This window comes from Saccopteryx bilineata, chromosome 4 (assembly GCF_036850765.1).
Source record: "Saccopteryx bilineata isolate mSacBil1 chromosome 4, mSacBil1_pri_phased_curated, whole genome shotgun sequence".
NCBI classification, from domain to species: Eukaryota; Metazoa; Chordata; class Mammalia; order Chiroptera; family Emballonuridae; genus Saccopteryx; species Saccopteryx bilineata.
The window spans coordinates 227,004,163-227,076,251 of NC_089493.1; the positions used below are offsets into that span (position 1 = coordinate 227,004,163).

The window sequence follows — 72,089 nt, forward strand, 5'->3', positions numbered from 1 at the left end:
CTGCTTACCAGGAGGTCTGGGGGTTGTGCACCTCCATCTCCCTCAGGGGGCCCCCCACAGGGGACAAGGGAAAAGGAAGCTTCATCTATTTCACATAGAGCCCTGCACCAGTCATGCATTCCTCACATTCTTTGTTGATGGACAGTCCCAGCTGGGACAGCTGAAGAGCACATTAACATCTCCACAGCAAGAGCCTAGCCTCTGAGAATCCTCTTTTAATATACTATGTTACTCTTCTTCTGAAAAAAGCCCCACTCTTAAATTCAGCCACATTTGTTTCATTCAAACTTCTGATGAACATGAACTGTTTTCATCTCTGGGTTCATCCTCAGGCTGGAATTTAAACTTGCTTCTGGCATAAACACTCCCTGGGCCTCTGTATGTGGCTTGGGCAATTCGAAATGATAGGATGAGAAAACACGAAAAGAAAAATAAAATACTTTTTATTTTTGTAACTGTGCTTATTTGAACGCTGCTTTCTTTAATCTCATTATTTCACTTTATTAAAATGAGTTAAAGTATATCTCCTTGGAATTTTCTCTAATATTGCTAAGATATAAACATATCATTTATATATTAGAATTCACCTAATTTTTTTACTATTTAAATTTTTAATTGGTAGTATTTGCTATTAAAATTGAGGGTATCCAATTTCCCAAATAGCTTAGATTTTGTGGAATTTTAGAGATTGTAGTGTATTCCATTCTGTCATGTTTTAATAATGTTCTTGCCTCTGTGTATACAAATGAGTATGGGGATAGAGTTTTTGCCTCCAAGAGAAACTATAAATTACTATGGTAGGTGTAAATTGTTTCACAGAAGAGTAACTTCATGGTTATTTATCTCTCTAAAAAGGTTCTTTTTCAGTTTCTTAAGTTTATTTTTATAGAGCAAATGCAATGTAAAAAAGTGACTATTTTAGGGATATATTTTGCCTCTTAAAACTTCTATAACAAGATCTAAAAAAGATAGTGTGTGTCTGTGTGCGTGTGTGTGTGTCTACAATGACTGCAACTGAAATAGCAAATACAATAGGGAAAAAGGCATGTTCTACTATTTTATACTGTCCTAAATGGCTAAAAGATTCATGACAATAGCTTTTCTAATAGCAAGCAGACAAAATAATAGCTTTTCCTCTGGCACATCAAGGAGATTATTATCTCTTTTCCTTTTTATCACATATTTTTTCATATTGGCTTTATTAATGTAATATGTATTTATTTACCTATTTTATTGTGTACATACATAGGAATATTTTAGAATTGCAGGATTTCTCTATAACATCAGGCTTTCATTGCTGATAAAATATAATAGTTTTCATTTTCTAAAAAATATTCTTTTTTAAAATTGTCCTTGTTATTAGCTATGTGTCCAGAAGTATCATTTTTAAAATGCACATTTTACCAGAATTCTTTACCTTTATCACCATATGAACTAATGGTTCAAGACAGCTATTTTACTTATTTTATAAAGATTTCATTCCTTAATAACCTTATAATCAGTACTACTAATAGTTAAAATAGTGTATTTTGTTAGCAATAATAATTTGCAGACATTATGAATACATAAAGGAATTATTAAATCGGGTATCAATCTGAAACTAGAGAAGAATTTTAACAAAACATGCAAAAAAATCAAAATAAAAAATACTAGAAAATGAATCCATATGCTGCTTAATAATTTAGTTGACACCCCCAATTTACAAAAGGAGAAACTTAGAAACATCAAAAGTAGGCAAACAGCCCTGGTAGGTGGTTTAGTGGATAAAGCATCTTCCTGGTACACAGAGGTCACAGGTTTCATACCTGGTCAGGGCACGTATGAGAAGCAATCAGTGAGTACACAACTAAAAAAAATGGTACAACTAAATAGAGCAACGAGTTGGTGCTTCTTTCTCTCTCTCAATCAATCAGCGAGGAGGGAAAAAAAGCAATGCAAAGAAAAGTAGCAAACTGCCATGGCCCAGTGCTCAGTTGCTTAAAGTGTTCTCCTGACATGCCAAGGTTGCAGTCCCATCAGGGCACATACAGGAAGCAACCAATAAATGTACAACTAAGAGCAACAAATTGATGTTTCTCTCTCTCTTTCTTCCTCTCTCTCTCTCTTCAAATCAATAAATAATTTATAAAATACTTTTTTAAGTAGCAAACTATGACCTTGACAACTGGAGAGTTGGATGTATACGTTAGCTAAACATTTTAAAAGCTCAAGTTCTTTCACCTTTGAGTGGAAAATCAGAAGATGGTGTGAAGACACATTGTATAATCAGAAGGTTTCTTTGCAGTCAACAGAGAAATGTGAAGTCAGTTATACTGAAAAGTGATTTCTTGTTCCTTTTCTATCCCCATCTTCGGTTTATTTTGGTTGGTGTGGAAAAAAAAAGAAAGATTAAAATGAGATAAGAGAAGAAGTTATGAAGCATTGAGCAAGACAAAGAATTTTGGGAGGAAAATATTAGCCACACATTTTTACAAATGGAACATCTAGGGCCTAATATAAACATTTTTAGCATATATCAATGGCGGAGTGTGTGTGGTGGGGGAGGGTGGGGGATTACAGATTGATACAAATGAAAACAACATAATTAGACTAGCTCAAAATATGTATTTCTCCCTACTATGGTTTGAAGAAACATTTTTTCCCCAACAAAAGTATACTTAAGAATTCCCTGTAAAGGGCAATTTTTTAAAGGGTGCATTGCTATAAAAACTAAACATTTCTAAAATTCTTTTCTTGAAATTGAAGAACCAAGAGATTTGTAGTTTAAAAATTCATACTTCATTATGAAATGTCAACCTTTTTTGTCTTGGTTGCAGAAAAGATGCCACAAAAAACAGTGAATGTTATCTATAGGAAGAAATAAAGCTCAAGCTTCTAAAGTAAATAGTTACTTAAATCCTGGAAAGTATCATAATGCTAAGAAAATATTAAAAATATTGAATTAATTCATTTACATGATGACTGATAAGATATCATCCAGGTTCCACTGCCCATTTTTCTGGGAAGGGGTGGGGACATGGGAGAGTGTGGTATCTTTTGCCTGCTAGTTCTGTTCTGTCCAAAGCCAGCTTAGCCCTGGAGTGGTGAAGGAACCAGGCTGCATCAGAAACATCCTCTAGGCTGGCTCTCTAGGCTTGCTTTGAACTCTTGCTCATCATTATTTTATGTGGCAGCTTGGCTTTATGTTGGTGAAAGGGAAAAGAAAAACAAGAGATTGCCTTTAGGTTCTAAATCAAAGTGCTGCTCTGTAGATTGATGGGGTGGCTTTTCAAAGGCAAAGCAAGTGGGGACATTACAGTCCCTTGTTCCTGTGGACCAGGAGCTGAGGGGTTTTATTTTTTTAATTCTCAGTAGCGAAAAGCATTTTTCAACATATCTAACATTAGTCCCAAAACATCCCCAGTATTTTTTTTTTTTCAATTTGATTGGCACTTGGAGAAGATAAAGCAAATGGGAAAACAGTTTAAAAGGAAATTTCCAAAGGGTGCGAGGAGGCGTCCCTTGTCATAGAATTTCAGAACCGAGAGGAACCTCACCATTGCCCCTAACACACTTGTTTTTGTTAGTGACTTCAAGGTCCAACTACATTAAATCAGTTGTCTAAGACCTCCTCGCTGGAGTCCCACTATCCTCTTTACACTGCCCTATGCTGCCTCTAGCGTTGGGCCAAGCAACTATAAGGAAGAGCGAGAGGGACGGAAAGCAAAGAAAAAAGCTGGAGAGGGTCAGGAGATACTCCAAAGAAGGCAAAAAGTGAAATACCTACATCAAAGTGCTTGAACATTGGCCTGGATAAAGAGAAGCAGCCTGCTGGTCCCTGGCAGTGTACACAAGGAACAATAGCTACCGCTGAGTGCCTAGGATGTGTATTTTCAACTTTGGAAGATCAGCCTAGGAAAGAAAACTGATCGTTTTTCCTTTCGTCCTCCACGCCTTCTACTTTTATCCAGGTGATTATCGTTCCTCGAATATTTTATGGACTTGTTCTTTATAACACACTTCCTCACCTGTGTCTTAGGTGTCTTTCAATCCTCTCTAGACCCCTCATAATTCCCAAATCATTGTCCTGGGATTTGTAAAAGTGTAAAAACTCAAACCACATTGGCACCTTAGGTGGACAGGAAAGATCGCTAGATTCCTTATATTTCAGTGGAAGTCCAGAAGACCATTCCTGCCACCCACCCACCCCCATGTAAACACACTTGGAAGAACCCTCAAAGATAATTTATGGAGAAGGAGTGCACGTGTAGCTGCTGCTGGATGGCTAGAGAAAGTGATGGAAAGGGGGCAGGGAATCGTACTGTGCCTGTACTGACGCGCGGAGTGAGTATAATCTGCGTGCGTCCGCTGCCTTCCTGCCCCGGCGACAGCGACAGCGACGGCTGGCACGATCGCCAACCGAGAATTCGTGGTGCCGCGGGTGGGCAAAGGCAACGGGGCAGCCTGAAGGGCGGCGCGGAGGGTGGCGCTGGTAATGTGAAAAGTGTCTTTGTGTAGGACTTGGTGGGGTGAAGGGGTGGTGAGAGAATCCTGAGCCGGTACTTGGAGGCTGGGGTTCTGGAACGCCGTTACTCGCCACTCTCTAGCCGCGCTGGAAAGATCCGGGTAGTGCCGGCAGGTGGCGGTATGGTGCTGGAGGGATGGGGTGGAGTCTCCTAGATTTGGTCTTTGCCACTGGAAGGGAGAGAAAGCAGGATGGAATTGAAGGGTTTGCCTCCCCGCCCCCTCCCCTAGGTGGCAGAGGGTTCGCGCTCGCTGGAAGGATACAGCCCCTCGCCTCCCGTCGTGTTGCGGAGTGGGGAGAGCGGCCTCCAAGGCGGCGACTCCCTCCAGCCCCGGAGTACCGCTGCCCCCACCTGGAGCGGAGAGGCGGGCGCCGGGCTGCCCTCCCTCTGCGCCCCAGCCGCGTGGCTTGCGGCTTATTTTCCCAGCTGGCAAGCGTCGCGCTGCAGACAAGGGAATGCCTGTGGTGAGTTGTTTATTTTGTTGAAGTTTGCGGTGGGCCAGGGGGACATGGGGGGCAAGCGGCAGGCAACGGCAGGGACTGTTTTGTTTAGGTCTCAGTCCACCTGTGTGGTATAAATCTGCCAGCCTCTGGACGGCAGGGGGCCAGGGTGAGAAAACCCCAGCTGCTCCAAAAGGCCCCCTCTTTGCCACTTGCAGATCTAGAACCACGTCTAATTCTCCACCAGTAAAGTCTGCTAGATACTAGCTTACACTACCCCCAATGCCCTGAATCAGTGGGGACAGGGCTGGCGCTCCTAAGAGCAGTCAGCAACCACGACCTGGGGACAACTGGCCATGGAATTTCCTCCCCTTGAGGACAGGGGAGCTGGGGTTTCATATGAGGAGCAGGAACTTGTTTTGGCTGCATGTGGCATGAAGTCCGTTCAGGGTCTGCCCAGTACTACAAACAGGGATCCGAGTTGGCCAGAGTTTCCTAGACTTGAGGCTGCAGGGAGGTCGGCGGTTGCATTTGCCTGAAGAAAAGCCTAAATACATTAGCGAGCTGGTAAAGCTTTTAAGGCCTTTTCGGGAATGAGTGGCTGGCTAATGAGAGGTTAATTTTGTTTCGAAGGGAAGGCTGCGCTTGTTTCCTGAGATAAATGGACAGGAAGCGCATTACCTCCGCGCGCTGGCAAGGGGCTCCCAAATGCTTTTTGCACCTGCCGCTTTGAGCAGTACGAGCCGCAGCGGAACCCGCAGGGATCGCCGGGGCCTGCTGTGTATGCTCGGGTGATGATCCTCCCGCACGCCCGGGGCCCTCTCATTCCGGGGGCGCAGCGCTCACGCTGGGCTCTGGGGCTCTTCTCTCACACCCAGGTCCTGCGTGTTCCGGAGCTCGGCGGCCCCCTGATCCCGCCAAGCCCCCTCCAGGAGCGGAAAGGTTAAGAATGATGTAAGTACAATCCAGGAGCTGCTTGCATCTAGGCTGTCCGACTCCCGGACTATTTCAGCCCGTTTTTCGTACACTGTGCACTGGAGAGCGACGGGGGAGCTCTTACTTAGAATGGGTTGCACAAATCGCAACCCCAGCACAGATTTCTGGGTCCTCTGTCCTAGTTGATCTGTTAAACAGATAGAGACCCTCGTATTATAATTCTGGAAATGAAAATGTATTGAGGGGACAGGAAAAGAAACCGCATCTTGTTTAGAATCCATAAATGTTGGCATGTGTTTATTCTATCCATTGCACATTCATACCATTGCTTTGCTGAGTCCTCTAATTGTACTGTTCTGGCCTCATCTTTCTTCTTGAAAACAAAGATGAAAGGAGAAAGAGTACAAGTAGCAAGAAACAGCGTGTATGTAGGTTGTACAAGCTGTCACTTCACGATATTTTTTTCTTATTAAAATGCAATAACTTTTATAAGTCATCGATTTTATGTTTGTGTCCCAGCTCCTCCTCAGCTTTCTTTGTGGAGTCTTAAAATCCTGCTTAACTTGCAGCATAGGAGCTGGAGGAGTGGATGATCTATAAACGACCATTCACCACACTCTTGCTTCCAAGCAGATTCAGGATCTTGCTAGCAGTCCGAATTTACCTAGCAAGTGTGTCAACTGACCTAAAATCTTGAAAATAGGAACCAACTTGTGCTTTAATTGTGAAAATTAACATTTTCCTTTAGCCAACTGAACACTTATGCAGCAATAAAAAGTGAATTGTTAGGCTTATAAATCTTGAGCTTGTCAAATTTTACAACAGAGGAGCAATAAAGCTCCTTTGAAGAAATGAAGTTTTTCCTCTAGAGCAGTTCCATTTCACACCAGGATTCGCAGTGACTGGAGGGCGCCCTCTATTGATAAGAAAATAGAGAGCACCCGTGTACCTAACAGGATGGGGGAGGGGTGTGGGGAGAAGACGAGGAAGGAAAAAAATCAAAGAAAGTCACGGAAAACACAAACTAAACTGAATGCTATCCTTATACCTTGCTTGTGTGTTTTTAAGTATGTTCAATTAAATGGGACGGTTCTTTCATAGCGGTGGAATTAAATCGGGTTAAAGAAAAAGAAGCATTTTACTTTTGGTCTTTGTTAGCAGAATACTTTGAAAAAGTTCACATTTGATTACTTTTAAAAGACGTTTACCAATAGTTCATTAACTTTATTTCATTGATAATATGTCGTAATTGCAAGAGAGTAAATTTTTGGTCCACAGTATTATCCAAAAATCTATCTGATAACCCCCTCAAAAAAGTCATTTCTCCAGGCAACGCTGTAGCTATTATTAAGCATATTATGGATGTATGCAAGGCTTGGAACATATGGGCAGTGGAAGGTGTGTTTACCAAATCATAGTATGTGATAAGTAATGAAAAGTTACAGTAAAAATATAGGCATCCTTCATTAGGGATCTAGTGGTTTGTAAAATCTATAGTGTTTCTATTAAGTAAAATGGAGTGATAGAAGATTTGCCCTCAATTATCCTGGTCCATTGATTAGCACATTGTAACATGTGGAATATTTACGTGCCGTGGTTGATAACGAAATTCCTAATTAGAGATTCTGAGTAATGTAGCGAGTAGAGTTGCCTATTGCGATTTGGATATACTATAAGTGAATTTAAAATGGTAACGTTGAGCTATTTGAGGAGCGGCAAAGGCGAGGGCAGTCTGAAGTGGCTCCCAGCCTTTGAGGCCATTTTAGAGATTAGATACCGCTTCACACCTACTGATAACAAATTAGAACCTATTATCAACCTTTTTTCTGACAATTAGTTTTTCCCCTTGTTTTTTGGATCCATCCAATCACAAAAGTAGAAACTGACCAGTCATTGAAAAGCCTCTGAGCAACAACAAATCATGGCATAATTACTCTACACTGCGTTAAAAGCTGACTATCCTCATTAATCTAATTACACTGTAACCGAACACGCTGAAGTTCTCCCACTCTCAGACCCCTCCTGGCTGCTTTCAGGAAGGGAAATGTCAAAGAACAAGAACGCCAGAGCCTCGCACAGTTGCCTTTGAATTCCGCCGGGAGCTGGCAAGTTCCTTCCCAGCCCATCTGATCTGCTCCGGACCACATTCTGAATCCCAGTCTGATTCCCAAAGTGGCTGGACACTAGCTTTACCAAACGTCCGCGATAAATTCTGCAGATGTGATGGGACTTGCCGCAGGGTAAAAGCCCGGCTTCCTCCAAAGAGCCGGAGACCAAGCTGGAGGTGGAAGGACAGAGTGGGGTGATAACAAAAAGTAAACAAAAAAGACTTGGATGAAAAGTTGAACCCATAAACATTAATTCAAGGGAAGGCCAACGGCCAGTTCCTTTCTAACGCCGGCCAGAGACCGTGGCCATCGCCTGTTTCTGTTTGGCTCAAGGAAACAGTAAATCGCGGGTGGATGGGAGAAAAGAGAGCAAGAGAGAGGCTGGGCTCCGGCGCTGCAGACAGGACCTGCAGCAGGCAGACACGGAACTCGAATTACACTGAACACGCAGAGGGGGCAGGAGGCAGAAGAAGGCGCGGGGGGGGGGGGGGGGGGGGCGCGGGCATTTTGGGCCCTGCGAGTGACGGGTTGAGCCCAGCGGACTCACGCTCACAGCCAATGGAGCGGGAGGGCGGGGGGTGGGGACAACGCGGATTGGCGGGCGAAGGGCGGGCGGGGCGGCAGTGCGGAGCTGAGATTGACTGACCCGGAGGCCGCTGTGCAAATATCCGGGCGGCGGGCCGCTGCTCGGTACAGCTGGGTCCACGCCCGCAGAACCCACGCTGGCCGGGGCCAGGGCGCCCGCGCGCTTGGGGCAGGAGTCGGCACTCGCTCACAGTCTTTGTGTCTTCTCTCCCTCCCTCTCTCTTCCGCTCGCCGCCTCCGGCCACTGCGATGCCGCCTCACCCCGTTGCCGTCGCTGCCGGCTCGCTCCGCCCGCGGCACGCTGCTCGCTGCGGCGGTGGCGGCGGCCCATCTCCGATGCGGGCCTGAAGGAGGAAGAAGAGGAAGCGAGGCGCGTCCCCCGGCCCATGCCGCAGCCACGGCCCCGGACCCGCCACGGCGCCCGCGCCGCCGCCCTCGCCGGAGCCCACGAGACCTGCATGGACGGGCATGGGCTTGAGAGCAGCACTTTCCTGCGCCGACGCCTCCGCCACCGTCTCCGGGGCTGAGCAGCGCCGCCGCCCCCGGCTCTGCCCGCCTCCCCTGGCACTGCTGTTGCTGCTGCTGCTCAGCCTCGGGCTGCTCCACGCAGGTACGAGGCGCGTGCGCGAAGGGGCCAGCCCAAGGGCCGAGTGCTTTGTTCCCTGACACCCCGGTTCCCAAGGCTCTAACCGGACGGAAGGGCGGTGTGGCTCGACGGGAAAGGTCCCTGGAGCCCTTGACTTGCACCTTAGCCGGGCTCGCGGCGCAGCAGCGGGAACACACCCGCCGACAGTGGGGCGCGCCCAGGACGCGGAAAGGCCTCTTCCCCTCCCTCCCTCTGGCCTTCCCCGCCTTCTGCTCAGACCGTTGATCAATCCTCCTCCCCAACAGCCGCTTATCAAAGATTTAGGGGGGCGGAGATGCAGGGGGCTGCGCGCCCGAGACAAACGTTCCCGGCGCGGTACTGCTCCCCGCATTGGTGTTTACTGAAAGTCAGGCTGAGATCAGGTTTCCGCCGCCGCCGCCGCCTCGGAAGAGAGACAAGGAGCCTTGTGCTGCTGCTCTGGAGTTGGGGGTGGCGGCGAGGCGTAGAAATCGCACCAGATGGAAAGATTTTCACCAGAGTTTGTAAACTAGAAGGTTAATTACGAAGTAACTTAACCTTCCTTTAATTAACCTTCCTTATCCTTAAACAGGAATTTCTTTCGTATTTGCGAAAGCTGTTTTCTAGCTTTCGATCTCTTTGGGAAAACTCGTGCTTTGTGGCTAGCCGCGTGTTCCAGGAGGGGTTGACAGATACTCAACTTTCTGGGTGTCGGTGCTTCCCCTATGGAAGTAGCAAACTGTTCTTAGCGAAGTAAGCCTGAAAATGAACCTTCTAGCCTGTGACACTATTTTGTTGTTTAAAATACTTTCATTAACAGTGTTAAAAGGCAAGTTTACTATCTCAGTAAAGCTGGGAGAGGGTGATCTAGGATGCTTTTTACAAACAAGACCACTTCTAGGAGTTTGTCTAGACAAAGGTGTTTTTTTTTAATCCCAACTTGAAAGATAAATTATCTTTTAGTTTGAGAACTACAGAGTTAGATAAATTTCCTCCCAGATCATTTTGTCCTGTATGTGTATGACAGCAGTCACAATGCTTTGCCTTGGAGAATCCTAAACTTGAATGCCTCCAGATGTGAGGAGTAATTTTCATTTGTCATTCATACCAGTCCGTGCTAAAAATCTGGGAGGTCTTTAATTAATGGGGGGAAAACGTGGCATTTGAGGAGAAGGCTTCATTTACTTTGTGTAACAGCATTGTGATGTGACAGCTGCATTTTAACACTGTCACTTGGGAAAATGTAAACTGGGGTCTTAATAAAGAGCGTACTGGCTAGTTTTAGAATGATTCAGGCTTTCAGTTAGTGACTTAAAGCCTTAGAAAGTTAGTCTGCTTTCGGTTACATGGAGAATTTTTTATGACTTGTGAAAAGATATATTTGGGATTGTTTCGTGTGAATAATGTGTCCATAATGTCCAAGGGTAAATTTCTTGAAATGGAAATTGAACTGCTAGGCAGGAACTGTGTTCCTCTAGACGCCTTGGGTATTGTTTCCCTTAGTTGCCGTGGGGTCCTTGAAGATTTCTTTGCTGGCCCTTGAAAGACCTAAGAAATTGTTTTAAAGGTTTAGAAAATTAAGGTGCCTTAGTTCAAGAACTTGGAATATGAAACTCTTCTCAGTGTCTTAGCGTCCCCTCACTAAAGTCACCAGATTCTTCGCAGAGTTGCTGTGGTGAGGGATTTCTGCAGACTTGTTGGAATGGAGCAGTTAATCTGGTTATAGAGAAGAGGGCTCTTTTTGAGAGATTTCTTTGAAGAGCAATGCTATTGAAATGCAGAAGTTGTTTCCCAGAGTGGGGAGCCTAACAGAGTGCTCTTTGCAGATGGGCTACCATATGTTTTATGCCTGGATCCATATAATTTTCCTTAGAACGCCATATGGCTCCACATTTCACATAATTCAGCCTTAGCATATCTTGCTTCCTTCATTGTAAACTGGTGATTGTGCTGCAAATTCACACGTGTGGTCCTGGCATTGAAAAAACTGTCTTAAATGGTGAAATCTTTAGGTCTGAATCTTTAACAAAAGCTCTAGACCCGAAAATCCTTTAGCACTTTCATCAAGTGGAATGAGAATACTATCACATTGATCATAGATGACCTGACTCAGAAAGATAGAGATCTGTAACTGCAGATTTTGAATTCTGCTTTTGAGAAATAAAGAGTACTTTTATTTGCTTTTTTTTCTCCTAAACAAACCTCTGCACTTCCTGACTGTAGGTCCAATATGGGAGTTACTTGCTTACTCATACACTTCATGGTCTTTCTTCTTGGCTACATCCTTGAGATTGTTTCTGCTCCGCATTGTCTTGGCATTTTGACAGGAGGTTTATTTTACTGCCTGTAACAGGCAAAGTGTGCATTGTCTTTATAAATTCGTGAAACCAGGATATTTCTGGGTGTATAAAGCAAATTAGTCATTCTACAGGAGCCTGCAGTAGGGCTGAAACTGGACTTTTTCTCTCGTTAGCTTTCCTCCCTCCCATCATCTCTACTCCAAAAGGCTGTTAGAAACTTGATCCAAAACGAACCCAGGGAGTTCTGTTTTATGTGATATTTCTCAGAGGGATCAGCACCTATTTGCTACAAATAAAGGAAGGGGGTGAGAGGATAAGGAAGGAACAGAAAAGGAGCTGGAATCTAAATTCTGCTTCTCTTCCCTTCTGAACAATTGCATCTGCATTTCCATACTGTTCTTACTTTTGATATTTTATGACTATTTGAAATAATTATAAGTAAATGTATGTTCAGATAGATTTTATAGACCATAAAAAGAACAAATAGGCACTGCAATTTTAGCGGAAAGTTCTTGTGCTGCCATCTAATTGTAGTCTGAGGGCTGTTTGTTACTAAGTGATTTTGACCCAGTTTTTATTTCCTTGCTTTCTGCTTGCTGTGAATCTGATCTAGAAGGGAAGGAAAATTGAAACAGGAGTTACTTAAGTCCTTTTTTAAGCTATCAAGTACCATTTTGAGAGGAATTTAGATGTCATGTGTGTGAGGGGAAGGAAAATGGATTGGAGGAAAGGCACGATTTCCTGGGCTTTATACCAACTGTGTATGATCAGCCAGGACAAGGCCTTACAATCCCTTTGCCTGACTTTTCCTATCTGTTAAATGGGTTTAATGACTTTGGCAGCTGGGGTGGGGGGTGTTGATTGATTTTATTTTTTTATTCCTACATTTATTATTCTTTTGCTTTTGCTTTTTTGAGTAAAAATAATTGAAAATGACTTGATCTACTTCGTAGAGAGAAATTCTATAAATTTCAGAGCTGCTTTTGTTAACTTTGCAATGAGAAAACATAAAATAGGCCAAACACATGAAGATGTTTTCATGATTAATGTTTTAATTTTCTCTTTTATTCAAGTTCAAGTGAATATCTAATCAAGACTACACACAACATTGTTCCCTTTTTGTAGCTCAAAAGGTGGTCATCTACCCTTTTCTCTCCAGCTAAAGCCAGCTATTTAATTTAGATTTTTTAAAAAGCAGTTTACTACTGAAAAGATTAAAATATCTTCTAAAATTATCTTTATTTAAAAATCATTCTTAATAAGTCTTTATTGGATGAAGTTCTAAATCTTGATATTGTCCTGAAGTTTATTATGCCCATATCTTTAAATAATTACATATTTAATAGTACTCCACTGACTTGACTTTTCTCTCACCTAGAATAGGAATTGTAAGATTTTATGCCTGAAAAAGTTTACAAAGTTCAATTTAGAACAACCTCCTTATATCTCAGATGAAGAACCTTAGACTTGAAGAGATGGTTTAGAGACATATAAAGAATGTGTAACACAAATACATGTTACCTAGATCATGTCTATAAAATTTGATGATAAAGGTTTTTTTCCCTCCAGTAATTCTGGTGTTCCCACTTTATGGAACAGAATAAAAAATGATTTAGTGCACATGACCGGCCTAGTATTGACCATTCTTATGATTTTTGTGCTTTGAGAGGTTCTATAAATTTTTATGTGAGAAGCTAGTGACAAAACATCATTTGAAAACTGACTTTTTAAATATGTAGTAAGGTAGTAATACTTGGTTTTTCATTATTTTCATTACTTTGCTTTAGTCATTAAGTTTATATGAATTGTTGATTTAAGGGAAAAATCATTTATATATACTGTAAGAATTCTGTTGTGTTTTTTAAAAAATATAGTTGGAATCATCTGTGTTACAGCGTGGTTTCAGTGTCATTTTTGGCTTAATGTGCTTTTACAGATGAACTGTTTGGGAGCTGGGACCCTCAGGTGATATATGGTAGGGGAGCAGTAAATGCATAGCGTGGTCAAATTGCCACTTGATTTTTTTAAGAGAACGTTTACACTTTGTAAAAATCAGTCTCTATACAATTTGTTGATAAACATCTGTCAGGAAATACAGAATAACTTAGTGCTTAGATTTTTTTCTTTCTTGCTACTCTTCCTGGTAGCTGTACTGGAATTGGGTAAAGGTGTTTTAACCAATCATGCTATAATTTAGGGGTTTCCCCTACCTGAGTTGTGGAAGCTGTAATTGTGGTTTTGTGCACAGACAGTGCTTTCCAAAGCAAATTACTTATGCAGTTTTCAGAATCAAAACAAAGAGTTCACATCTTTGGCTTGGCCTTAGAGCAAAGAAATCTTTTTCAAAATCCATAAACAATAGCAAAGTTGATAAAATATGTCATTTACCATTTCCTTGTATTATTAGCCTAAGAACACTTCACTAGGCTCATATTCATTTACCATGGCCCATGCTTTAAAGTTTTTAGTTAACTGATTTCATGTACTTTTTTTCCCAGTGGCTTAATTTGTGAAAGACACAGAAGCACAATGCAACCCTGTTTCTGAAGGCCTTCTTAAAATAGGAGTATATGAAATAGAACAAACAGTCCCCAGAGGAGAATGTCATTTTCTCATGTAGCTCAGGAAGTTATGAAGCGTTTAAAAAAATGTGTGGTCTTATCTTCTTTCCCATAGGTGACTGCCAACAACCAGCCCAGTGTCGAATCCAGAAATGTACTACGGACTTTGTGTCCCTGACTTCACACCTGAACTCTGCCATTGACGGCTTTGACTCTGAGTTTTGCAAAGCCCTGCGTGCCTATGCTGGCTGCACCCAGCGAACTTCAAAAGCCTGCCGTGGCAACCTGGTATACCATTCTGCTGTGTTGGGTATCAGTGACCTCATGAGCCAGAGGAACTGTTCCAAGGATGGCCCCACATCCTCTACCAACCCTGAAATAACTCATGACCCTTGTAACTATCACAGCCATGCAGGAGCCAGAGAACACAGAGGAGAGGACCCGAACCCTCCTAATTACCTTTTTTGTGGCTTGTTCGGAGATCCTCACCTTAGAACTTTCAAGGATCACTTCCAGACATGCAAAGTGGAAGGGGCCTGGCCACTCATAGATAATAATTATCTTTCAGTTCAAGTGACGAATGTGCCCGTGGTCCCTGGATCCAGTGCTACTGCTACAAATAAGGCAAGAATACTCTTTTTCTTCTTATACCTTTCAAGTATCTTTTCAAACAACTTTGGAAGTGTGATACAAAAGACCTAGTTTAAAAGGAGCTTTGCTCGGTCTTCTTGGCAAGCAATATTAACAGAGTGGATGAAGGATTAAATGGAAATTAGTAAGGAATTTCTTGGTGGAATTTAGGGCTTATAAAAAATGTGGGTGTAAATTTAAATAGTGCATATGTGTTTGCCTCTTGAGGAAATCCTTGATTCAGATTTATCAGATGACTGATTGCTGTAGGAGTCCCAAAGGCAGGAAGCTGTGAAGCCTGAGGGCAGCCACCCATGCGGAAGCTTGCATTACTGGAAATTTGGAAGCTATAGTAAGAGGTAATGACTAAAAGTCCGCTTCCCCATGGCAAACGTTAAAGTCTTTTAGTTACTATCCTTGTGATGACCAAGGGTATTAGAATTGGATATTGCAGAGCAGTGATGTGTAACCCCCAAGTAATCTCAGGATGACAATTTTAGTGAGAAACTGAGGAGAAAACTGATAAAACTAAATGACCATGCCTGGCTGCCAGTGTCTGGTTTTTTGGTTGGTTGGTTGATTTTAAAGAAACTAATACTGAATACTCTAAGCCAACATTAAGGAACCAGTGTCTTCATGCAGTGATTTTCAACCTTTTTCATCTCTGGTACATGTAAACTAATTACTAAAATTCTGTGGCATGTAAAAAAATATAGTATATTTTTTGCCAATCTGACCTATAATTTTGATTCATTCACACCAGACAGTTGTTGTGTTGGATGTTGTCTTTTTTTTTTTTTTTTTTTTTTTACAATCTAAGGGAAAACAGGTCAGCGCCCCTGACTAAGTAGTCAGGTATTCCATGTTTTAAAAATTCTTGCAGCACACCTGTTGCAAATCGTTGTCCTTAGTGCAAGTGGGTGGACAAAGAGCTGTGAACTGGGTTTGCAACTGCCATTCAGCACTAACTTTATCATTAGTAAATAAAAGGTCAAAAGGGTTTTCTGCAATAATAGTGTCCCAAGTAACCAGCTTCTTCCCTGTCTCCAACAATCACAAAATCACATGCAGAGACTGTCTGATCTTGTTTAGTTTCCTTTGTTTATTTTATCTATTCATTAGCTGATTTAGATTAAAATGTAATTGACAGCCTGATCATGCGGTGGTGCAGTGGATTAGAGCATAGGGCTAGGATGCGGAGGACCCAGGTTCGAGACCCCGAGGTCACCAGCTTGAGTGCGAGCTCACCTGGTTTGAGCAAAGCTCACCAGTTTGGACACAAGGTCGCTGGCTTGAGCAAAGGGGTTACTTGGTCTGCTGTTGCCCCCTGGTCAAGGCACATATGAGAAAGCAATCAATGAACAACTAAGGTGTCGCAACAAAAAACTGATGATTGATGCTTCTCATCTCTCTTCGTTCCTGTCTGTCCCTATCTGTCCCTATCTCTCCCTCTCTCTGACTCTCTGTTTAAAAAAATATGTGTGTGTGTGTGTGTGTATAAAATTGACAAGGATTAAGTTTTTGTAACACTTTGTTCTTTTGATTCCAGGCCACCCTCCCTTGACCCCAAATGCATGTGGCATATTTTTTAAGTAAATTTAAATTATTTTACTTGGCATTTTATGGTGGAGAGAGTTTTACACACCTCTGGAGATAACTCGAGATACCTGGGCTGTCACAAATCTAAGATTTTAAGTCATTGCTCTGAACAAAGATTATTACAGTGGTGTAAACATCTTAGGGGAACTCAAAAATGTTTACTCTTGAACCCCAGGACAAGCCCAAGGTGGCCTTTCCAAATCTGCCATCTCAAATAAACTTTTCTTTTTCTGGTTTGTGTAAGTATGCAAGTCATTTTTCTGTCTATATATTAAAATATGCATTTGCTACATTATGATGTAAAGTTATATAATTATGAAGTTTTAAGACAAACTGTGGCCATAAATCCATCATTGCCACAGAGTCAGGTCACAGATCCTGAGATGAATCTTTGGGAAAACATAACACTGGAAATCTAAGAAGACAGTTCCATTGGGAAGGGAAAATATCATCTTCGATTATGCAAATAATTGAGGTTTTAGAGGGGTAGCCTTCAAACAGTACTATCAAGATTTTAAGTGCTGTGTGCATGGGAGAGTGTTGGTTCAATGGAGCGGTTGACACTCAAGTATTTTATTTATGTAGATCATTCCATATGAGTGTGGTTGAGTATCATAGATCTTAGCAAATAAATAAATAAAAGGTACAACTTTGTTTTCTCTCTGTCAGGAATCAAAGGTTTTACTTACTCCAGAAAGGGAGGGTGGGGTTCTTGCCTTCTAACATAAATTCAAGCCAGTGATGAGAATGCGTGGTCTTTAATTGCACTGTTGGAAAGTATTTCCCAACATCTGGTGACCATGCTGTTCAACAACAAATTACTCTATGGCTTCCCGACCTCTAGTAGTTGGGTTTTTCCTTTTCGTTGTAATTCTCTGCAGAGCCCTAAGAAGCACCTGGAAGGTTGCTGTGGAAGCTCTGTCTCCCTGCTGGTATGACCTGTGCTGATGAAACCAAGGAAAGGCCTAAAATTTTGCAGTGCAATTTCCTTTTACCTACCCAGGGCCAAAAGAAAACCTTTTAAAAATTCTAAGCAATGAAAAAATGATGGTAATAAAAATAAAAACAATATGAGGCAAAAGTACTTAAGAAGTAAGTTCAAACAAAAATCTGATATTTTCCCCCTTGATGTCTATGTAACACTTTAAAAAAATCTTTCAGAAGACCTTTTTGTACGAACCCCAGCTTTACTGAAACCCTAGACACACATACATAGACCAGCTATTGGCTAAGCTAGCACTGCACATTGCAGATACTGTATCACCCTGTGATAAGCATCTCTAATGACCCATGTGCTCAGAGTCAATAGCTTTAAGACTGACCAGTGGTACTGATGAGGCTGGCCAGCTGCAGTACTGAAATTGAGCTTAAACGTTTGTTTATTTCTCTGCCTTCAGCACTGAAGTAAAGCACTAGCTTGGGTGTTGGGTCATTGAGGTCCCTAAAACAATTTGTCCTGGGGACCAGGCTTCTTGAGCAGGTCACCCTCAAGTTTATCTTTGTGAGCACTACCTAACCCTAAGTGGGTACTTACCTTTCCCTCATTACAAAATACAAAACTTGAGGGGGAAAACATCTAAACCAGTGGTCCCCAACCGGTCCGCGGGCCATTTGGTACCAATCCGCAGAGAAAGAATAAATAACTTACATTATTTTCGTTTTATTTATACTTAAGTCTGGACGATGTTTTATTTTTAAAAAATGACCAGATTCACTCTGTTACATTCGTCTAAGACTCACTCTTGATGCTTGTCTCGGTCACCTGATACATTTATCCGTCCCACCCTAAAGGCCGGTCCGTGAAAATATATATTTTCTGACATTAAACCGGTCCATGGCCCAAAAAAGGTTGGGGACCACTGATGTAAACAACAAAATGAAAGAAAAGTGAAGTCATCTGTACTCAAAGGGCCATTTATTACCTAAGTCTTTTCCTGTCCCACACACAGGCAGTGAGTTCAGGGCCGCTAGGCCTGCTGTGCTTGGACAGAGTGGCCCATCTCCCTTTCTCTGCTTCCGCTGCTGCCTCCCTGGGAAATGCAGGCTGGCTCTCCATTTGTCATGGGAGTGCCTGTGTGCTTTCTCAGAGCCTCCAGTTTTTTGTGCCCTCTGCCAGCCTGTTAGGCTCCTTCTCTTCGGAGTAATCTGTGTGGTTAGCCACTTTGCCAGGTAGGTGTGTTCTGAGGCCAGGGCTGGCTTTTCATCTCTGCGGCCCAGGGGCTGCAGGGGTTTCTGGCACACCTACACACCCGGGCTGAGATCCACATCAGCTCTGAGCCATCTTCCCCACCTTTGGCTGTGAGAGGCGCTTCAGACCTGCAGGCTCTCGGGTAGAGAGACAGAGGACAAGCTTAGAACCGGCAGAGTTGGCTACCTGGAAAAGAAAAGCAGTTTTTGTTTGGGAAGAGGAGGTAGCTCAAACTAGGCCCCAGAGAGGACACAACTCAGTAGCTCTCGTGGGCCTCACAAATAAATAAACCAGGTCACATGTGGCGATGCTTGACCTCTGTGCCGTCTTTTCCACATTCTCTCTGCCAGCCCCGTCTCAGCTCCTGGGTACTTATTTCTGTATCTATGATCTCAGCTTAAGAGGGCTCAACAAAGATTGGTTTGTGCCATGATTACAGAAAGTGATTTTGATATAAATTATTTTATGAAAGGGTTCTATACTTTGTAAATATGCTGTATTCCTAATAGCATATATTAAAATCACCTGTTTCTAAAGTTCGTTTAAAATTTTCCTTTTCCAAAAAATTTTAGGAATGCACTTATTACACACCTAAGCAATGGCAATATTTTTAAACTATTTTCTATAAGTAATTTGCATACCTTTGCTCTACTTGTCCTTGTATTTTAATGTAGTCATGTCCTTTCCCATCAGTACAGCTTTCATATTGTATCCTTAAATCTCAGTGAGACAGAATGGCGGGAATAGCAGATTCTCTGCTCCATATGAGCGAAGGTGGTTTATCGTAAGGCAGTTCCTGTTTGGGGAAGAGTTGTGTTGTTTTTGCTTGATCAAGCCCCTGACTGTTGGCCAGGTGTATGGACACTCGGAGGTGCCTCATGTTCTTGCTGCTGCCATGGGCCACCAGCTCCTGGTCATCCCATGGGCTGTAGCACTCAGCTATCCAATACATGGGGAAAAGGCTCTACCCATCAGGTATCTATATGTATTTAAAAGTTCATAATTATCCCTAATTCTTAAACTGTAGCTACTTCCTGGAAATACCTGAAAAACTTCACTGGATGATGATACTGGAAATGTAGGAAGACTTAGTTCGTTTGGTTCATCAAACAGTAAACTCAAGCTGCTCCCCTGTTTGCGTGTAGGGTCCTAGAGCTTGTGTTGGGTTCTCCCTCTCTCCCTCATGCCTCTTAGCGTGTAGCTATTGTTCTACAACAGGATGTAGGCATGTAAACCTGTGTTGTGGGTCATCCTGTCGGTTACAAAATCAGAGACAGACATGCCTGCATTGCAAAGGCTTTCAACTGTCATTTTAAGCATATCTCGGGATCAAGATTTAGAAATCTGTCCTCTTGACCCCAGGCCTAGGGCATAGTTTTTGTAGCCAAGTTTTTGTAACCCATTATGTTTTTGTGTCTTTGTGGAGACAATGTGTGCTACCCTGTGAACTAAGAAAGATGCTCCATCCTCCCATTGACAGGATTGTGTTTTGAATATTTGGATACTGTCCTTGCATGCAGTGTTGTAGAGGGGACACATGGCATTTTCTTGGGTAATAGAGAGCCTTTTCAGAGAGCACAACTGCTTTGCAGCTACAATGTAACCAGTCTTTAAATCTGAGATCACCCTTTTTTTGTTATGACTTATCTTTCCACAGGTACAGTAATTCTTGGCATCTCTGTAAGAGTTGCTCCTTGTCATGATCCTGCTTGTTTTGCAGAAATTACCGAAAGAAAGTTACAAGACCCGTTGAGGTATATTGGGGAACAGGTGGGAAAGAAGTTTGCAATTTGTAGCTCCCTGCTCAACTGTATAATCTCTCTGATAAAGTGTATGATTAATTTTGTGCTGCATTTCAACCAGCAAGCAGGTTGAAGGACCTAATGTGTGGGGGAAATACAGAGATGAAGGCAGTATCTGCCTCACTCTAAATGCATTAACTAAAATTTGCAGCAGTCAGTGAATTGTCAGGCTTATGTGTAAAACCAGCCATTTTCAGGGTCTCTTTTTTTGAACATTAGTATCCTAAATTCATAAGCAGGTTCCAAATACTGTTACGTAGCAATTTGTTGCAGGTGTCAAAAAGGGTCAGAGAGGAGGATTGCTGGGCCCCGGGCACACTGCTCTGCCCTGGTTACTTGTCATGGGTCACTTTTTTAACTCCTAGACTTTGACAGTCTCTCTTTCCCTCCAGCAATGTCAAAGCAACCCCTCATTTATGCCCTTGTTTCCTCACACCCCTACAATCTAATAGGGTCTGGAACCCTGACTGTCACTTTGGAAAGGTTGTTGATCTTAGATTTAATCCAAAAAGCTTTCTAGAATTTGACTAGCAGAGTTACCAGTTTTTAAATTCATTTTTCAGGACTCTATCTCATCTTTAAAAACTCATAAAAACATGTCTTAGATATCCTTATCCTCCCTGAATCTATTTATTGTAGAAGCTATCGAAACGTTAAAGAATAGTTTTGAGAAGAGCAAAAATCAACTATAATTTCAGGTGGTAGTGTTCTATTTGTCCCTTTCTGTTTCCTGCATAGCCCTGTGTGTACTGGATTATAAGGTTTTAGGCCCAGGAACTACTGAATTTTGTTTTATACTGTTTGAGCAAATTGCCTGAGGTAAAAGGATTTTCAAGAGTGTGTGGGAAAGGAAAGTAGAAAAAAGAGGAGGAATTATTAGCTGTATGGCATACACATAAGTATAAAAGATGATGAATGGCCCCTGGCCGGCTGGCTCAGTGGTAGAACGTCGGCCTGGCATGCGGGAGTCCAGGGCACACAGGAGAGGCACCCATCTGCTTCTCCACCCTTCCCCCTCTCCTTCCTCTCTGTCTCTCTCTTCCCCTCCCACAGCCAAGGCTCCATTGGAGCAAAGTTGGCCCCGGCGCTGAGGATGGCTCTATGGCCTCTGCCTCAGGTGCTAGAATGGCTCTGGTTGCAGCAGAGCAACACCCCAGATGGGCAGAGCATCGCCCCCTGGTGGGCGTGCTGGGTGGATCCCGGTCAGGCGCATGCGGGAGTCTGACTGCCTCCCCGTTTCCAACTTCAGAAAAATATTAATACAAAAAAAAAAAAAAGATGATGAATGGACCTACCTTGGTTATTCTTTGTGCTATATTTTCTGAACAAGGTTCACCTATATATTGTCCACATGCATTAAAATATTCTGGATAGTGAGTCTTTTACCATCTTTCTATTCTTTGGAATGAAGAGACAAAGCAGATATTAGTAGAAACTGTCTAAAAATGCATAAAATTTGTATCTGTGTATCTTTTAAGACCTGTATTTTGAGTCTTCTGGTCTGTGCCTCTCTGTCTCAAATGGGGTTTGAAAGCAGGAAAGGACCTTCAGAATCCCGTTTGTAAGTGAAATGAACTGAGTGCCTGCCCTGCCCTCGCCAGGCAGGACCCCATGCGGTGCTGTGGGCCTCTGCTGCTTTAAAACCAACCTGCACTCCTCCGTAGTTTAAACCGGAGGCACAAGGCCAAGTCTGATACACAGCTGAGAGTTAGAACTTGTTTTTCTGTCACATTTCCAAATGTCTCTTTCTGCCCTGTTAAATTTTCTTTGAGTCAACATTTTGAGAGGAAGGGGCAAGAAGGAGACATTTGATGGTTGGTACTTTTTTTGTTGGCTTCAGTTAATGCTAACCAAACAGTTTCTGCCCGTGTGGAATGTGGCGTGTACAGAGACTTACCTACAGTGGTGAATAATGAAAAATGCTACCTTACCCATTTTTGTCTTTATTTGTTTTGACTGCAGTAGAACTTGCTCTTCCACTGTTTTGAATTTTGTGTTCTTGTTGGTGGGGTAACTTAAGGACTTTTTAAACTACTCAACTTGTCAGTAAGTGATAACTAACAGGACTAGCAACACCCACCTGAGATACAGATTTTAACTAGACAGCTGTGCCATGAAAACACAGTGCTGCTGGGTCTAGAAGGAACTTCGGGTGCGCCTGGTTCTGTGGAGAGAGAAGTTTTTCATATTCTTGTCATCTGGTTATTTAAAGAATTGGAGCCAAAAGAACATCTGACTAATTCTGTTGGGGTCCTTCGGTGTTGGAACATAGTATTGTACACTGTGGATAGAATCGATATGACAGCATTTAAACGGTAACTTTTATAAACCCTGAAATGGGGGTCAGGGTTTAATCTTTCCATTTTAGGATATGTGTGAGCACATATATGCTTATGTGTTAGAGTGGGCAGCCAGTTATAAAGGAAGGGAGTTAATAGAAGCAGATATGAAGCCTAATCTCCTAGGGCTGAATAGGACATTATGCCTGCTTCCTTAGGAAGTCACAGCATCCACAGGCTCCCCAGGCAACCGCCACAACCCTCCGCCCTCGCCTTCCTACTTATTCCCAGAAATCTCAGAACAATCTGGATCAGGCAGGAAAGGCCTCCCCGGGGAACAGCCAGCCAACACCAGAACTGTTGGAGTTGTGGGGGAATTCCTCTGCTCGGCACATGCTGAATAGAAGTCGAGATGGTGCAGGGGAAGATCCTTCTCCTTTGAAGCATACCCAGCCTGGGAAAAGGATCAGATTGGACGAGGACAGAGAACCAGAAAGGTCTAGGAGTTCGATTGATTAGGGTCACGGCCTAGCACAAGCCAGCAAAGGATTAGGAAAGAGATTGGTCAGTTTGAAAGCCCGAGGTAATAAAATCAAAGCTTAACAAAGGCCTCTTGCTCAGTAACACACGTTTGTGCACTCTGTATTATCTCTGTAGCAGCCATGTGGGCCCCACGCACTGGCTCCATGTGGGTGTCTGCGTGGGCAGCACAGCACTGGCCTGAGCACAGCTGGGCGTGGAGACGAGGCTGGCAGGCTGGGGACAGAGACTAAGCTTTGGCATGAACTGAACCAATGGCACAGAATTCCTGGGCCCTGGTCCTTCTGCTGGGCTTGATGAAGTCAAGGCTGAACTTCTTCCACAGCTGGACAAATGGAGATGAGGCACTGGGAACCTGGGGGCAGCACTTTGTTTCTATTCCAGTAAATCTGGACCACTATATCTCATCCTACCATATGGGGTCCCCAAAATGCTTTTCTTATGACTGTGTAGAAGGACCCCATTTCAGCCAGGAACACACGCATGCGCTTATGTGGTGTTGTGTCTTCCCCTCTCCCCACCTCAGGGGATTGAAGACAGAAGAATATTGTTTTTGTAGTGTTCCGATTAACTGGCTTCTTGAAATATATGGTCATGGTCTCTAACCATCTCATTCCCGAGTGTGCTTTTTTAAAAATAGCCCTGAGAACTTGAACCAGAAGTGATAGAGTGTAAGTGTATTGTGAACATCTTCAAGCCCTTTTACTTTTTTAATCACCTCCCAAAACTGATAAAATGATTAAAAAGGCTGTGACTTCCTAATTCCCATTGGTTTAGGAAACAGCTGTGCTGAACCTAGGCCTAGAGCATTCGCCCAGGGCCCTGCCCCCACACCCCGTGAGGGGAAGATCAGACCTGCCAGAGCAGATTCCTACCCCGCTGGCCCTGGCTCTCAGCTTTCAAAATACTTTTAGCCTCTGGTCTGAAGCTGCATGGTAGCCTAGGCTTGTAATACCGTCCATACTTGCCTAACCTCACATCTAGAAACTTAGTGAATTCCTACATTTGCAGGGCCTCTTGTAATGCAACGTATGAACACAGCAAACAAGAAGTCCCCTGTGGAGTTCTCTGAGTGGCTAAGGCTTGAAGGACCAGAGGCCTTTTCCTCCTCGTGCTGGGCACAGCCTTGCTCTGGTCTGTACGGGGAAGGTAGCCAATTTCCCTGTCTCTGAGCCTATTTATACTTCCAGCCTTACTTGTTTTAAGTGTACAGAAATTACTCTTTGGAAGTCAACATTTTTGTGCCTGTCCCTTTTATGTGTCATCCTGGGCCTACTTCCCTTTCCCTCAGGCATGCTCTTTCCAGCCTCTGAGCCGAATGCTTCTCCCTGGACCACCCTAGCAGCCTCAGCTGTGGGTGTCCTTCCCTGTGGTTTGGTTTCTTCTTTCGCCATCTGCTGCCAAGAACCCCTCTAGCAGCCAAGGCAGCCCTTGTTCCTGCATGCATTACCTGGGGCAACACTGAAGAATAAATACGGGGGATCCGTGCCATTTCTCTGGATTCCTGTCAGGGTTCCTAGCACAGAGCTCTGTGCATGGAGAGAGACTGTAAGGGTAGAGAATTAATCTTGATCTCTTTTGAAGGGAGCAGATTCTTAGACTCAGTCAAGCGTCAAGCCCTAAAAGGAGTGTAGGGAAAGGTTTTTACCTGCCACCCTCTTAAACAATGTGCTGTCTTCCTGTTAGTATCTTGTCTTAGTCCAGTTATTTAACAAAATATACCATTGTAGGTCTTACATTCGGTCTTCCTGTAGGTAGATATTTGATATATAGGCTGAGCAGTGATTGTAAAAGTTCATTTCAGCTCATTGAGTTCACATTTTCTTAGCAAATTTTTTTCTTTAATTTAAAGGAAAATTATAACTGATATCGGTTATTAAGCAACCAATCATTTTTTATTAAATATGATACATATAAATACTCTCCTGGGTTTGTTCAAAATTATTCAAACAGAAAGTTATTCTAGGTATGCTCTTTATTCACCCCTGCTCCTAAAAATGGGGGAGATGGTTTTCCCATCTTTTACAAGGAAAGGACAGGCACCTCCCTCCCAGCCTGTGTGGGTGGCGCAGCTCCAGCTGTGGCTCATGCTTCCCAGGTTCCCTGTCAGGTGGGGGAGGCGGTGAAACATGGAAGGGATGGGGCCTTCCAAGGCCTCTACTTCCATTTGGTGATTCCAGGTTTCCTAGGCTTTGATTCCATCAGTGAAGACTGGGTATTGAAGAGCTGAGATAGAGCATGCGTATTTCTTGGAAGCATGTCCTCTTGTTTGCTCCCTCCAGAGGACTGAACATAGAGGCTGTGTTCTACTTAACCTGTGTAAGCGGCAGAGGCTGTGAGCAGTGATCTCTTATCCTCCCTCAGAGTCACCCATGTTTTCAACTTGTACTGCACCCAGGGGATCAGTTGAAGGGCACATACTAGCTAATTATATAAAATAAAATTCATTTAGATTCCTTTAACACAGGCCAGATTTTAACTAGGTACAAATCAGAATTGTTTCCCTGTGTTCCAAGCTAATTTCCATGACCATTTCACTTTAGTTTGCTGGCCCATTTTAATCCAAGAGAAATGAGTCCCTTGATCTGAAAGTCCAGTTCTGGTATTTGAGGATTCCGGTAAGGTCCTGCACTTGTGGTGCCAAATATCCTGATTAAACACTGATAAATGTTTCTTCCAAAATGCAATAAGCGCAGATAGTTAAGTGCACAGCCTTTGGGGAATTCTGCTGTTTGAAAACCTATGCCCAGCACTTTACAAGGCTATTGAGCTTGGGGGAAGATACGTCTGTATCTTGGCAAGACAGTGCCTGGGTTTTCCTTTTTGTTGGCTAACTCACTTTCTTCTAATGTATTTTCTTCTTTTTTTCTTTTTGTTGTTTGCCCTATCCCCATGGAAAGGATATGCAGATGCTTCTAAATTTTGACATTTCACAGCAAACCTTAAATCGTATTGCCTTTCATGTGTGGAAAGGTTGATTTGTAGCATCTATCTTTCTCTTACTAATAGACCTTGTGGGTGGTAAAGATCTCAGGGAGTGAAACATTAAAAATGAATGAGGAGAACTGAAGTGGTTTGTCTGAGGTAGGGTTTGAGAGGGACTGGGTGGGGGAGGTTTAACAAAAGGCATTGATGTTTTAAATGCACAGAAATGGCATCCATCAATAATAAATGGTGTGGCGCAGAACAGACGTGCCAAACTGAGTTATTATGGCATATGGATCTGTTCATAGAGAAAGGAAAACAGCATAGCTGGTGTTTTTAAATTATCTGTTTCAGAGCTTTGGAATACTTTTTTTTTTTTTTGGTTTTTTGTTGTTGATTTTTACAGAGACAGAGTCAGAGAGAGGGATAGTTAGGGACAGACAGATGAGAACGGAGAGAGATAAGAATCATCAATCATTAGTTTTTTGTTGCGACACCTTAGTTGTTCATTGATTGCTTTCTCATATGTGCCTTGACCGCGGGCCTTCAAGCAGACCAAGTAACCCCTTGCTTGAGCCAGCAACCTTGGGTCCAAGCTGGTGAGCCTTGCTCAAACCAGATGAGCCCGTGCTCAAGCTTGCGACCTCGGGGTCTCGAACCTGGGTCTTCCACATCCCAGTCCGATGCCTTATCCACTGCGCCACCACCTGGTCAGGCTGGAATACAATTTTGAATACCCTCTTTTTACAACGCTCTGATAAAGTAAGAATTATTAGGAAAGAATACATTTTTTCTGAAGAGGAAGACAATCTGAGAAAATATCTGGTCTTTTATGACAGAGTGGGTGCTGTTTAAGAGCTTGTTTTGTAGTTATATGAGGAATGAAATTACATTACAAAACTTAAGTCATGTGAAACTGTTACCTAGAGTTTTCTGCATTTACATTGATAGTGTTTCTAGATACAGGAGACCCCTCTCATCTGTGAGATTGATTCATCAGCCTCAGCAGTTTGATTCTTGAGCTAGCTATCTACATAGGCTCTGTGAGATTTTACTCAAAAGAAATACAAGAGAAACATCAGCTTCATTGCCTCATGGAGAAACTCACTCCCAGGAAATTAGACAGGCAGATAAAAATCTGTTAGATCAACTGGAGTATTTTGTAAGTGTAGATACCAGTGCAGAGGTCAAGCCTTGAGTTGTACTTGCTCTCAAGGTGTGTCCCAGGCAGCAGAGGACAGTAATGTGTGAGGGTTTGAAATGAATCCTGGGTTGAAGTTAGTGTGCTTACTGAAGACATGTGGAATGCTTCCACTTTTTTTAATTGAGTTTATTGGAGTGACATTGGTTAATAAAATTAGAGGTTTCAGGTATGGAGAATATGATGCTAAGTGTAATAAACCAGTCAGAAAGACAAGTACCATATGATCTCACTTATAGTGGAATCTAATAATTACACTCATCTTAATACTGACCCTTGCTTGCCTCTTTGAAACTTGTGTGGAATTGAATCCTCCCAACAAAACTTAATTCTTCTTTGTTTTTCCTAAAGTGGACAGAAAGTACTTAATTCTTGAAAATAATGTCAAGTTGGTTTAAAGTTGATGTTTGTTAGACTAGAAAGACCAATTACTTAGCTGTTGTAGAAGAGTTCTTGGAATCTTTGGGTATGTTCTAGTTGAAATGAGGATGATGATTATATGAAAAGTCTATTACTAGCTCTGACTTAGCCCTTTGTATTAACCTTTCAGCTCTCAGCTGCTGAATTTATTTGAATTAATCTTTTCACCTCCAAGGGATCCTAGCTTGCCTTAAAAAAAAAAAAAAAAAAAAAAAAAAAAAAAAAAAAAAAAAAAAAAAAAAAAAAAAAACTTGTCAAACTGTCTTTAGAGCCACCAAATAAATCTATTTTATAGTCCCATTAGATATCTAGCTCAAAATCCCATAGTTGGATGCACAGCAAATTTCCTGAAATCATCTCTGGTACACCACCTCTGGGTTGTTAAGAAGGTGTTGAAATGTGAGAAGGCTGGTAGTGAAATTAAATTGTGGCTCGGGATAATTAGGAAGGGAGAAATCCAAGCATTTTCATAGTACATTGTCTGGCCTTTAGTTGCAGCTGCAAACAACGGATATGAATTTAACCAGTTGTTACAGTGCAGCTGGTTCAGATCTGGCTTTATAACTGGCTGAAGTAAAATGAAATGGCTGGAAAATTCCAGTCAAGTAACACCAGTGGGAACATGTGGAATTAAATAGTGTGAGCAAATGCTGGCTGAGTTGAGGAAAAAAACTTCAGACATAAACTTGAGGGTGGTGGTGAGGACTTGTAGAGAGTGGGGTGGGGAGGGGCCAGGGCATTTTCTGGCCTTTTTAACAAGGGTCTATTGTTTTGATTAGTCCCCTTGCAGGAGGTGGTTTCCTCCATCCAGAGTAATTTGTAGAGTGTTTGGCCTGTCTACCTTCCTCCTTGACTGAAGTCACCTGATACTTTTTTTTTCCCCTCCAAGAAGAAAGAAAAATAAGCTGTTACCTCAGTTACTCACAATAACACAAATCTCAAAATGTAGTCTCTTTTTTCTTCGGGACAGTTTTCCCACCTGGTGTGAGCCAGGAAGCCCTGTCTCCTCAGGCCTCTTCCTTACACCACCTGCACCAGCGGTGGAGGCCAAGGTGCTCGAAGGGTCCGGGTTTTTTTCTTGTTCATGTTCTAATTAAGAAAGAAAGTGGGTTCACTAAAAGGGAGCTTCTGTATTGTTGGTTGTTTTTTCCTCCATGAATTGTCTGCTTAATTTGGAGAGTAGAGTTGGCTGGTGAAAAAAAACTAAATTCTGAGAAACTGAAGGGCCATGTGCTGTTTGGGGAAAACATTTGCTGTAACTAGGTCTAGGGGATTTCTTCTTTGCCAGTGCTCGGGAGCGGTATTTGCCAAGTGATTTCCCTGTCACAGGGATTAGGCAGTCATGTGAAACATTTGATTAAAAGACTTAGAGAACTCTTTCCTGAGGCCCAGGCTTGGGAGCTGCTGCGGGGACGGCCCCTCCTTGCCTCTCTGCTCCGTCCCCTCCATGTGTATAACTAAGTTTGTGCGATTAGTCATAGAATATTTGTTTTACCGTCTAGTGAAGAAACTTTTTAGGAATCAAAGTTCTGGTAGGTACATTGTTAAACAGGCCCCTTAAAAATCTCTGCATAAATAGCAAATGCTGGAGAGGCTGTGGAGAAAAAGGAACCCTCATTCACTGTTGGTGGGAATGTAAAGTAGTGCAACCATTATGGAAGAAAGTATGGTGGTTCCTCAAAAAACTGAAAATAGAACTACCTTATGACCCAGCAATCCCTCTACTGGGTATATACCCCCAAAACTCAGAGACATTGATATGTAAAGACACATGTAGCCCCATGTTCATTGCAGCATAGTTCACAGTGGCCAAGACATGGAAACAACCAAAAAGCCCTTCAATAGAAGGCTGGATAAAGAAGATGTGGCACATATATATTATGAAATACTACTCAGCCATAAGAAATGTTGACATCGGATCATTTACAACAAAATGATGGGATCTGGATAACATTATATGAAGTGAAATTAGTAAATCAGAAAAAAAAAAAAAGAACTACATGATTCCATACATTGGTGGGACATAAAAACGAGACTAAGAAACATGGACAAGAGTATGGTGGTTACCGGGGGAGGGGGGGCGCGGGAGGGAAGAAGGAGAGGGGGAGGAGGAGGGGCACAAAGAAAACTAGATAAAAGGTGACAGAGGACAATCTGACTTTGGGTGATGGGTATGCAACATAAGTGAATGACTAGATAACCTGGACATGTTTTCTTTGAATATATGTACCCTGATTTATTGATGCCACCCCATTAACATTAATAAAAATTTATAAAAAAAAAAATCTCTACATAACTTAGAACAGAACCATTTTCCCCCCAGCTATCTGCTTGCTGCTCATCTGTTTTTGGAAAGAGACAAGATAGAAATAATGAATAAAAATCGCCACTATCTCAGCAGCTGTAATGTTCAGTCTCAGCACAGTACAGACAAGTTTTTCCTGACGCATGTGCCCTGGACTTGTGCTGAGGTTTCATTCTACACCCATAGGACTTGTTATTCCCTCCCAGCAGCACCATGCATCTGTGAGGCGGGAGCAGAGGGGCTCAGTAGGGGATTCTTTCCCCAGCCAGCCAGCTCCAGATCTGAGGGAAGCTCTTGCTACACAGGGATGCTTCGTCCTGTTTCCCTCCTGTTAAACTTTGTACACGTTCCTTCCCACAGATCACGATCATCTTCAAAGCCCACCGTGAGTGTACAGATCAGAAAGTATACCAAGCTGTGACCGATGACCTGCCCGCTGCCTTTGTGGATGGCAGCACCAGCGGTGGGGACGGTGACACTAAGAGCCTGCATATTGTGGAAAGGGAGAGTGGCCACTACGTGGAGATGCACGCCCGCTACATAGGGACCACGGTGTTTGTGCGGCAGCTGGGTCGCTACCTGACCCTCGCCATCCGCATGCCCGAAGACCTGGCGATGTCCTACGAGGAAAGCCAGGACCTGCAGCTGTGCGTGAACGGCTGCCCCCTGAGCGAGCGCATCGATGACGGGCAGGACCAGGTGTCAGCCATTGTGGGGCACAGCCTGCCTCACACCTCCCTGGCGCAGGCCTGGCCTGGCTACACACTGGAGACGGCCAACGCCCAATGCCACGAGAAGATGCCAGTGAAGGACATCTATTTCCAGTCCTGTGTCTTCGACCTGCTCACCACTGGCGATGCCAACTTCACCGCAGCAGCCCACAGTGCCTTGGAGGACGTGGCAGCGCTGCACCCGCGGAAGGAGCGCTGGCACATCTTCCCCAGCAGTGGGCACGACACTTCCCAGGGCGGCGGCCGATTGTCTCTCAGTGTGGAGCTCACATGCTTGATCCTTATTGTGTTTTTGTAGGGGTTGTCTTTTATTTTTTTTTGTCTATAACAAAATTTTAAAATATATATTGTCATAATATATTGAGTAAAAGAGTATATATGTATATACCATGTATATGACAGGATGTTTGTCCTGAGACACCCACCAGATGTACATATTGTGTTTGACTGTTTTCACGTATGTTGGATGTAGTGTTCTTTGATTGTATCGATTTTATTTTGCAGTTTTGTGAAATGTTTTATAATGTCCCTACCTGGGGACCTGTTAGAAAGCACTTTATTTTTTATATATTAAATATTTATGTGTGTACCTGGTTAGTATGTATAGTACATATACACAGACACCATACACAGTGACCCTTTGTATATGACCAGTGATGCTGTTGGTAGCTGTTCTCGGCTGGTCCCCCCTGCCCGGTCCCATTGCTGATTTCCATGCTGTGCAGCTTGCACCTGCCTCCTGGTGGAGCCTTCTCAGACTTTGAGCTTCTCACTTCTTCCGTCCTCACTTGATTAGGAAGGACAGTTAACTCCTCCTTCCAGGTGCTTTTGGCTCTGTCAAACACTGCCATCTAGGAAGCCTTCACCCTCTTTAAGAGCTGTCACTTTTCCATAGGGTAGGCAGAATATGACAACACTTATTAAACTAGGATTGTTATAGCTGGACACTGTCGGTATGTTAAGTTCAACTACATGTTTTAATAGCTCAAAAGGGGCTAGTGATGGCAATTTCATAGATGAATACCAGGCATGTTGCTAGACTCCTGTAGCTTGGTCTTTTACTCATCCCATGTCCCTGTGTAAACTGTAGTTTTTTTCTCCCTTTTAGCTCTATTTAGTATTGAACAAACACAAAAAACATGCATTTAGTGATGAAACCTTGCTGACTTGTGCAAGCCCCTTTTCCTAGCCTTCCCTCCTTGGCTCGGGGCCCAGAAACACACTGCTCCCTGTCCCCACCCGCAGGGAGCCTTCCTCACCTCGCCTGATGAGCCCAGGCACTGGGGATTGTCATAGTCTTTACTGAGGCCCAGATCTCACCACACACACAGTTTTCCCCTTGTCCTCTGTACCGGGGTCTCACTGCAGCCTTTGCCATGTCTTTATATGTGATGGGACGGACTAGGGTGTCGGTGACTAAAGCTTCCTTGGCTGACTCTGGGTGCGGCTAATTCTGGGTGCTACACGTTCTCATTAAGCAGCGTTGCTCCCCAGGTGGTCTCCTTTTAATCTGATATTCTCCCTTTTAACCTCTGTAGATAAATATTATTTAGTCAGTTGCTCATGTAACCTGGTGAAATCCCTATAGAGAAAATCATCTTACCTCTTCAGTTCCATGGTCAGCACTCCCCTGCAAAAGGGAAAAAACACCACCACCAACAGGCAAGCAGGGTAACTGAGAAAGGAAACTTTACAATAGGTAATACTGTTATGCCAAAAACTTAACTGTTTGGTTTCAAGAAAACATGATAGGATTTGTGCTTTACCTTAAGTTTACATTGATGGAAGCAAAAGTTAATGCACTTTAAGTACCATGGTAATTTTGGTCAAGATTGTGCTAAGTTTCAGTTGGTCAGGTAACCTCGTCCTTTAAGTCAGTGATTAGAGCACTGCCAGAGGCCCCTACTGACGGGGAAAGACAATGTCATTCTGTGAGGTTCTTTTTCTTAGGGAACTGATCTATCATCCAGTCACAGGAGGGAACGGTGGGTTCATCCAGCGGTGGCAAGCCTCCTCTCAACCTTCTGGCATATCAGAGAATAATCTGGCCAGTCTGGGAAATAATGAAGACATCCTGCTACTTAATATTCAACACTAGGGAGTTGAAACTAAACCTGTCATTCTCTTTATAAAAACTGGACCAGGTGCCCACCTACCATCAGCTCTAAACTGTGGCTGCTTTTGTTCACCTATGAAACTGTGCCAGTTTCATAAGCTATAACTAGCTAATGATTTTGTTTTGGTATTGAGTAAGGGAGAGAAGATAGGGTACTCCTAACCACTGTGTTTATGTGAATAGTGTAAAAGTGAAGTAAAAATGAGTAGAAACTTACATAGTGTCTGGGTTTGGAGTGTATATGATTGTCCTTTCTAGGGAAAGCAACCACCTCTAATAGTTGGAAAGAGAAAATTGGGTCATTTTGCCATATCATGTTACTGATCCTACATCACTAAGATCAGAACCAGTGTATTTAGGTATTCTCCCTTAATAACCAGTGTCCCTGTACAACATTTGAAATGATTGCAGATAACTTGCAGATATGCAGGTATTTCTCTAGGGAGGGGCCAGCTTTATTTTCTCCTGTTTCTTTTCTAGGATTTGTAGAGAAAATGCTACTTGCACATGTTGGTTCTTGAACTCCTCCTTAACCGGAAGAGTTTTGGGTCATCAACACGTGAATAGGCCATAGCTGTTCAAAGGTCTCCTGGGGAGCTTAAAACAGAAAACACTGGTTTTCACTGGTGATCCACATGGCTGTCTTTAAAAGACTCAAAACATTTTTTTGTCCCTTTTTTATGCTTGGAAACCCCACAGTGTGTCAAGTCTTTAGATGTGGTTCATAGGTATATGAATAAGTATCTGTGTAAAACAGTGAGTGTGCAGTGTGTAAATACTTTAAATTATTATGCTAGAAAAATAAAGTTACATACCATGCTGTGGAATGTTTGGTCTGTGATTATAGTGACATCTGCTGGAAGAGCTGAGAAACAGGAGGCAAAGAAAGGAAGAGTGCAAAATTCTTTATGGTTACTGACAATAGGTTGTACCACCTGTTCACAAACTCATTTTCAGAACTATATCACTACGGTAGCCTTTTTCCTTTTTTAATTTTAAGAAATTTCAAATAAGTATCTGTGAGACGTCTACTGGTGTTATCCCATAAGTCTGTCTTGACTAATATTGTAGTTTTGGTCCCTTGCAGACATGGGACCTGCACTTTAGTTCTATCAAGGTACTGTGGACTGCAACACCTTACTCCTGATGGGAAGATGTTTTCCCTCATGGGAAAACAAAGCAGGATTTTCTAGCTTTGTTAATCACAAGATTAACAAGTTTAAAAAACATGCCAAAGGGTAGAAAAGCTTGGAAAAGAATGAAACCCAAACTGAAGACACATGAAAGCATGTTAGAATACTGTTAGGTAGAATGCTGGTGGAGCTGATTGATTGCGATTGGGGGAAATACGCACGTATTTCTGAACTGAAAAGCCATTTAGACCTGTTCAGAACAAGTGAAACGGGAAAGCTGTCAGCTGAACCACACAAGGATCGCAGTGATATAGCCACTGGGTCTATATCATATATATAGTACATGCATCTGTACAGAGTGAACACTAAGAAATAATCTACATCACAATAAAGTCTGTGCTTAAAAGGCAAAAATTCGTCAACATATTCTATGTCCAGACCTCCAGCTTTTCAAAGATTGAAACCTGAGCAACTGTCCAAAAACCTAAAAAGGAGGAATTTAGCTGTTGCCTGCAATCAGCTGGAATAACTGTCTTGAACTGCTACAGTCAGTCCTTTCTGAGCAAAAGATACCTTGAACAGTTTTGTCCACTGTTCCCTTAAATTTGTATGTGAACCAAGGAACACCTTGCACGCACACACACAAACAGGAGGTAATCAAGACATTGAAGAAAGAGGAAGCAGTTCATGGTAGTTTCACTGCCTCACTCACTGTATTGTTTCTGCTTCCATACATTTTCTGTGTTTCTTCCAAATGGACAAGTCATACTCATCCTATTATTAAATGACATTTTCCTTTGAATTTACTGCTCTTCTTCCCCTAAGTACCTCTAGTAAGCAAGATGTTTGAGACTATGAACTAAATACCTAACGCGATGTCTGTGAGATCTGTGCTTGGAGTGGGGATGTCTTCGTGCCTCCCCTCCTTGTGCAGATTTACAGGGAGAACAGGCAGCCAGTGCCCAGGAGAGTGTACACGCAGATCCTACAGAGGGATGCACGCCCCTATCCAGATTAGAATGATGTTTAACCAAGTGAACAAACTACTTCTGTCACCTAGAGTGTATTAAAGTCAGTCCATCAACCTCCAGCAGGAAGAAAGCAACAGGGCAGTGTTTCCTAATGGAGATCTCTTCATGGATAACAGTTCCATGACCCCTTTTTTATTTCAACTTCAGAAGAAGAAAAAATATAAGGATTCTGTTACCAGCTTGAATATATAAGACCAACCACATGCAAAGTAACCAAGTAGAAACTGCACCTTCTACAAATGACATTTTAAAAACCATGGTGCTATTGGACTGCACAAAGGGATTCCGAAGCTGCCTAACAGGAAGCAATAAGGTAGGAGTCACTGAGGGGCAGAATGAGGGGGACAACAAATTTATTTTCTAGAAGGACTGTCTTTTGAGCTGCCAAAGAGCAATGCCATTAATACATCACTAACCACTGGTGCATTGAAGTCTGTGGGGACAGCTATTGATTGATTGGCTCGCTCTAAGTACACAGGAAGGATTCTGGGCCAAAGTCACCACAAGCGTTCATCTTCCTTCTTGGGAAGGAAAAGGGAGGCATTGTGAAATAACTTGGGATGGCACAAAATATAAAATTCTCGGCATCCTATCAAACTGGAAATTTGAGTGGCATTTAGAGGTTGGGAAAGAAGTGAAAGTATGCATAGGGCACTGGGAGGAAGTGTCACCAGGACAAGGAGCACTCCCAAACCAGAATGACAAATACGGAATGCAGACTGATTACATTTTGGGCCACAAGACCATTGTCAAGGGTTCATTTGGGTATTAAATGTATTTTCGCCCTGGCTGGTTGGCTCAGCGGTAGAGCGTCGGCCTAGCGTGCGGAGGACCCGGGTTCGATTCCCGGCCAGGGCACACAGGAGAAGCGCACATTTGCTTCTCCACCCCTCCGCCGCGCTTTCCTCTCTGTCTCTCTCTTCCCCTCCCGCAGCCAAGGCTCCATTGGAGCAAAGATGGCCCGGGCGCTGGGGATGGCTCTGTGGCCTCTGCCTCAGGCGCTAGAGTGGCTCTGGTCGCAACATGGTGACGCCAAGGATGGGCAGAGCATCGCCCCCTGGTGGGCAGAGCGTCGCCCCTGGTGGGCGTGCCGGGTGGATCCCGGTCGGGCGCATGCGGGAGTCTGTCTGACTGTCTCTCCCTGTTTCCAGCTTCAGAAAAATGAAAGAAAAAAAAAATGTATTTTCTACTTTAGAGGAGGCAGCATAGCACGGTGGTTAAGATGACTAAGCAATCGTAGTTACAGTTTAAAGCTGCCTGCTTACCGGTTGTGCAGCCTTAGACATGCTGAGCCATATCTCTGTCTTTACAGTGGGGTCCTAGTAAATCTTCACACCTCAAGCATTTGTCGTGAGAGTTAAATGTGTTACGTATCTTAAGTTTTTAGCCTAGTACCTAACTCAGACCTAGCACTGAACACGTGCTCCTCAAAATTGTACCTGAGATAGAGAACTCGATGTTCACTTGGAGGAACTAGAAAACCCTTGGCCCCTTGGCACCTCCTAGAACAATATTTGCATTTATGCCCCTGTGTACATTCTAGAATTTAGGGCTGGGTCACAGTTCTGTGGGCCCCTGAGTTTAGACATATCCATGGGGGGGATGCGCTCTGCACCATGGCACCTAGGAGAACGGCTAAGACCAATGCAGAAGCTGCACACCAGGTGCCTGCTGCTGGCCCCTCCCGGCAGCCACCCCAGGGTCTCAGCGCAAAGTCCTTAAGGGCCCTACGAAGACAGAAGTCCTGACTTGTGAGCAACCTTTTGCTCCAGACATAACTTCATGGATTAAGGGTGGCGTGAGGACAGGAAGAACTCCGAAGAGAAGCTGCTACCAGTGAAATGAACGCTAACGATTTCTGGTCATGTATCACACACCTCAGCAAATGAAAGTCCCAGTGGAGAGAGATCCAACTTTGGGAAAAGATGCTCTGAAGTGCTTGTATAGAGTGGGGTGCGTGTAAAAGGGCCGGAAACAGGGCCTCAGTGCTCGCACCACAACCTTGGTGCTCACCCATAGATGGCACAGTTGGTTGCAATAGGCCAGTTATAGCATTCCTATCCTATCAGAATTGCTTGTAGCAGAAAATGAAGGAAGTTAAGAGGGCTGCCTACCACTGCCACTGACAGACAGACTTGCTCAATGGAACAAAACCCTTCCTCTGTGTGATCTTGAGAATTTTCCAATGTAAGAAATGAGGGGAGTTGTAAGAAATTGTCACAGGCACTCAATAAAAAGGCAGGGTGGCATGAAAGTTAATGAAAAGATATTGAAAAAGACTACAAAAATAATAGAAATACTGTAGAGAGCCCTGGCTGATGGCACAGTTGGTAGCCACCTCAGAGCCCCATTCTCCTGTTCCAGGCCCAGTCAGGGCCCCACCCCGAGGTCGCAGGTTGGAGCCCCGGTCAGGGTACATATGAGAAGCAGTCAGTCACAACTAAGTGGAATGAGTTGATGCCTCTCTCTCTCTCTCTCTCTCTCTCTCTTTCCCTCTCTCAAAATAATAATAATAGTAATAATAATAATAATAATAAGAAGAAGAAGAAGAAGAAGAAAAGAGGAAGAGAAAAGTAAAAGGCAAAGAAAGAATGTTTGAGAAAAATAAATGTATATAGCTAATACACATGGAATAGACACGTGAAGATGCAGGCAATGCTTGAGGTATTTGTGGAGAAAAAGCAGTGGCACCAAGGAATCAGGTTATTCTCTGGTTCTCCACAGAAATAGAGCCAATAGAATGTAGACATAAATACACGGTTGTTCATATGGAAAAATACAAATTATTAAATAGTACTACAAGAATAAACTTTCACATACTCATAACTGTGAACCTACTTTTGCCTACCCTGTATGAATATGTGTATATATATGTGTATATATGTACATATACATTATATTCTTTTTTTTTCCAGTTATATTTTTTCCATTATATTTCATTTTTCCATCCTTCGTAACCACACAAGCCAGAGCCTATAACAAGAGTTGTTACAGGATGCTGATTGAAGTCCCAGAGTTAGAAGGTCGAAGAACCAGGAGTGATCTGAGGACAGAAGATGGATATCTGGGCTCAAGAAGAGAGAGAGCCTGACCTGTGGTGGTTCAGTGAATAAAGCATCAACCTGGAATGCTGAGGTCGCCAGTTTCAAACTCTGGGCTTGCCCGATCAAGGCACATACAAGAAGCAACTATTATGAGTTGATGCTTCCTGCTCTTCCCCATTCCCCTTTCTCTCTCTCCTCTCTCTAAAATCAATAAATAAAATCTTAAATAAATAACTAAATAAACCATTTGAAAAAAGAAGAAGGGAGGAGAAAATTTTCCCATCCTCCTTTTCCATTCAGGCTCCGGCGGGTTAGATGATGCCCACCCACCTCACCCACACTGGTGAGAGCAATCTCTTTATTCAGTCTACTGAATCAAATACTAATCTCTTCCAGAAACATCCTCACAGACACACCTGGAAACAGTATTTTACCAGCTATCTGGGCATCCTTTGGCCCAGTCAATTTGACACCTAAAATTAATCGTCACATTCTCCTTTTATATGTTTCTTTCTAAAAAAAATGATTATACATCCCTCAGGCATTGAAGGACCAATACTTTTCAAGACTTTGTGATTCATCAAGTCTAATTTAAACTTCCACAACACAAAGCAGAAAAGGAAAGAAGGAAAGGTCACAGAGGTACCTTCAGGAACCCAAAGGCAGAAATGGAGGCAGGCCCACAGGCTAGAAACAGCCTGTGAAGCCGGCAGGGTCTCATGGCTGTTTCTAACTTACAAGCACTTTCTTCTCTCTTACTTTGCAGGCTGATTTCTCTACCTCACAAGTACTCTTGATGGAATATGACCGCCTCACAAAGTTATAGTCCCATCCACCTATAGAGAGTTCACATTCCTGGTGGGGCTGGAAGGATTCCTTTGACCTAGCTTAGGCCAGATAAGTGAGCATAATACAAAATGGGCAGTGGGTATATTTCTCACTTCACCACAGGCTGTCATGAATTTTGGGCTTTCTGGAGCTGTAGGATGTTGGTGTTGTGGCCTTTAATTGCTCTCTGAGAGGCCCGCCATTACCGTCCTATCTAAAGTGACATTTCTATAACATTTGAACTGTTGATTATGTTGTGTACCCATCACCCAAAGTCAAATAATTTTTCGTCACTTTATATTTGTCCCTCTTTACACCCCTTCCCTGTACCCCCTACTCCTCCCCATTCACTCAAGTCCCCTTCTCCCTTCCCCAAGTTCCCTCCCCCTGGTAACCGCTTCACTTTTATCTATGTCCATAAGTCTCAGTTCTATATCCCACCTATGTGTGAAATCATACAGTTCTTAGCTTTTTCTGATTTACTTATTTCACTCAATATAATGTTCTCAAGGTCCATCCATGTTGTTGTAAATGATCCGATGTCATCATTTCTTATGGCTGAGTAGTATTCCATAGTATATATGTACCACATCTTCTTTATACAATCTTCTATCCAGGGACACTTAGGTTGTTTCTGTCTTGACCACTAATAATGCTGCGATGAATATGGAGGTTCATGTGTCTTTATGTACCAATGTTTTCAAGTTTTGGGGGTAGATACCCAGTAAAGGGATTGCTGGGTCATATGATAATTCTATTCTCAACTTTTTGAGGAACCACCATACTTTCTTCCATAATGGTTGTACCAATTTACATTCTCATCAGCAGTGAATGAGGGTTCCTTTTTCTCCACAGCTCCCCTCCCTCACTTTCTATGTCCAAACCCTGCTTCATTTATTTCTTCACTGTCTTACAATATACTGCATTTCATGTGTATGTGTTTACTGTCTATCTCTCTTGCTGGCATGTAAACTCCATAAGAACAGAGACTTATTATTTATTGTTTTGTCCTCAGAGAAGACAATGGTGCCAATCTCTATCAATAGAGTATCTGTAGAAGGGAGGGAGGGAGGGAGGGAGGGAGGAAGGAAGGGAGGAAGGAAGTAAGGAAGGAAGGAAGGAAGGAAGGAAGGGAGGGAGGGAGGGAGGGAGGGAGGGAGGGAGGGAGGAAGGAAGGGAGGGAGGGAGGAAAGAATAAAGGCAGGCTGAAATTAAACTTAAAAGGATGTCTAAGAAGTAGAACAAGGACTGAAGCTGGAAGAAACAAAGAAAAGGGGAGTCAAGAATTAGCTTACTAATGTGATTATTATAATCTGGAAGACTTCAAACTCAGGGTAACCACTGACATATGCATTAGTACTATCAAGATGGATGCTGTGTGAGAGGAAATCAGTTGATTCTACTAGAACTAGATTGATCCTGCATGGAATAGAGAGGAAGCAAAGAGATCTAATATTTGTTGATCATCTTCTAGGTCCTAGACATAATGCAAGCAATTTGCAAATTCTATGAGACTTGAGGAAATTGAGCAGAGAGGTTGAGTAATTAGACTGTGATCATCAAGCAATGAGGGGTGGAGTTGACATTAAAATCCAGACCCAATGGGACTGGATTTTATGTAAAACCTATGCTTGTCACATGAGACTGTGCTCTATCTAGTTCAGTAATATTTTACTATTGCTGTATCGTTTACATTAAATTATAGTAACTTCCTGAAAGAAAATGCTGACAAAGTCTGGATAAATAGCCCTATTAAACAAACCTTTTTTTAATTATTTTTTTATTTTACTTATAAAATTAACTTCAACAAGGTGACATTGATCAATAGGGTACATAGGTTTCAGGTGAACATTTCTATAACATTTGAACTGTTGATTATGAGGGTTCCCTTTTCTCCACAGCCTCTCCAACACTTGTTACTATCTGTCTTGTTGATAATAGCCAATCTAACAGGCGTGAGGTGGTATCTCATTGTAGTTTTGATTTGCAATTAATAGCTAGTGAAGATGTGCATCTTTTCATATACCTGTGGGCCATTTGTATGACCTCTTGGGAAAAGTGTCTATTTGGGTCCTCTCCCCATTTTCTAATTAGATTGTATGCTTGTTTGTTGCTGAGCTTTGTGAGTTTTTTTATATATTTTGGATAGTAATTCCTTATCAAAACTGTTGTTTGCAAATATCATCTCCCATTTAGTTGGCTGCCTATTTGTTTTGTTGTCAGTTTCTATTGATGTGCAGTAATTTGTAGTTTGATGTAGTCCCATTCATTTATTTTTGCCTTTACTTCCCTTGCCTTTGGGATCAAATTCATAAATTGTTCTGTACAGCCAAGGTCCATGAGTTTAGTACCTATCTTTTCTTCTATGTAATTTATTGTTTTGGATCTTATATTTAGATCTTTGATCCATTTTGAGTTAATTTTTGTGCAGGGGGACAATCTGTAGTCAAATTTCATTCTTTTTACATGTGGTTTTCCAATTTTCCCAGCACCATTTATTGAAAAGACTTTCTTTTCTCTATTGTGTGTTTTCATCTCCTTTGTCAAAGATGATTTGTCCATATATGTGTGGTTTTACTTCTGGGCTATTGATTCCATTCCATTGGTCTCTATGTCTGTTTTTCTACCAAAACCATGCTGTTTTGATTATCGTGGCTCTAAGGTATAATTTGAAGTCAGGTAGTGTGATACCTCTGGCTTTATTCTTCTTTCTGAAGGTTCCTTTGGCTATTTGGGGTTTTTTACAGTTCCGTACAAACCTGGTAATTTTTTCTTCTATTTCTTTAAAAAATGACTTTGGGATATTGATGGGGATTGCATTAAATTTGTATGTTGCTTTGGGTAATATCGCCATTTTAATTATGTTGATTCTTTCAATCCATGAACATAAAATATTTTTCCATTTCATTGTGTCTTTTTCAATTCCTTCCAATAATGTTTTGTAGTTTTCAGTATATAGGTCCTTCACATCCTTTGTTAAGTTTACTCCTAGGTTCTTTTTGTTTTTGTTGGTGATGGTGGTGCAATTATAAAAAGAATTGTTTTCTGAGTTTATTTTCCAAAGTTTTATTATTGGCATATAGAAAAGCAGTAGATTTTCATATATTAATTTTGTATCCTGTGACTTGACTGTACTGGTTTATTGTTCCTAATAGTTTTTTGGTGGAGTCTTTGGGGTTTTCTATATACAGGATCATGTCATCTGCAAAAAGTGACACCTTTACTTCTTTTTTCCTGATATTAATGCCTTTTCTTTGCCTGATCTCTCTGGCTAACACTTCCAGAACTATGTTGAAGAAGAGTGGAGAGAGTGGGCAGCCTTGTGTCGTTCCTGATTTTAGAGAAAAAGTTGTCATTTTTTCACCATTTAGTATGATATTAGCTGATGGTTTGTCATATATGGCCTTTATTATGTTGAGGTATTTTTCTTCTATTCCAACTTTACTGAGTTATTTAAACATAAAGGGGTGTTGTATCTTATTGAATGCCTTTTCTGCATCTATTGAGAAGACCATATGATTTTGGGGCTTTGTTTTCTTGATATGGTGTATTATGTTTATCAATTTCTGTATGTTGAACTATCTTGTGCTCCTGGAGTGAATCTCACTTGATTGTGAGGTATTATTTTTTTAATGTGTTGTTATATTGGATTTGCTAATATTTTGTTTAGGGTTTTTGCATCTGTATTCATTAGAGATATTGGTCTATAGTTTTCTTTTTTTGTGTGTTGTCTTTGCCAGGTTTTGGTATGAGGGTAATGTTGGCCTCATAAAATGTGCTGAGGGATTATTGTTTCTCCTTCTATTCTTTGGAAGACTTTGAGAAGGATAGGTACCAAATCTTTGAATGTTTGGTAGAATTCACTAGTATAACCATCTGGTCCTGGAGTTTTGTTTGGGGGAGGTTTTTGATAGCTGTTTCTATTTTCTCCCTACTTATAGGTCTATTTAGGGTTTCCATGTCTTCATGGCTTAGTCTAAGAAGATTGTATAGTTCTAGGAATTTATCCATTTCCTCTTGGTTGTTGAATTTGGTGGCATATAAGCTTTCATAATATTCTACTATAATATTTTGTATATCTATTATGTCTGGGGTAATTTCTCCTCCTTAATTTTAGATTTTGTTTATACGAGTCTTCCTCTTTTTTTTCTTAGTGAGTCTAGCCAGTGGTGTGTCAATTTTTTTGTTCTTGTCAAACCAGCTCTTTATTATATTAATTTTTCTATAATTTTTAGGTTCTTTATTTCATTTAGTTCTGCTCTAATTTTTACTATTTTCTTTCTTCTGCTGACTTTGGGTTGCCTTTGTTCTTCTTTTTCTAATTCCTTAAGGTGTGGTGTTGGGTTGTTTATTTGAGATCTCTTTTCTTGATATAAGCCTGTAAAGATTTAAATTTCCCTCTTATCACTGCTTTCGCTGCATCTCAGAAATTTTAATATGTTGTCATTTTCATTCATCTGATGAATGAATCAAAAGAAATCTTTTGATTTCTTTTATTTCTACTTTGACCCAGTCATTTTTAGAAATATGTTAATTTCACATTTTTCAAGGTTTCTTTACTTATTTTTTGCAGTTGATTTCTGATTTCAAAGCCTTATGGTGAGAAAATATGCTTGGTATAATTTCAATCTGCCTGAATTTATTGATGTTAGTTTTGTGGTCTACCAATGTATGATCTATCCTTGAGAATATTCAGGACAACACTGGAGAAGAATGTATAATCTGATGTTTTGGGATGAAATGTCCTATAAATGTCTGTTATGTCCATTTGGTCCAGAGTGTCATTTAAGGCTGATATTTATTGATTGATTTTCTATTTGGATGATCTATCTAAAGCCATCAATAGTGTGTTGAAATCTTCAAGTATGATTGTATTTCTGTCTGTTTCTATTTTTAGATCATTTAGTAGATGTCATATATTTTGGTGCTCCCTGGTTTGGTGCATATATATTAAGAAGAGTTATGTCTTCCTGATACAATGTCCCCTTTATCATTATGAAATGTCCATCTTTGTCTCTAATTACCTTTGTTGTCCTGAAGTCAGCATTGCCTGATATAGTATGGCTACACCTGCTTTTCTTTGGATATTATTTGTATGGAGAAATGTTTTCCAACCTTTCACTTTAAACCTACTTTTGTTCTTGCTGCTTAGCTGTATCTCTTAAAGGCAGCATATGGTTGCATTTTGCTTTTTGATCCAATCTGCTACTCTGTGTCTCTTTATTGGTGAATTCAGTCCATTTACATTTATGGTAATAATTGACCTTGGGGAATTCCTACAGCCATTTTATGTTTTGTTTTCTGGTAGCTCTGTGTCTTTTTTGGTTCTTCTGTTTCTTGTTTCTGTCAGTTGTATTTGTTGGTGGTATTCTATATTTCTTTCCTATGTTTCTTCTTTTTTAAGCTGTTTGTTTTAGTAGTGGCTTTTTCTGGGCTAGTTGCCATTAGGTTAAGAAAAAAGTGTTCATATGTACAAGAGTCCTTTGTCATATGAGTGCTTCTGTACTCCATCCTCCTTTGCTACTGCAGATCTTCATCCTCTCCCCTTTTATGTTATTGTTGTCACAGATTACCCTTGTTTTTATTGTGACTTGTTGGAGCTTTTACTTGTATCTTTGATTTGTTTTTTATTTTTGTGTCTGCCTGAATAACCCCCTCGAGTATTTCCTGCAATGGGGGTTTTCTGGTGATAAATTCCCTCAGCTTCTGTATGTCTGTAAAAGTTTTTACTTCTCCTTCATATCTGAAAGATAACTCTGATAAATATAGTATTCTTGGCTGGTAATTCCTCTGTTTCAGTTCTTTGAATGTTTGGATCCACTCTTTTATGGTTTGTAGCATTTCTTCTGAGAAGTCTGATGATAACCTAATGGGCTTTCCTTTATATATTTTGGTCTTCTTTTCCCTAGCTGCCTTTAGGATTCTGCTTTTAAGATTCTGCCTTTGTCATTGATTACTGACAGTTTTATTATGATGTACCTTTGAGTAGGTCTGTTTGGGTTGCAGTAACTCGCTGTTCTGTTTGCTTACTGGATTCAAGGCTCTAACTCCATAGGTTTGAGAAACTCATCAATTATTTGTTTGAATAGGTTCTCCATTCATTTTCCCCTCTCTTCTTCTTCTGATATACCCATTATTCTTATATTGCTCTTTCTGATAAAGTAAGACAATTCTTGTAGAGCTCTCTCAGTTTTTTTAATTTTGGGGTCTCTCTCCTCTTCTCTTTGTAGCATCTCTAATTGCTTGTCTTCAATGTCACTGATTATTTCTTCTATCTGGCTTGCTTTTTAGCTAAACTTATTACCTCAGTCTTCAATTCACGTATTGAGTTCTTCATCTGTTTTTAAAGTTTCAATCTCCTTGGTGAGGTATTCATCTTGCTCATTAATTTGTTTTCTGAGCTAATTAGGTCACCTATTAGAGGAATGGTTGTTGTTAAAGTTCCCCATGGCTGTCTTTTTGGGGACTGTGGGCTGGTTGATTTTTACAGCTCTGTGTGAGGAAACCGAGGGGGCTATGAAAGAGGCTTCTCAAGGCCTGCTAACCGAGCAGCAGAAGGAATTGGAATGGCCATGGGAGAAAGAGATGCAGGTCCTGGAACTGGAGAAAGTGGTAGAGAAGGAGGATGGCCAGGTTCATGAGTTGCACCTGGAAATGGAGCAGTCTCTGAAGAAGGAATTATGAGTTCGTGAGTTGCAATTTGCCCTGGAAGTTGCTGAGAGCCAGCAGCAGCAGGAGATGGAATTGCAGTTTTCCCTGAAAGTTGTGGAGAGCCAGCAGCTGTGGGAGCATAAGATGGAACTGTGCTAGCAGAGTGGATCTGAGTTGGTGGGAGCTGGCATTTTCAGCTCCTTTTCTGAGGATGAGGAGAATCTGGCTGAAGTTACCATCCACAGACTTCAGAAGGTAAAAGCCCAGCAGCAAAGAGGTTTGCTGCAATTTTATAAAATAGGGGTGGATGACAACATGCTCTCTGGAGCAGAGGTGGAAATGCTGGCCACCATTGCCACATGCTCCCCCTTGGGACAGCGTCTTAAGATTTGCCAGGACAGCAGAGATGAGGGGGGAGGCCTGAGGCCCCATGTGCATAGACTGACTCTTGGACTGCGACCAGAGGGGGCACCAGCTCCCATGTTGAATGAACTTGCAGATTTTGGACAAGAAGAGAAACCCTGATCATTTACAACAAAATGGTGGGATCTTGATAACATTATACAAAGTGAAATAAGTAAATCAGAAAAAAACAAGAACTGTATTATTCCATATGTAGGTGGGACATAAAAACGAGACTAAGAGACATTGATAAGAGTGTGGTGGTTAGGGGGGGGGGGAGGAAAAGGGGGAGGGGGAGGGGCACAAGAAAACTAGATAGAAGGTGACAGAGGACAATCTGACTTTGGGTGATGGGTATGCAACATAATTGATTGACAAGATAACCTGGACATGTATCTTTGAACATATGTACCCTGATTTATTGATGTCACCCTAGTAAAATTAATTTAAAAAAAAAAGAGAGAGACCCTGATGGGGACCTGGGGGACAGCTCTGCTGGAGGCCCCCCTGCACTGGGAAGCTTTTCATTTGGTTATAGAGAAGCCCCAAGGATATTTTGACTTTGGCAAAGTCCTCAGGGAGACTGGTGAAGGGCACCTTTGTAATTGTTGAAATTGTATTATTTGTGCTGTTGCTGTAATTTGTTTGTGTGATGTGTCTAAATCCCTGCACAGGAATGCCTGTGGTATATAATGTGGATTGCAAAGTGAGCAAAAGAGTTGTAATGTTGAGCAAATAATTTTGTAAGATTTGTGTTGTTTAGGTTTGCTCATTTTTATTGTTATAAATGGCTTCCCAGGTATGTGATCTGTTAAACTGCTAATTACCTTCCTGCTTGGGAAGGGCCATTGTTATGCTAATGTTGCTGGAGGAGGGGTTTTCACACCAAGAAAAGTTTGTGAGGAAGAAGAAAGAAGAAGCCAAGATAGAGGGGAAGGAGAGAGAAGCCAGTTTGTGCAGAGAGTAAGAAGCCCTGTTGGCAGATGGGGAACCAGAGGTGACTTAGACTCATGGGGGGCCTTTGATTCTAGTAAAACCTAGACATGTCAGTATCTTTGTGAGTGCTGAATGAGTGGGTTTTGGAGCCCTGTGTGTTTTCAGTTGCCTGCGGGTGCAAGGCTAGAATAAAAGAATGGCCCACCAGTTTTTGGCTCTGCAGTTTCTCTACCATCTGTCCAAATCTAATGGGAACCTGCACATGCCTGGCTGTGATGGCCATGGCTACTGGTCATACATATGGTGTTTGATTTATTTATTCCTTGATGGCATTTGTGAGTGGTATTTTTAAGCACCTTAACAAGTCTGACCAGGCTGTGGCACGGTCGACAGACTGTCAGAACTGGATGCAGAGGACCCAGGTTCAAAACCCTGAGGTCACTGGCTTGAGCGTCAGCTCATCTGGCTTGAGCATGAGTTCACTAGTTTGAGTGTTGGAAAGCCAGTATCCAGGGCCAGGGCCACCATCAGAGCAGCCTGGCCCATGCAGGTTTGCATTGGATTCAGACAGTCGGTAAAGAAACAGCGGAGCCACAAACTGGTGGGCCATAGTCTTTAATTCTAGCTTGCACCCGGCGGGCAAGTAAAAACACACACTGGGCTCCAAAACCCACTCACATTCAGTGCTCACAAAGCCACTGACTTATCCGTTTCCTAGAATCAAAGGTTTCTAGCTCACCAGCCTTATTCTCCTCAGTTCCCCATCTCCTTCCTTCTCCAGCGTCAAACTGCACAAACTGGCCTCTCACTCAATACTCTGCCATCTTGGCTGCTTCTCCTGGCCACATGGCCTCTTTCTGCTCTCTGCTCTGCTCCCTCTGCTCTCTCATGCTAATCATCCCAGGAACCAAGAGAGCAAGCTGCCGTTCTGCCCCCTGTTTTATAGTGTAGAAATCCAAACCTTTAATCCAATATACAAAATAGGGAAGTCTCTAATACAAAGTCACTTCTCTGAGGCATGAATGGATTGTATCTCCCCACATCAAAAAGGGTGGGAAAGGCTTAATCCCAAAACCAAGCCCCAGGCTACAAGGATTCTGCCTGCCCACAGAGACACACATTAATATCACCTGGGCAATGGCCTCCACGTGGGCAGCGCCACTTTAACAAAGTGAGCATAATACATATTTTATCTGCCCAACAAGTGTGAATCATAGTCATGATCCCATGGTTGCTGGCTTAAGCCCAAAGGTCACAGATTAGAAGCCCAGGGTCACTGGCTTGAGCCCAAGATCACTGGCTTGAGCAAGGAATCACTCATTCTTCCCTCAGTCAAGGCACATATGAGAAAGCAAGCAATGAACAACTAAGGTGCCCAACAAAGAATTGATGCTTCTCATCTCTCTCCCTTCCTGTCCATTTGTCCCTATCTGTTTCTCTCTGTCTTTGTAACAAAAAAAGACCCCATTAAAAAAAAAACAACTAAAGCTTGACCAGGTGGTGGCGCAGTGGATAGAGCGTTGGACTGGGATGCAGAGGACCCAGGTTCGAGACCCCGAGGTTGCCAACTTGAGCACGGGCTCATCTGGTATAAGCAAAAGCCCACCAGCTTGAACCCAAGGTCACTGGCTCCAGCAAGGGTTTACTTGGTCTGCTGAAGGCCTGCAGTCAAGGCACATATGAGAAAGGAATCAATGAACAACTAAGGGGTTGCAATGCGCAATGAAAAACTAATGATTGATGCTTCTCATCTCTCTCCGTTCCTGTCTGTCTGTCCCTGTCTATCCCTCTCTCTGACTCTCTCTCTGTCTCTGTAAAAAAAATTAATTAATTAAAAACTAAAATAATGAAAAAAATTTAAAAATACAATAAAAATATAAAATTTTAAAAATTATGACAAGGAAGAAAAACTACAAGGACAAATAGTGAATGCAAAGAAATAAATCAAAAACAATACAACCAAAAAAAATTTAAAAATATATAAAAATTAAAGAAAATAAAATTCAAAAATGAAAAAGAGAAAAAAGAATTAGAAGAAAAGAGAAAAATGGGAGAAAAGAAAGAAAATCAAATTTTGGTTTTGAGTGGTTTCTTCCAGTAGGTGTCACTGTATTACCACTTTTAGCTCTGTGAAGCTCCTGGGCTGTCCACTGAGATGTTGCTATGGCAATGGGGTGTGCTGTGAGGGCTTTCTGGCTTCTTTAGGCTTTGGCTTTACAGCTTCAGTTTTCCTGCTTTATGGCTCTAACAATGGCAATCTCAAGCTTCCAGGTGCTCCTTCCTACATCTCAACAAACCTGGAGGCCAGACCTGGATCACCTCTGTTCTTCAGGGGAGAGAATGGCACTGAAGAGCTAGCCGTGGGGTTTGTCTCTGCCACTCTCTGTTCCATGAGGTGAGGGAGTCGGGATCTGGGAGGCTGGGTGCTACATGTTAGCTTTCTCTGTCTCTGCTGAGTGCAAGCTACAGGCAGACTGCATGGGAACACTGGCCTTGACTCTGCCCTCTGACTGCTTTGGTTTATCTCTCCCTCTGGCCCTCTGTCTCACTGCCCCTCCTGGCAGAAGGAGACCCAATCACTCTCAGTTTTCTTCTCTGTACTCCTCAGACAAAATCCAGGCAGCCCGAACTTCCCTCCTCCCCATAGACTAGCAGAAAAAACAACAACAAAAAAAAAACCCCAATCACTCCAGGTTTGTCTTTTCACCTCTCCAAAGCCCACTAAAATTGTGTTTTATCTTCCACCCCACCTTTTTACCTCATCCCTTTTGTCCATTCAGTGCATGGATCTTTCAGGCACAGCTGCGAGCCCAGCTGGGGATCCTTTGCTGAGTTATAGTTGTTCAAGTTGTTGAAATTTCAAGGAGAGAGATCAGCTGGATCTTTCACACTGCCATTACTACAATTATACTGCTAACAGTTTTTATATTAAGCATATAACTTATGACCTTATAATCTCATTCCTTAAGGTGTCTGTACAAGGATAATACTTATAGCACAATTTTTACCAACAAGGTGTTGAAATGTTAGTTTAGTTTCCAACTTGAGGGGAATGGATAAGCAATAATGTGTACGTATACAGAATTAACTTCCAAAGATAGAAGTCAAGCCCATTAAAATATGTTCCTGTAGCCCTGGCCGGTTGGCTCAGTGGTAGAGCATCAGCCTGGCGTGCGGAGGACCCGGGTTCGATTCCCGGCCAGGGCACATAGGAGAAGCACCCATTTGCTTCTCCATCCCCCCCTCCTTCCTCTCTGTCTCTCTCTTCCACTCCCGCAGCCAAGGCTCCATTGGAGCAAAGATGGCCCGGGTACTGGGGATGGCTCCTTGGCCTCTGCCCCAGGCGCTAGAGTGGCTCTGGTCGCGGCAGAGCAACGCCCCCTGGTGGGCAGAGCATCACCCCTGGTGGGCGTGCCGGGTGGATCCCGGTCGGGCGCATGCGGGAGTCTGTCTGACTGGCTCTCCCTGTTTCCAGCTTCAGAAAAATACCAAAAAATAATAATAATAAATATATATAGCCTGACCTGTGGTGGCGCAGTAGATAAAGCTTTGACCTGTAACGCTGAGGTCGCTGGTTCAAAACCCTGGGCTTGCCTGGTCAAGGCATATTATGGGAGTTGATGCTTTCTGCTCCTCCCTTCTCTCTCTCTCTCTCTCTCTCTCTCTCTCCTCATTTAAAATGAATGAATAAATAAAGTTTAAAAATATATATATATAATGTTCCTGTAAAAAGGAGTATCAAGAAGGAACTGGTTGATCAGAGGTAAAGAGAAAATCATATTTAATAAAATGATTTCACCCGGGTTCGATTCCCGGCCAGGGCACATAGGAGAAGCGCCCATTTGCTTCTCCACCCCTCCGCCGCGCTTTCCTCTCTGTCTCTCTCTTCCCCTCCCGCAGCCAAGGCTCCATTGGAGCAAAGATGGCCCGGGCGCTGGGGATGGCTCTGTGGCCTCTGCCCCAGGCGCTAGAGTGGCTCTGGTCGCAACATGGCAACGCCCAGGATGGGCAGAGCATCGCCCCCTGGTGGGCAGAGCCTCGCCCCCTGGTGGGCGTGCCGGGTGGATCCCGGTCGGGCGCATGCGGGAGTCTGACTATCTCTCCCTGTTTCCAGCTTCAGAAAAATGCAAAAAAAAATAAAAATAAAAAAATAAAATAAAATAAAATGATTTCAAGTGGTTTTTTAACCAGGCAAGTGAGTAAGAAGAATTAGTAACTCAATAGTAAATAAAATTTAAATATTAAAAAAAGAATAATCTTTCCCAAAAGTAAAATGGCTCAGATTAGATCTAGATCTGAGAGAAAGAATTGTTCTAAAAATTCCTTACTGTATTAGTATCCTATTGCTGCTATAACTAATTACCACAAACTCTGTGGCTTAAAATAAAAATGCATTATCTAATATTTCTGTAGGTCAGAAGTTCAATGTGAGTTTTAAAGCCCCCAAACAATGCGTCAGCAAGATTGGTTCCATCTGTAACTGTAGGAGAAAATCTGTTCCCTTGCTCTGTCAACATGCAAGAGGCCGCCTGCATTCCTTGGCTCTTGTTCTCTTCCTTCATCTTCAAAGCACATCACTGCACCATCTGCTCCCATTGTTATATCTCCACTCTGTCAGTTTCCTGTCTTCCTGTCATGTAGATGCCTGTTTACCCTGACCCCACACAGGTAGTCCAGGATAATCCTGCCATTTCAAAATCCTTAATCTCATCTGCAAAGGCTCTTTTGCTATTTAACACAGGTTGGGGGAATAGACTGACATATTTTTGAGGGAGACTTGGGAAGAATGAATTTTTCAGCTGTTTCACACTGAGACAGAAAGAGAGGGTGTCAGAGTCAGTTTACCTGCAGTAGAGTACTGGAGGCTGAAAAGAGAAAATGCAAATAAACAACAGCAATAGGAGAAAAGGATGCAGCAGTTATGTAAATTATTGAATAAAATAAAGCAGGATGAAAAAATAAAGACCCCAGTCTGACATGAAACATGATCCCATGAACAGAATAGCAATTACATGAGAATTCTTCATGCTTTAGGTTTAGGCAAGGAACACGTCAGTTAACTCTTCAGATGCCTAATTCTAACACACTTGGAGTGGTAGACTTGTAAAAAGCCTAAAGCCAGAATAGTTTTAAACTTCTTATTATACAACTGGAGTTGCACTTACACCCGAGAGCCTTCTTTCATGTTTTCATAAAGTCTCTGTGCACCCCTACCACCTTCATTTCATTATTATTTGCATTTACTATGTCATTTTCTTAATGTTTAATGCACAATAACATGTGTGAATGTGTGTGTGGGGGTGTGTGTGTCTTTCTGGTCATCTCTAGTTTCACAGATACATTAGTAAGTATAATATATTTATCTTTAAAGAGTGGCTTTGCTGGTTAGGACAAAAGATGAAATTTAGGGACTCATACTCCCATTTTATCTGTACTACAAATCTTATTATTTATTATTTAAAAAAATTTTTTTTCATGAGAGGAGGAGGCAGAGACAGACACCCCCCACCACCACCCCCACCCCACCCCCGCATGTGCATCTACTGGGATCCACCCCGCGAGCCCACCAGGGGGCAATGTTCTACCCGTCTGGGGCCCTTGCTCCGTTACAACCGGAGCCATTTTGAGCGCCTGTGGCAGAGGCCATGGAGGCATCCTCACCACCTGGGCCAACTCACTCCAGTTGAGCCCTCGCTGCAGGAGGGGAAGCAGGGAGAAAAGGGGGGGGAGGGTGGTTGGCGAAGCAGGTGGGCACTTCTGTGGGCCCTGACGGGAATCTGACCGGGACAGCCACATGTTTGCGGAGGCTCTACCACTGAGACCACCTGCCAGCGGCCTACGTAAGTCTTATTTATTTCTATAGCGGCCCTTTACTCTGGTCATTTACAGTGCTTTTGAAGGGGTGAACGAACTGTGCCTGGATCCCGAGACTGGACCCCTCCGCATGCCGCCCCCAGGCTCTCGCGTGGCATCCCCCGTGTGCCTCTAACTGCTGCTTGTCACCCACTAGGTTAGTTCATCCCTGCTGGGCCGCCTTCTTTATTTCTATCTGCGCACATTGCTATTCTTTATCTCCGCGTCTGTTCCTAAAGCAAATATGACTGCAGGTATGGTGGAGGGTCTGGTAATGAATGACATTGATTTATTCTTGTTGTTAAGGATAATGAAATTATTATAGTTAAACATTCCAGTTTGTGAAATTTTGAAGTGTTTTTAGCTAAACTGCTATTCATTAAAGTTGGAGAGAAATTTAGTCCATTGGTTGTTTGCACGTAATCTCTCTCAAAGATAGTTAAGAAATTGTTCATGTTCACCTGTGAGACTCCATTTAGCCTTTATTTAAATAAATGTTTACTATATAAAAAATCAAACAGAATGGCACCATGAGCCCCGCGCACCCACCGCTCAGTGCCAGCAACCTTCAACTTCGCCAGTCCCGCCCCATCCACATCCTGCCTCCCCTCCTCCACACATCAAGGGCAAGGTCATGACCTCACATTAGTTCCCTAGTAAATACTGCAGCATGCATTGCTATAACAAAAGGATTCTCTTTTTAAAACTTTAATAATATACTTTATATTCAAATTTTAACAATAATGCTTTATAACTTCAAATAACTGACCTGTGTTCAAAATATTAATAACTTCATAAATGTCAGTTTTAAAATATCGCAATTGAATTAAAATTTATACATCCAAATTGACTAATATGTTTTTTAATTCTTAAAAAAAAATATTTTAGAACACTTGGATTTACAGAAAAATTTCAAAGATATTACTGATAATTCCTGTAATGGTTAATTATATATATATGAGTTAACTTCACCAGTTGTGGGGAGCCCAAATTATACATTGTTTCACTGTGACTGTGTGTCTGTGACTGCGATTGTCTGGCTTCTGGATGACATCAGCATTTGAATCAGTAAACTCAGTAGATCACCCTGCCCAATATGAGTGGGCATCATCTAGTTTCTTGAGGGCTTTAAAAAGAACAAAAAGTAGAAGGAGGAACTCAACCTTTCTTCCTTCCTTCCTTCCGTCCTTCCTTCCTTTTTTCCTTCTTTCCTTCCTTCCTTCCTTCCTTCCTTCCTAGCTGCTCTGTCATTTTCTAATTAAATTTCAGTCTTTGAACTTGCAGCTTCCAAAGTGGTTTTCTAGTGGTCCAGTTTTATTTTCACCCTGCTTCCTACCTCCTTACCTGAGATAGCATTTGAAATTTACTGTTTAAAAATCACTGCTGTTGACTATGTTTTTTTTTCTTTTTTCTTATTCTTTACAACAGAAAAACAAAAGACTAGTGCCACAGCTACAAATAATACAGAACGTAATTTAAAAGTAGAACTATTTTTACTACCCTTCTCCTCTATAATTTTGTGAAGTGTAAATACCGATACTACATTTTTATTTTTATTTAAGTTTCTGAGCCTTTGAAGATGCCAGAGTGATAAAAATTAAAATGTATCTTTAAAAAGGTACCAAGTTAACAAGTATAAATGATAGGCAAATAAACATTCAAATTGTGTTTTTCAAAGTTGATAGCTATTACCCTTATGAAGTTATTAAGCTTTAAACTTTACTGTGGCATTGTGGACCCCTGTATAGATACATGTGAAATTATCACGAGGCTTTTATTTTGTGTACTATCCTTCCCCATGGATGTGCGCATATACAAGTGTGTATGCACCTGTTGTCCACAAGTTCGCGGAAGCTAAGAGGTGGATCATAGTTGCTTGCCTTTCATTCCTGCTCCTCTCTCAATAGTAAGAATGTCTGTCCTCCAGTCAGACTGGGTGGGTGAGGATATTAGAGGGAGCTATGGAAAGAAGCATATGTTTTTTAAAGAAAAGGATATAGAAAAATATGCAAGGTTGTTAACAAAGTTCATTTTCAAGGATATGTGAGGTGAATACTGGGGAGGGGAATTACAATCTGTACTATTTAAATTCTATAGAATTTGTACTCTTGCTGAAGCACGTATTCATGGACATTGTATGTAGGGGTGTAATAAGTTGGATAGAAAATAAAGCAGCATTTGGGGTGTTGTGGGCTACCTTCTTCAGGAAAATGATGGATAGTGTTAAAAAGGGGTTGTCTGCTCATATTGGTGCTATGGCAGTAGAGAAGGGGTAACATAAAAAGGTGTAGCATAAAAAGATGGGTACTGCCTGACCTGTGGTGGCGCAGTGGATAAAGCGTCAACCTGGAAATACTGAGGTTGCCGGTTCAAAACCCTGGGCTTGCCTGGTCAAGGCACATATGAGAGTTGATGCTTCCTGCTCCTCCCCCCCTTCTCTATAATAAATAAATAAAATCTTAAAAAAATAAAAAAAAAAGATGAGTACTTTTGCTGCTAAAAAAAGTGCAGCCCCTCAGTAGAGTCTAACCTGCTCCACTTCCTGTCTTTTAGGGGCTGAAGAATAGTCTGTTTAGTTAAAAGAGGTTGTCTTAATGCCAAGATGTTCTTTCTTCTGGCATCTACCTGTCTCCTTCCTGAGTTTCTTGTTCTCTTCTTGACACTTTTTGTGGTTCAGATGAGCCATGGCATGATGGAAAGCATGGCAGCTGAAGCCCTCAGTGACCCCGCACTCCACGTGCTCCCGCAGGACCTGTAAGCTGGGGAACACCCGGCAGCAGGCCATGCACTTGAAGCCACGGTCCGGGGCCACCAGCCACTCAGGTGTCTTGACCCTGGGATACTCGTCCAGACCTGGAGGCTCTGCTAGAGTCTCAGCCTTCTTCCTTTTCCCTTGGGCTCTGGTGTCTAAGCTGGGCTCGTGGTCAGTTAGGGGTCTCTTCTGAGACATGTGAGAGAGGGGGACATTTTTATGGACCTTTTCAATATAGGTTATTTCCTCCCTTTTTATCTTTTTTGAGGGACACACCAAGCCTTCCTGTGTATCCCATAACACACTAGCACCATTTCTCCTTTGGACAGGCATGTAGTAAATGACCCTTTCCTCTGTGCCACGTCCTGAGGACATAAAGGGCTTGTTCTTATCAGTCGAATGGAGTGGACAGGCGGCAGGTGGACAGAGGGGGGGAATCTCTGATTGCTCCCAAGTCCCGGGATACAGGCGTCTGAAGGAATCCTAGGAAAGAAAATTTCAAACATGGGAAAACTAGGATGTGTGCTCGAGTAGGTAAGGTTAAACTGGCCAGGCCCTGTGTGAGCATGTGGAGTGAGTGCTCATGTGTGTGTGATAGTTCAGAATTCCCTGTGTGGTGTGCATTAACTGAGTTGTTTACATGGTATGACTGTGTTAGAAGGAGGATGTAGCATAAGATATATATTCTGGTGGAGTTGTGTGTACATTCTGGAACATATCTGGTGCGTGTTGCTGATGTTGGTGAAAGGGGACAGCGGATGAGTATGGCATGTTTATTATGTGGTGTGACCGCACACGTGAGCAGTGCAGGAGCGAGACCTGTTCTCAGAGTGAGATGATAAGGTTCAGAGTGTTAGAGGCAAGTGTGTAGCTCTCAGAATGGGCATCTCTATGAAGGTCTGAGACTTCGAGGCTGCAGTGAGATACAGATTAGAAAGACAACAGATGGGAGTTCATTTCCATCAGGGCATGTGAGGTTTTTTGGTTCAGAATGAGGGGTTTAAACAGGTTGTCTGTGTGATGGACTGTGGATGATTTGTGGAACTAGTGTGTAAATGGGTGAGCCTGAATTGATTGTCTGAAGGAATGAAGGCACGGTGCACCTATGAGATGCTGCGAGAGAAGGAGAAAGATAGATGGGGACGAAGGCTTGTGTCTAGAGATAAAGTGAAAGGAAAGAGAAACAGGGCCATACCTGGTTGAAGGATGACTGGTGTGTGCGTGTGGATGCAGATGTGAGTCTTCGCTCCTCTGAGGGGCAGGTGCTGATTTCATTCCCACTCACATATCAGCACAGTCCACCACGTCACCCACTACAGCTGTCCCAATGTTTCTATGTTGGAAATTTGTGCTGAGCCTCCTTGCTGTCCCTATGTGTCCCCGTGCAGAAGCTTTAGTACTAGTCTGCCTGCCCTTTCCCCCTTTCCTGTGTGTGAGGGGACAGTGACATCAGTGGAGACTGGGCTAAGCAGCTCAGCTGCATCTCCTGTCCAAGCTCAGATCCCACCTGTGTGTGTTCCTTACCATCCTCATCAAGACGGGGACGCATTGATGGATAGTAGTCCTCTGTGAAGTCTTCTGAGCTAAAAGAGTTTTTTCCATTTGTCTCAGCAAATTCTGGGGTCTCCACAACTGATTCAAGTTATGGGGAATGGAGTAAAAAAAGAACATTAAGATGAGACATTTTATAGGGTCTGTGTCAATTCAAGAAGTAACATATTAAGTGGACACTATGTCAGTCATCAGTACCACACAAGACACCAGCTCTCATGGAAATTAAGGTTACTTTCCCAAATGCAGGTGCATTTACTCAAAATATAAATAAAGACATTTAAATTTTGTATATTCTGGATGTCAGTAGAATTACTTATCTTGTATGTGATATTTCAGGAGGTCTATAGAGATCATCAGAAAGTTAGAACCGTGCCTGAAAAATAGTTCACCGGCACTAAAAGTTGGGTCAAGGACAGGATATCTTGCACACTTCCTAAAGTTCTGTGCTTTGGGACCCAACCACGCTGGGCCTTTTTTTTTTTTAAGTCATTAGTGCTTTCCCATCTTCCTGGTAATGTGACATGTCCTTGTTTGACTCATACTAACACAATCTTCCTTTTTTTTTCATTAAACACTCATCCGCCTTAGTCCCTCGCCCATTGTTTCCACACTGTTCTCTGATCTCCTTGGGCTTTCTCCAGCCTTGTAGGTGTTTTCCCCTTGGGATTTATTGTTTCCACTGCTGTTCAGAGGAACGAAGATACAAAAGCAGACAGGTTCTTTTTGTCCCGGGCAGCCTTGTATCAACTAATGGACAGAATCAATTACTCAGCTCATCTCTGGACTCTGTCTGGGTCCCCACATCCCTGTGCATTCTATTAAGTAGTTGCTCCTTACCAGCACCTGTTAGCTCATCTTCAAAAGAAATATAGATGAAGTTACCTGAAGTAGGCAAAATCTCCCAAACTTTCTGGGTTTGAATGGGGACCACTGACTTGTGATAGGTCTGCAAAGCATCTTCTTATAAATTCAACTCTGCTGAGAAATTAAATAATAGTAATAGTGATGTGGTCCATGATTATTATTTGTGTATTTATCTGTGCACAAAACAAACAGTAGCAGTCTGCCATGTGACATGTTGATTGAACATACATGGCCTTTATCTTCATGGATAGCATATATAGTTCTATGGAACTTTTTAATGCACAGGGATATTTACTGTGTCAGTGAATATCATTAGTAACTGGATTTGCATTAAGATGCTTTTTCATAAATGGAAAAGAGACTTATGTCTCATTTCTGCCTAAAGAAATAACTATATTAGCCTGACCAGGTGATGGCGCAATGGATAGAGCGTCGGACTGGGACGCGAAGGACCCAGGTTTGAGACCCCGAGGTCACCAGCTTGAGTGAGGGCTCATCTGGTTTGAGCAAGGCTCACCAGCTGGAGCCCAAGGTCGCTGACTTGAGCAAGGGGTCACTCAGTCTGCTGTAGCCCCCTGGTCAAGGCACATATGAGAAAGCCATCAATGAGCAACTAAGGTGCCTCAATGAAGAATTGATGCTTCTCATCTCTCTCCCTTCCTGTTTGTCTGTCCCTGTCTGGCCCTCTCTTTGACTCTCCCTGTCTCTGTCACCAAAAAAATAGTAATAATAATAATAACTATATTGTATTTATCAGCTTTCCTTGAAGGTATTTCTTATGATGAGATTGCATTTCTGCAATGGAAAGTGAATCGAATGACATGAGCCACTACTAGCATCACTATACAACCCTCCTATGTATCCCTCTGTGCTCTTGCCTTTTGTAATTGGTGGGAATACAGGGGTATCAGGGATTTCAATACATGAAACATTTTGATGTAATGCTTGGGTTTCTAGGAAAGAAAATTTCAAACAGAAGAAAAATAGACTATGTGTGTAAAGTCTTTAGCAATAAAGAAGGCCATGTCCTGTGTGACCTTGTGGAGTGAAAGTTCATCTGTATGTGATATTTCAGAAGGCTATGTGTGGTGTTCATTATTTTAATTGCTTATATGGTATAAGTCTGTAGGAATGAGGATGTAGCATTGTGTATATGTTCTAGGGAGTTATGTATACGTTCTAGGACATAACTCATGACCTTTTTGATGTTGGTAAAAGGGGATGGCGAAGGAATGTGTGCATGTTTGTTAGTGGTGTGACAGCACATGTGAGCAGCGTAGAAGTGAGACTTGTTCTCAGAGTGAGATGGTAAGACTTAGTGTATAGAAGACTTGGTGTATAGCTCTTAGAATGAGCATCTCTATGAAGGTCTGAGGCTCCGTGACTGGAGGGTCATATGGATTAGAAATACAACCAGTGGAGGGGACAGGTTATCTGTATGAGGGAATGAATTATGTATGCAATCAGTTTGTAAATGGATGAGTCTGAAATTGACTGAGTGAAGGGATGAAGGTAAGGGTGTACTTATGTGTTGCCACTCGAGAAGGAGAATGACAGGTGACAAATGGAGGCTTGTGTATTGGGAGAAAGGAAAGAGGAGGTGAAATGGGACCATACATAGTTAAAGAGCAGAGATGTGTGAGTGTGTGTGAGGATGTGAGTCTGCGCTCATCTGAGGGGCAGGTTCTGATTACACTTCCACTCACATATCAGCACAGTCCACCATGTCACCCTCCACAGCTGTCCCAGTGTTCCTATGTTGGAAATTTGTGCTGAGGCACCTTGCCCTGTCCTTGAAGGCACACTTGTGTCCCTCTGCAGAAGCTTTAGTACTAGTCTGTCTTCCCTGTAGGCCTTTCCTGTGTGTGAGGGCACAGTGAAATCAATGGAGACTGGGCTGAACAACTCAGCTGCATCCCTTGTCCAAGCTCGGTCCCACTTGTATATATTTCTTACCATCCTCAATAGGACAGGGATGCGTGGATGCAGAAGAGACAAAAGAGAAGTATTCTGTTGTGAAAGAATTTTCTCCCTAACTAGAGGCTGGGGCCTCTACCTCTGACTTAGGCTGAGAGGCATACTCTGGAATACTCCAGAGTCCTGCAGAATGGAATAAAACAAAAGCATTGAGATAAGGCCTTTTCCAGGGTCTGTGTCTATTCAGAACATACATGTTGTATGACATATGTCAGTCATCATTACCACACTTGGCACTTTCTCTTACATTAATTAAGGTGACTTTCCCATTTAAATTCCATTTACTGAAAAATATAAGTAAACACTTATTAAAGTATTGGGTATGATGGATGTCTGTGGGATTAGGTATCTCGTATATGATCTTTCTGTAGATCAGGGGTCCCCAAACTTTTTACACAGGGGGCCAGTTCACTGTCCCTCAGACCGTTGGAGGGCCAGACTATAAAAAAAACTATGAACAAATTCCTATGCACACTGCACATATCTTATTTTAAAGTAAAAAAACAAAACGGGAACAAATACAATATTTAAAATAAAGAACAAGTAAATTTAAATCAACAAACTGACCAATATTTCAGTGGGAACTATGCTCCTCTCACTGACCACCAATGAAAGAGGTGCCCTTCCAGAAATGCGGTGAGGGCCGGATAAATGGCCTCAGGGGGCCGCATGTGGCCCGCGGGCCATAGTTTGTGGACCCCTGCTGTAGATCTTTACAAATTATCAAAAACTTAGAACCATGACTGAAAGGTAGAATACAGGAACTAAAAGTTGGATATCAACTCAATTTCCTCATGAAAAATTATACAATTTGGGGGTATGTGGTAAAAGTTTTATGAAAATTTCTATTACATTATAGATATACATGTATATCTATTTATATTGATATCTATGTTAATGTAGATATGTATAGGAAAATGTAAAGGTAAATGTTTTTTGTTCATTATTATGATGTCATTTTCTTTGTTTCAATGTTAGCCACGCTCACTGGTCACTATTGAAATGTTTAAGATTATCATCGTCTGTCATGAATATCAATAGTTTTGACGTATTATTCACATTTGTAGCAAATGGTATGTTGAGCCTGACTAGGTGGTGGCACAGTGGATAGAGTGTTGGCCAGGGATTTTGAGAACACAGGTTTGAAACCCCAAGGTTGCCCACTTGAGCTCATGCTCACTAGCTTGAGCATTGTGGGGTCACCAGTTTGAATGTGGATCACAGACATGACCCCATCGTCACTGGCGTGAGCACAAAGGTCACTGATTTGAAGCCCAAAGATGTTGGCTTGAGCCTAAGGTCACACTGGCCTGAGCAAGGGGTCACTCACTCAGCTGGTGCTTCCCAGTCAAGGCATATGTGAAAAAGCAATCAATGAACAACTAAGGTGCTATAACTATGAGTTGATGCTTCTCATCTCCCTTCCTGTCTGTCCCTTTCTGTCCCTGTCTCTCTCTTGCCAAAAAAAAATAAAAAAAAAATTGTTATGTTGAATGTAATATGGTTGGTGTTTAAGTTCATAAGATATTGGTTTACTGGGTCAATTTTTAATGTGTGATTGGTTTGTGTTTGTGATTCTGAATATTTATGAGTTTTTGTGATTGAAGGTGGTATGTATGTCTTTTGTCTGTGTGTTAGTTCAGGACATATTTATGTGTATAGAATGTATTTTCTATAACTGAATTTTTGTGTTTTATATATTATGTGTTTTAGATATGGAATGTTATTACTGAACATATGCTTATTTTTAGTGAGAGAGAGAAAGAGACAGACAGGAAGGGAGAGAGATGAAAAGCTCATGGTTGTGGCACTTTAGTTGTTCATTAGTTGTTTCTTACACATGCCCTACTGGAGGAGAAGTGTTGGGGCTCCAACACAGCCAGTGACCCTTTGCTCAAGCCAGCGACCATGGGGCCATGTCTGTGAACCCATGCTCAAGCCAGTGACCTCACAGAAGCTGGTGAGCCAGTGCTCAAGCCCACAACCTCGGGGTTTTGAACCTGGGACCTCAGCATTTCAGGTCAATGCTCTATCCACTGTGCCACCACTGGTCAGGCCTGAATATATGCTTTCTGAGGCCAGTGCAATTAGTTTACTTATAAATATAGGGAATAATTAAGGAATGTGAGGATGTGAAAGTTAAGGAGAATAATAGAAAAAATACAAGGGCTTTGAATAAAAAGCCCTTACTGTGTGAGGAACCAAAGTAATGAGAAGGCAGAGAAGAGTGTGTAAGGTTATGTGTACAGTAACACGATTACATTAGAAAATAAAACTATGGAATACTGAGTCCTGAAGGGCAATGTAGAGTACAGAAACTAAGGTCTAGCAATCTAATTCTTAACCATTCATCAAACAGAAATGTGTCCATATTGCAAATCAATGTAATAGAGTGTTAAGAACATCTTCCCTAGTAAGTCCCAGACTGAAAGCCACCCCAAAATCAGAAAAGTATAATCAGTAAGGAAATTTTATTTATGCATTGCTTTGCATATACCAAGAATGAACACAGTAATTCTACATGCAACTTGGATAAATTACACAATTATAATGATGAGTGAAAGCAACCAGACACAAACAGGGATAACTAATCTAGGGTTTTAGGAGCCAGGGAAATTATTTCTCTTTGCATGGTAGGAGAAAAATAAGGTGTGGAGAATTTAGAGGCATGTGGGGAACGCAAGAGGAAATGAATGAGGAGGATAGTTTGTGCTGATGGGGGTGATGAGGGATGAAGATGAACGTGAACACTTTGCTCTGAAAATATATAGGTGTGATGGGGTCTTCGACTGGGCATCTCTGTGCTCTACATCAAGTTTTTTCTTCAGGATCCAACCACTTTTGGCCTTTTAAAATTTATTAGTGCTTTCATACCTTCCTGGTAATATAACATGCCCCCTGTTGACTCCTAGTAACATAGTCTTTCTTGTTTCTCTCAAATAACTCTCATCCCTTAGCCCTCCCATTGTATCCTGAAATATAATGCTATTTTTCTCTGATCTCTTTGGGTGTCCTATTGTTCTTTAAAGTGTCTTTCCCTTGGAATTTATTGCTTCCACTGCTGATCACATGAAAGGAGATGCAGAAGCACTTTGAGGTTCTTCTTGTCCTGGGCAGCCTTGTATTGACTAATGGGCACAATCATTCAGCTCACCTCTGGGTTCTGTCGAGATCCCAACCTCACTTTGCATCCTATGTAGTTACCTCTTACCATCCCCAGTTAGGTTGTTGTTAGAAGAGATGCAGGATAAATCATCTAATGACAAAGAATAAACCTCCCATGCTTCCTCACCCTGCGTTAGGGCCGGGGCCACTGCCATGTGTCTATGCTGCAAATCATCTGCTCGCAAAGATGCTGAGAAATTAAGTAAAAATAATAGAGATGTGTTCCGTGTTTATTATTTGTAGTTATCTGTCCATTAAACAATGAATATGAGTTTACTATATAACATGTTTAGTGAACATACTTGGCCTTCATGTTCATGGATATTGAAATATGTTCTCTATGAAACATTTAAATGCACCATAATATATATCATGTCAATATATATGTAATAACAGGGTTTGCGCAAAGTAGTTTCTTTGTAAATAGAACAGAGACTTCTGTCTCCTTTGTACCTGGACATACAACTATATTTTATTATCAGCTTCCCTTGCAGGTAGTTCTGACAATGTGATTGTCTCTATATTGAAAAATAAATGGAAATGCCATGGTCCACTTTCAGGCATGTCCATATAGACCTCCTTGGTACCCCTCAGCTCTTCTCTTTGTAGATGACTGGGATGTTAATACCCAGGGTCTGTTTGAAAACTGCATGTTAATAATCACCAAGTTTCATCAACTCAGGCCTATGAATTATCTCATGGAGGCGACTCACCTTAGTGGTCAGTACATATATGCTGATTTGTTATGTAAGTAATAAATAGATTCATTTGTGTATTTGTCACTACAGCCTAGTATACTTTAATGAGCTAGGAGTATAATGTGTTTTTGAGATGCAAATAATTGGACCTGTTCATAATTACTGGACAGTTATATTAGATGATATCTATCTTTCCCTGGCTTATTTAATGTTGTCTATGTGTGTACATGTGAATAGGTATGGATGTATGTTTACATGACTCATAGTTGATACTCAATTACATCTATAAATATGCACATTTTTTTTTATTTGTTTTGTTCTTTGTGTCTGGCTGAATAACCCTCTCGAGCATCTCCTGCAATAGGCATTTGCTGGTGATAAATTTCCTCAGTTTCTGTATGTCTATAAGAGTTTTAATTTCTCCTTCATATCTGAAGGATTACTTTGATGAATACAGCATTCTTGGCTGGTAAATCCTCTCTTTCAGTACTTTGAATGTTTTTTGTTCCACTCTCTTCTGGCTTGTAACGTTTTTTTCTGAGAAGTTTGATGATAACCTAATGGGCTCTCTTCTATATGTTATGGTCTTCTTTTCCTTAGCTGCCTTGAGGATTCTGTCTTTGTCATTGGTTATTGACAGTTTTATTATGATGTGCCTTGGAGTAGGTCTGTTTTGGTTGCAGTAACTCAGCATTCTGTTTGTTTCTTGTATTCATGACTCTAACTTCATAGGATTGGAAAACTCATCAATTATTTGTTAGAATAGGTTCTCCATTCCCTTTTCCCTCTGTTCTCCTTCTGATATACCCATTATTCTTATATAGCTCTTTCTGATGGAGTCAGACAATTCTTATAGAGCTCTCTCAGTATTTTTAATTCTTGAGTCTCTCTCCCTTCATCTCTCTGTAGCATCTCTAGTTGCCTGTCTTCAATGCCACTAATTCTTTCTTCTTTCTGGCTTGTTCTCTTAGCTAAACTTGCTACCTCAGTTCAATTCATGTGTTGAGTTCTTCATTTCTATTTTTAAAGTTTCGATCTTTTGGTGAGGTATTCTTTTTATTCATTAATTTGTTTTCTGAGCTCATTAAGTTGCCTGTTGGTGCCTTCTTGTATCTCGTTTAGTATTTTCAGAACTTCAATTTTGAATTCTCTGTCATTTAACTCCAACACTGCCATATTATTGAAGGTTTTTTCTGAGATTTTTTTAAATTTTTTTTCTGAAATATGTCTCTGTCTTGTGTAGCCATGGCATTTTATTTCTTCTTCCTTGATGGTATTTGAGAATGGTATTGTTAGAAACTTTAACAACAAAAAAACCAACGAAAAAATTTGAAAAACTAAAAGAAAATATTATAAAAACATAAAAATTTTAAAAATGATGACAAATAAAGAAGAAAGATCACAGGGAAAAGATCAAAAGCAAACAAAAATTCAAAAACAAAATACCCACAAACAATAAGAATAAAAGTATAAAAATTAAAAGAAATTCAAAAATAAAAAGAGAAAAAAGAATAAGAAGAAAAAAGTGGAGAAAAAAGAAAAAGAAATCTCAGTTTTGAGAGGTTTCTTCCAATAGGCGTCACTGCATCACAGCTTTTAGCTCTGTGAAGTTCCTGGGCTGTTCTCTGCTGAGATGTTGCTGTTGCTGTGATGTTGGCGGGGCTGAAGTCATGTTGGTGGGTGCCATGTGTTGTGTGGGCTTTCTGGCTTCTTCTGGCTTCTGCTTTCCTGCTTTATGTGTCTAACATTGGCAATCTCAGTCTTCTGGGTGCTCCTTCCCACATCTCAACAAACCTGGGGACTGGACGCGGAGTACCTCTGTTCTTCAGGGAAAAGAGCAGCTCTGGAGAGCTAGGTATGGGGTTTGTCTCTGCCACTTTCAAACTGTGAGGTGAGGGAAGCGGATCTGGGAATCTGGACATGCACTTTAAATTAGCTTCCTCTGTCTCTACTGAGTGCAGGCTGCTGGCAGACTGCGGGAACACTGGCCATGTCCCCACACTCTGGATGCTTTGGTTTATCTTCCCTGTCTGCCTTTCTGTCTCACTTCTCCTCCTGGCAGAAAGAGACCTAGTCACTCTGATTTACTCTCTTTTTACCCCTCAGACAAAATCTAGAGAGTCTGAGCTTTCCTCCTCCCTGTAGTACAGCAGAGAAAAAAAAACCCAGTCACTCTAGGTGTCTCCTCTCTTCTCCAAAACCCACCACTATTGCATTTTATCTTCTGCCCTCGTTTTTACCCAGTCCCACCTTTAGTTCATTTGTTGTGTGGATCCTTCAGGTGTACCTGCGAGCCCAGCTGGGGTTCCTTCGCTGCATCATAGTTGTTCAATTTGTTGAAATTTCAAGGAGAGAGATCAGGAGTATCTCCAGCATTGCCATTACTCTGACATCACCCAGACTTTCTTTAATGAATAACTAAGTTCTACAAGTTACCATTTTAATTATTTAGTAACAGGCATTTAAAATATTTGTGAATATCATCATAAAAACAAAAATATCACATTTATAATCTTATTAAATAGTGTAGATATATAAATAAACTTCATTATCCTTATCTCAGTCAATGGGGTCAAAATTAAATAATATTTAGTCTGTCTTATGTTTAAATATATACATATACATACATATTTATATAGATAACATTAATAAAACTTTATATAATTTTTAACCTACTAATCACCTCCCAAATATGTGTTGAAACTTGTCAACTTATCAGAACCATATTCTTTGGCAATCATGGGATAAAATTATGAATTCAATTTTAAAAATAACTCATTGCAATTGAACAAGGATTTCAATGAGTAGTAGGAAAATTGGCCTGAATGTAATGTGAAAGGGAAGAGGTAGTCATTTAACAATCATTTATTGAGTACCTACTAAGTACAAAAAACTATTGAATACTAGAGATTCAAAGTTGAATAGTCATATTTCCTTAACTGGAGGATTTTATAATCTAGCAATAAGAGATGTTATGTTTAGCCCTTGGAGCTCAACTTTGAAAGGAAATGTTCTTCAATGGGGTAACACAGTTTTTATATATTAAGTATAATTTTTTCTATAATGTCTTATCTACAATTTCTTTTTTTTTTTTTTTTTTTTTTTTTTACAGAGGCAGAGATAGACAGGGACAGACAGACAGGAACAGAGAGAGATGAGAAGCATCAATCATCAGTTTCTCGTTGCGTGTTGCGACTTCTTAGTTGTTCATTGATTGCTTTCTCATATGTGCCTTGACCGTGGGCCTTCAGCAGACCGAGTAACCCCTTGCTGGAGCCAGCGACCTTGGGTCCAAGCTGGTGAGCTTTTTGCTCAAGCCAGATGAGCCCACGCTCAAGCTGGCGACCTCGGGGTCTCGAACCTGGGTCCTTCCGCATCCCAGTCCGACGCTCTATCCACTGCGCCACCACCTGGTCAGGCTACAATTTCAATAAGGTAAAGTTTTTCCCTCTCATGGTTCTATAGATTGGCTGGGCTCAGCTGAGTGGATCTTTCTTGGGATCTCTCATGCATGGTGGTCAGAGGTCACCTGGGAATGCAATGACATGAAGGGTCGATTGGGCTGGACATCTAGGCTCACTCAAATGGCTGACACTCAATGGTGACTGCTGGAAGGTCAGTCACCTGTGACTGTAAACTAGGGCAGTGGTCCCCAACCCCTGGGCCACGGACCAGTATCGGTCCGTGGGCCATTTGGTACCGGTCCACAGAGAAAGAATAAATAACTTACATTATTTCCGTTTTATTTATATTTAAGTCTGAATGATGTTTTATTTTTTTTAAATGACCAGATTCCCTTTGTTACATCCGTCTAAGACTCACTCTTGACACTTGCCTCGGTCACATGATACATTTATCTGTCCCACCCTAAAGGCTGGTTCGTGAAAATATTTTCTGACATTAAACCAGTCCGTGGCCCAAAAAAGGTTGGGGACCACTGATATAGAGTACCAGCACATGACTTTACTATGTGACTTGGACTTGGGTTTCTCCTATGTAGCATAGCTGCTCTGAGAGGGGCACATCCAAAGTAAGCATAGTGCAAAAGCAGGTTCTTAATATCCAGGGTAGATAATGCATCAAATGCAGTTAGGGTTACACTAGGAACTAGCACAACATCACTGCACTGTATTTTATGATGAAAGTAGTCACAGGGCTTATTCAAATTTAAGAAAATAGATAAATAAATTCTATCACTTAATGAGTGAGAATCAAGATCTCATTGTAGAAGATAATATGGGATTAGAGTTATCTTTATATATCTTTGGAAAACGTCACCTGCCACAGATAGTAAAGTCATTGTTTTGAACAATGCTTAGTTTCAAATTATTTTAACTTACTATTAAAATGTTTAACTGTAGTAAATCATCACCTATCTTATAAACAAGGTTATTTTATCTATACTTTCCCAAGGGAAAGATGGAAAAAAAGAAAGAACTCCCCTCAGATGTTTAGAGAGATACTATTTCAGGTTTAACGTGTACACCACACACATCCACATCCCAATAGCACAGAAACAGGCTTTAATATCCAGAGCAAATTCAAACACAGTCTTCAGTGATAATAAATCTTAATGCTTATCTTAGAGTATATTATCCTTTCAGCTCTTCATCAACTCAACAGAAATTAATTTATTGAAGTCATCTATATGATATTATTAAGTGTACAACCTTATAATCCAAAACTCATGTCTTCCTAGAATTTACAACCTATGCCAAAAGTCATAAAAATATTGTGTCTTCTTCAGGATTAGTCTTAGTAATGCTGGAGGTGTTCCTTATTATTGAACTCATTGGGTTTTTTTGTATCCCTCCCCCAAATGGCTACCAGAATGAATTGCTCAAAATATGATTTAACTTTGAGTCAGCTGCCTTTTGTTCTGGATTAATTTAGAAACAGGTTCATGCACTTCTTGTTTGCCCATCAATAGCGATCATTGTAAATGTCTCAACATTTTCCCCTTGTGCTCCATGTAAAAGAGAAATAAATATGAATAACTTAAACAATAACTACCATAAATTTACTTTGGGAAAACTGTTATCAACACTTTATGTTAGAACAAGATTATTAGGTAGGCTTGTAAAACACTAAAATATTCTCCGATGCTTAAAACTTTCTGGTTCTCTGTATATTTTAGTCTTCTTGAAAAGACAATATACTTAAGTGGGGTTTAGAAAATTCCAGGTGGTAAATATACAAGTTCTGGCATGTCAGGAAGAGAGAACGGTGTACAAAAGGGTCACAGTGTTTCCTGACAGGAACTTCCTGCTGCCTCACCTTTTGGTACAATGGATAACAGGGCTTTCTCCACCTCACGTTGTCCGGGAGCAGAGATTCAATCCTCTTTCCCTTCTCCCATCCTCAGTGTCAGCCTGGCTTCTGTTTATCAGGTTGGACAGTCCTGACAGCTCCCCAGCTTTCTGAGTAATGAGGTTAAAAAGAAAGTCATAGAAGGCTGGTTCGCCAGCGAGCACTTAGAATCGATTGTGAACTTGGTTTGTGTGTGTGGGTCCGTGAATTCTGGGAGTGGGCTCATGTGGCTCAGGGAAGAAGGGTACTTCCTTTGGGCTTCTTTTGACCTCAGTTGATACAATTTATTTATAATTGGAATAATATAGTTTTAACATGACCTGAAAGTAAATTGAACAAGCCAATTGACAATGCAATGATCACCCACTATGAAGAACATTTTTTTCAGGAAAGAGATGCATTTAGAATTTTGAGAAGAATTTGATAAACACCAAGGTGGTGGACATATGAGGAGAAATTTCAGAAACAAATATAAATTATTTGTTTTTAAAGGAATAAATGAATCAGTGTTCCAAACACTTCATTTTTAAATCAAGTTGCATCAAGCTCAGTTACTTAGCAAATGATTATCTGATGAAAATGGGAAGAATATGCCCAAATAGGTAGAGAGTGTGGAGTAAATTTTATATGATTCAAAAAAGAAAAATCTCAAGGATTTTCTTCTTTTTTACCGACTATACATCCTTTATTCTCTTGAAAATTTTACTTCTCAGGTTTACTGAACTGCAATGGCTCACTTAAAAAACTAAACTGACCTAGTTATCTCTGTTTATGCTTTGTAAGGATGAATTCCTTAAGGTTATATTGTATTATATTTGGCCACACATTTTGTTGTGCCATTCCCAAATCTCTAGGTACCTAAACATGTTTAGAGTAAACAACATAATCGCCAAGTGAAAATGGGATGTAACATGCCCACGTTTCAGTGGAGAAAGGCGTGTGCTTGTCACTCCACCCATGGTATGTGATAAGCACCAAGCTCCTTCTCCAAGGCCAGGCAGGGATGTTTCAGGTGGGTACAGATGGCTATCAAGGGCGCTCAAGCTCCCAGCCCTGGGCCTTCCACACCCCTTGGCAATACACTTGGATGACTCAATGTGACTGTCAGGTTTATCTGGTCCCCAGTCACCTGGAGCTCTTGCTTAACTGATCTATACTGTGCAAAACAGATAAGTTTCCCAGCAACACTTCTGTAATCTCTTTCTCATGAAATATTTTGTCAGAAAGCTCTCCCACTGGCACCTTATCCAGCATGACACTGTATCCTGTGTAAAGTAATATTGCATTTGTCCCAAGATCATTTATCTGGCAAGTTCAGCTATCTAAACCACAGCCAAGAATAGACAGGAAGATAAAAAGTCATCTGAGCCATGAAGGACTCTTACAGAATACATGCACAAAATCTTGTGCATTCTACTCATAGGAGAATCTCTCTGGCCATCAGTCAGGCTTGTTTGTCTCTATTTTTTGATACAATTATAATCAACCAACTTCTTTTTTAGTAACAGAAGAAAAGCAACAAAGATACAGAGGAAAGAAAGAAGGCTGGAAGAAGCAGGCACACTGACAATAACCAAAATTAAATCTGACAATTGTTTTAGATGCAGAAGAGATAACTTCAAAACATGCATCAGAGTAAAAGATACAACATTCTAAGTCAGAGTTGGGGAGCAAACAGGCTTAGGCGTCTCAGCCTCCTGTGAGCCCATCGCTGATGCTCATTATAGTGAAACTGAGTCATCAAGAGAAAGGTTAAATTATATTTTGAATCCACCAAACAAAAAGGCAGAATGTATATTGCCTGTTTTATAAGTTTTTCAATTAAAAACATGACTGAGCCTGACCAGGTGGTGGTGCAGGGGATAGAGTGTCAGACTGGGATGCAGAGGACTCAGGTTCGAAACCCCAAGGTCCCTGGCTTGAGCATGGGCTCACCAGCTTGAGCATGGGGTCGCTGACTTGAGCGTGGGGTCATAAACATGACTCCATGGTTGCTGGCTTGAGCCCAAGGTTGGTGGCTTGAACAAGGGGTCACTCGCTCTGCTGTAGCCCCCTGGTCAAGGCACATATGAGAAATCAATCTATGAACAACTAAGGTGCTGCAACAAAGAATTGATGATTCTTATCTCTCTCCCTTCCTGTTTGTTTGTCCTTATCTGTCTGTCTCTCTCTCTGTCTCTCTCTCTATCTCTGTCACACAGAAAAAAAAGACTGAAATACAGGATCTCATTCATTCTTTTATTAAATAGACATGTAGTGTTTACCATATGCCAAGCTCCACTCCCAGCCCCCACTTTTTGTGGGTTTTTGTTTGTTTGTTTGTTTGTCTTTGGATTTTTCTGAAGCTGGAAACGGGGAGGCAGTCAGACAGACTCCCGCATGCGCCCGACCGGGATCCACCCAGCACGCCCACCAGAGGGCGATGCTCTGCCCATCCGGGGCGTCTCTGTCGCGACCAGAGCCACTCTAGCGCCTGGGGCAGAGGCCAGGGAGCCATTCCCAGTGCCCGGGCCATCTTTTGCTCCAATGGAGCCTCGTTGCAAGAGGGGAAGAGAGAGACAGAGAGGAAGGAGAGGGGGAGGGGTGGAGAAGCAGATGGGCGCCTCTCCTGTGTGCCCTGGCCAGGAATCGAACCCAGGACTTCCGCACGCCAGGCCGATGCTCTACCACTGAGCCAACCGGCCAGGGGTTTTGTTTTTAATTAGATAACTGAGGCCTGGAAAATAAGCTATGTATTCATTCCTAATAACATTCTCCAAGTTGCTCCTAGACTAGGCCAAGCCATAAAGACAGTGGAAACTGACCAGTGTCCAGGTTTGCTGCAGGTTTGCTGCAGCCCCAGAATGCTCTCATGAATTATTTATGGTGTGATGAAGGGGATGAAGAGACACAGCCCAGTGAAACCTGGCGATTCATTAACTATGAGAAACTTAGTGGGCAGACACTAGGACATGGGGAGGCATTTTTCCCTGTTCTTAATATAAGGAATAAGACTATCTCTTGTTTAAGTTATGGGCTTTCTGAATCATATAACTGATCACCTTTCCTATTTTGAGGTGGTGTGATCAAGGCTAAGGTGGTGTGATCCACTTCTCATAAATGTAAAGACCCTAATA

At 41.9% G+C, this 72,089-nt stretch overlaps 1 protein-coding gene across 2 annotated transcripts; it reads left to right on the forward strand.

Moving 5' to 3' along the window:
• The first annotated feature begins 4,694 nt into the window (after positions 1-4,694).
• On the forward strand, positions 4,695-33,602 carry RGMB (repulsive guidance molecule BMP co-receptor b). Of its 2 annotated transcripts, XM_066273888.1 has the most exons (5): positions 4,822-4,969; positions 5,824-5,899; positions 8,925-9,184; positions 14,155-14,663; positions 30,289-33,602. In XM_066273888.1, exons 2-5 carry the CDS (start codon positions 5,895-5,897, stop codon positions 30,955-30,957), a joined length of 1,443 nt encoding a protein of 480 aa, XP_066129985.1. In that variant the 5' UTR covers positions 4,822-4,969; positions 5,824-5,894; the 3' UTR covers positions 30,958-33,602. The 2 variants fall into 2 exon arrangements, with proteins under 2 accessions (XP_066129986.1, XP_066129985.1); XM_066273889.1 differs by lacking the exon at positions 5,824-5,899 and having other exon boundaries at positions 4,695-4,969.
• The last annotated feature ends 38,487 nt before the right edge of the window (positions 33,603-72,089 follow it).

Coding starts and splice junctions, on each gene's coding strand:
- RGMB (XM_066273888.1), top strand. Junction 9,185..14,154: donor CCTCGGGCTGCTCCACGCAG/GTACGAGGCGCG, acceptor TCTTTCCCATAG/GTGACTGCCAACAACCAGCC. Junction 14,664..30,288: donor GTGCTACTGCTACAAATAAG/GCAAGAATACTC, acceptor TCCTTCCCACAG/ATCACGATCATCTTCAAAGC.